The sequence below is a fragment of the Arctopsyche grandis genome, chromosome 2, assembly GCF_051622035.1.
Source record: "Arctopsyche grandis isolate Sample6627 chromosome 2, ASM5162203v2, whole genome shotgun sequence".
Taxonomy (NCBI): domain Eukaryota; kingdom Metazoa; phylum Arthropoda; class Insecta; order Trichoptera; family Hydropsychidae; genus Arctopsyche; species Arctopsyche grandis.
This window is the reverse complement of record NC_135356.1, coordinates 3,806,577-3,867,041: the sequence shown is the minus strand read 5'-3', so window position 1 is coordinate 3,867,041 and position 60,465 is coordinate 3,806,577. Positions and strand designations below refer to the sequence as shown.

Genomic DNA, 60,465 nt, shown 5'->3' with positions numbered 1-60,465 from the left:
ATTATTTCAAACCATCATAATTACTAAATCGAACTAAATGATAAGTTCTACATTTCTTGTATTATTTATGACAGCAGTTTTGTATAATAAATGAGTTTTATTACTAGAAACTTTTAAAATATGCCTATAGAAATGTTTTCATACCTACCCTATAGTTCGTTAGGCAGTTTGGGTCCAAGGATGCAAAGCTATTGTCTGTTTACTCATTGTATTTTAATGCGTACCCACCCTCATAAAGTGTCTATTGGTTAGTTTTTAAACTGTTAGTTAAAATCATATTTTCTATTCGTTACCTACTTGTAGGATACATCGAAAAAAAAAGTTGGATCATCCCAGAAGGCGGGCAAAGACGAAAATATTAGATTTAACAGATACACGGTGTTTTTGATCACTATTTTTTTACACTTTTCAAACAAATCTTGCCTTTGAAGTTCACGACGAACTCATCGACCACTATGTCTCTGCACGGTATAATTAATTGTCTGCATTCAGCATCTAAATGATTCAAAAAGCCATTGTGTTCTACATTATTATTTTTGAGTTGTAATATCCGAAATATTTGTAGAAACCGATCTCTTTTGAAGACACTCCTAAAAAACATATTTTCAACCGAAAAATTTTTTAGTTGAAAATATGATGACTTAAAATCGACCAATTATCACTGTTTGTATCTCTGATATCACCTTCACTATCTTTTTCATTATTATCACAATCATTTTGGAAGGCTTCTAGGTTTTGAAAGTTTTCTATTAGGTAACGAATAGAAAATGTGATTTTAACTAACAGTTTAAAAACTGAAATTTCAATGTTGCCAACACTTGTATTTATTATTTCTCCATATGCACTAATATTACCGAACACGTCGTAAAATTTTGGTCACCCCACCGAAAATACCTCCTTAGAGCACAATGTATCGATACCGACTGCCCAAATAAAACGGCGCACTCAAATGTAGAAGCAGGTAAAGAATTCAAATATTTTTAGAAACAATATAGACGCTAACCCTTTATTGTAATTATCCTATTTATACATTTTCTAGCATCTCGTATCCTTTAAGTACACTATTGTAAAATAAAACCTTCAAAAATTTGCCAATGAATATTAAAAATAAAGCTTCAAAGTAGTCGCTTAACAAAGCCACTATACTGGCTTTCAGAGCTGGCAGCCGAATATCCGAAAGCCACTATAGTGGCTTTCAGAGTTCAAGACATTCAAATTTCAGTTCGGAATCTGATTCCGATTGGAATCCGAACTGACATCGGAAAATAAATCTAAATCGGGAATCGCAACCGAATATAAATGGGAATTCAAATCGGAATTGAAATGGTAATCATTTATCGCATTATACGAGCCGACGAATAAAATTACACAAAGTTTAGTCTTTTTTTTATTATGTGAAGCGAGCGTTGGGACACATGCACAGAATAGCGTCTTTGCATATATAATTTTCAATGAATAATACATTTTTTATTAGAATTCTCAAACAGTTTGAAAACATTTAACTTGATTGAATAGAATATGTTATACAGCTAGAAACTTTTAAGTTAAACTAATCAATTAGAATGAATGCACAATGTGCATATTATTTGCATGTCGATTATACATACATATATTACACAAGTCAATGTATTTATGTCAATTATAATCGTGCCTTTTTTTCAAAACGCAATATATTATTAATTACTCATTAAAACATATGTATGATAATTTCATTAACTACCCACAATTTATTGTTATCCAAAATCCCAAAATAAAGGGTCGTGACTCAAAACAAGATAACAAAAGATACGCCAGAATTTTTTCCAATAAGTTATTATCGAATTAATTCAATAGCTTTGTAGTAAGAAAATATGCTTGCATTTTATTTTTAAATCAGCCATTTAATAATTTGCAATAATTTTTTTTTCTGTTCAACTCCATTTTCCCCCCTCTTTCCATACTAAATCCTAAGTGTATACGAAGAAACTATATACATATGTATGTAATATAATTTTGCATTTCAGCATGTCCAAAAGAATGGAAATGTGATGCACATTTGGTTATTGAAAAACAAAGGTATTTGTTTCATTTTTACTTACTAATAGAAGCGAGAGAAATTATACTTAAAGTTAAATTATACTTATGTATATACGCAAATACAAAATGTGTCATTGTGATATAAAACAGCTACAGTCTCAGACAGTGTATTATTGAAAATATTTCAGATACCCAGTGAATAAAGCTACAGTTATGGCAAAAAGCGAATATTTAAAAAACGCCTTCCATGAATCTAAATCTGTAGTTCTCCGTGGTACAGCAGATATAGACCCAACGGCAATGCAAGAAGTGATTAATTATATGCACACTGATAAAACAGATGGTGAGAAAAATATTTCAAGTTGGGATTCGTCCGCATTTGGGGCTATATTTTTAAATTTCATTGAATCATTCGACGATTCTTTGAATTGCATAATAATTCAAAAGAAATTTCTCTCAATTCCATACTCTTAGTTTCCACAAACATAATAAGGGGTATATAGTCCAGTCAGTGCCGGTTTTAGGGGGGGGGGGGCTGGGTCGAGTGGTGCCCGAGGGTGCCAAATAAATTAGGGCGCCGCTCGATGCGTCAAAGGCGCTTTAAATTTTAAAATTAGAGGGCCAAAAGCCATACAAAATTTTAGATAAGAGCGCTAAAGGCCAAATTTCTTTCTAAGGGTGTTTAGAAAAAATTGCCCGAGGGCGCCATTGGGTGTAAGGCCGGCACTGCGTCCAGTTACTTTAGCATAAAAAAGGGTCAACCTTGGAATGAGCGATAATAAGCTGAATTTTTGTATATACCTTCATTTTGGCGTTCTAAAAGTTGTCTCAAAAGTCTCATAAAATCTAGTGTATAAGTCGTAAGTTATTCAAGGTCAAAGGTAAAAAAAAAAAAAAAACAGTTTTTCGGGATTATCTCGGTTTCTATTGCTCCAATGATGCTAACATCTCATAACATCGATATTATCCTCAGATTTTGGAGCATTGTATATCGCTAGTAAGATTTATCGCAATTATAAGAATTCCATTTTCGTATAATTGTTGAACAGGGCAGTTTTCTTTTAGAATAACTTGAGCTATTTCTTCGCAATTGACAAGTTTTTTTCCCCTTTTTTAGCAGCGCAGACGTTGTATCACATCCACTGAATGCATGTAAAAATAAATCATGTTTTTTTAGAAACAGGATATTTGACATATACCTTGACCTTACATTACAATACGTATGTCGCAAATTTTATGCGTTGACATCATTGGAGCAATAGAAATTGAGATAATCGCGAAAAACAGTTTTTTTCACCTTTGACCTTGAATAACTTACGACTTATACAATAGATTTTATGTGACTTTTGAGACAATATTTAGAACGCCAAAATGATAGTACATATATACGAAAATACAGCTTATTATCTCTCATTGCGAGGTTGATCGCTAATTTGATTGGACTATATACATATATGTACATATGTTACAGTTGAAGTGTGTCTTCCAGTTGTAATATATGTTGACTAAACTAACCCACGTAAGCTTATTCTAATGGCGAATTACATTCCAACTGGTCAAAATATCACCTCACGGTACTCATTACCTTATTCGCAAACATTAACTCATTATTGAATTCTAAAGCATTCGTAAAAACACCAGAGCTGTCAAAACTCAACTGTTATATTACAATTGGCGCACATTGTTGGAAGTGTATTTGCGCTGTAGATATATATTGAATTGTATTCGAATATGAATGACGTAAAACGCCAGTTGCAGTATGTTACAATTGAAAATAGACGTCGTCTGTAACATATACGTAGTGTTTTTATCTCACTAAACAGGTACTAAATGTATCATACACATAGGAAATAATTATGTACACTAAAACTTGATTTGTGACCAATAATCATAAGCTTAAATCCAATACATTGAGTACATTTATGGAAAATAAAATTTAGTACGATTCGTAAAATACATACATATAATACGGCATCGTGAGATAAAAATAGTATGTATGTTACATTGAATCTATAAACTTGCAGAGTTGGACTATAATTTTATCGAATGCATGAAATCGGTGGGCGGGCGGGCCGAATGCGTGAATTAGGCATTTTTGCCACCTCTCACTCAATGGTTCGGTGATTACTGGTCACAAAGTCACTAAAATCTCTATAAAGAAACATCTGGCAGCCGAAAAGTCCATCATACTAACGATAACTATCATACTAACGAGAACTTGAGTGCCAAATATTGCGTAGTCGCGATTTGATTGGCGAATATTGTCTTTGTGACCAACGCACTGTGACTAATAATCCAACTACCCACTCAAATATCGTCTATTACAGGTTGGAAAATCAATAAATGCCCCGAAATAATTAAGATCTCCAAATTATTGGATTCAAAACAAATCAAAGTTGCCTGTCTTAAATTCTTGTATTCTGAATTGAATGAAAAAAACTATCTGCATGTAATGCGTAAATTTCTACAATTGAACGATACACTGTTGAGCGATCGGGTCAAGTTGTATATTAAGAAAAACTTTGATAAGGTGCATCTTTTATTATTGATTTTTTTGCGATAAAATTGCGATATGTTTCATAAGTATAATATTTTTGTAGGTAGTCTCAGGAACGAATTGGTTGAAACTAAATTTAACTGAAATTTCATCTGTGATTCGGGATAATGATTTGAATGTGAAATCTGAAAAAAAAGTCTTCGATGGTGTGATGAATTGGACCCAACACAAATGGTGTCGACGAAATGTTTATTTTACAGATCTTATGGACTATGTCCATTTAGATCAGATCTCCCTTCAGGTATGTAAATTGTAGATCTTTGAAGGCTCAACTCGCGAACAACTTGGTTGAGGGTGACCAGACCAATGCATGCAGGTAGATGGGACATACCACACTCGTCAACTTGTTTGTCGCACACATTTCCATACATTTTTTCGTGTCGCGCAACGTGATTTGGCCCTTAGGGCAAAGTCACACAGGAAGGAACGCGACACATTTTTTTTTTTTTGATACTTTTAAACATGTAATTTAATGTGGCATGTTTTCGGTAAAATTTTATCCTTGTATTTGTAGGAATACAATACAGCTTGTGCGAGCTTTCAGCAAAGCCAAAGTATTATATATTCGCTCCAGATAAACAAACCTTGAGTTCAAGGTTTGTTTATCTGGAACAATGGAAATACTTCAGCTTATATAAAGGCGATTCGGTTTGCTTCAGATAAACACACCTTGAGTTCAAGGGCACAACTGAAATAGCATAAATCCTATCACCCCATAAATAACAAGGCACGTGACCACACAAAGCCTGAGCCTGGAAGATTCTTCGAGAACGAGATGACATCACCTCACCCATATCCAGACCACCGATAAAGGCGATTCGACCGGGTTACGGTCACAACATAACCTCATGTCCAATATATTTATCCTTGCTTGACAATGATCGATAACGGTGTATCCCATATTTGAAGAAATGCAAGAGATCCCCCATAGCGGGGACCCAAGCACACGACGTGTCATTCTTCCCTGTGTGATTTCGCCCGTCATTATTCAAACCGCTCTCCTATGAGAGTTACGAAGGCTTTTATGAATGAAAATATATCAATTGTCCATTTTACTTTCTACAAATTTAAATATCAAATAGAAAACTACCAGGCGTCTAATCACATTCATATAAAAACGGGACTTTTCTTTAGTCAGTCTAATAATAATAAAAAAAATGTGAAGTAACCATTTATGTACCATTGTAAAAACTGTTTTAGGATAAAATGAAATCTATGGCTCCCAGATGTTATGAAGTCGAGAATAATGTGACTTGTTATGATTTGCTGGTGAAGTCATCACTATGTCCTCACCAACTTCCCACCTCGACAAAAAGAGGCCGACAAGATATGGCAACTCTGCTAGTAATTGGATCGATACAAAAAAACGTTAGTACACCTATTGTACTCAGTACATATTATGCACTTATTTGTTACTATTTGGCATTCAAACTATTTTAACCAGGAATGTGGCGACGGTACCGTTCACCGGCAGGACTCAATCCTCAGTAATTAAATTTCACATTTTTAGTGGAAAAATTAACGTGGGTTGGGTCATGACTAAGGGACGGAGGCCGGTTTCTATTTGGACAAAAAACTGGTTCACTATTGTCAATTTCTATTGTCAACCTTTTTTTTGCTCTCTAACTTTGTAGGACAATAGTAATTGACAATAGTCAACTCTCTTTCCTGGTAAATGGAAACGTCACCGCCGAAGACTAGTTTTGACTAAAGATCAGATACACGTACAAATGTAGTTGCAGATTGCTTCTCTGCTCATGACTACATTTCTACATTTTTAGGATGGTGGAAAAATCGAAGTGTACGATCCAAATCAAGACTCATGGTCTATTTTGACTGAAATTAGACTGGATCGTTATTGGTTTACTTCAGTAGTATTAAATGGAATTTTGATGATGTTTGGTGGCTTAGAAATGGATACTTTGCGAACAGATAAGGTACCTATTACTATTATTATTTATATGCTCATCTAATATATAATTTCGAAAGAGACTTTGTATATACATATGTATGTATGTAAGTATTTTTGGTTGGGAATCGAAAACAAGTCAAAGTTTCTATGACGACGATTCGATTGGTTGAATATCATTTTTTTTCGATTCAAATAAATTTAATAAAAAAAAAATAATATTTACTATTAGATTCGCCATTTTGAGCTGTTTATATTACAAATACTGAGCGAAGCCGGGTAAAACAACTAGTTACTTATAAGTATATATTTATTTAAGTATGTAAATCAAATCCAGACTTTTCATTTCCCAAACCAACTCTGGTAATTTATCGAGATATCTCAAAATATCTTTTAGTTACTCCTAACATTTTATGTAAGCCTGATTAATTCTGAATCACTGAGTATAAATTTAATATAATATTTAAATTTTTCCATTTAGTGGTTTTCAAGATACATACATACACATGTAGAAGCAAATTTCAAATTGGGTGTAATTCCATTATTTGGTATGATAATAGTCTCTGAATCAAAACTGATACAAAACGACCAAACTGATACATCAACTGACCAAATTCGTGTGGGTGTAGTATTGTAGTTTCAATCGCATAAATTTTGAAGTTACTGATCAACTGCAATAAATAAGTAACTTCAGTTTTAGTTACCATTTAACGAATATACTCACTTCTTTTTTACAAAAAAATCTACATACAATATCTCACTTTTAAATTTAATGCAGAAAAATAAATCGTTTCATCGCGTTGTGAAAAAATAATCAATTACGTAGTTCGTAAAAGTATATAAAAATAAATATTTATTTATTGTATCAGATTTATTTGAAATAGGCTTGGTATATGGATTTATCCAGAAAAGTGGTGGATGAACTGCCTCGAATGGAAAAAAAACGATATTACTCAAAAGCTATTGTAATTGATGGACTAATATATGTCGTCGGAGGCAGAGATCAGAAGAATAACATCATGACATCTGTCGAACGGTAAGCTTAACAATACTGTAAGACAACGATTATGGTAGGCAGGCAGCAATGGGATTGGGATAGTCTAAGTTGAAAGACCATTCCTAACTTACATATTTCAGTACTTTTAAAGAGCCTTATAAAATTCAAATTCACTTCTGGGTCCATAACTGATTTATTTTACATATTTATATGTATATATATATATATATATATATATATATATATATATATATATATATATATATATATATATATATATATATACAAGAGGGATACAAGAGGAACAGCCTGTTCCTCTTGTATCCTGCTCGTGCACATTAAGTAAGGCTGTACGACAAAAAGAGTGAGAATTTCAGCGCACGCCACTGATATATTTATATATGTATATATATATATATATATATATATATATATATATATATATATATATATATATATATATACATATATATATATATATATATATATATATATATATATATATATATATATATATATATATATATATATATATATATATATATATAGATATAAAATATATGTAAATACATACATATATAGATGTAAAAATAATAATAGATTATTTCAGATACGATCCCGTAACGCAAAAGTGGAGTTTCACTGCTTCGATTCCGAAAAAATTTATTTACTATGGAGTAGAAGCGTGGAAAAGTAAAATGTACCTACTCGGCGGATTAATGGAGAACAAAACATTCTGCAATGATGTATATATTTACGATACAAAAACAGACAAATGGGAATCTGGCCCACCGATGGCTGTAGAAAGAGCGGGTCACGCAGTTAGGCTACCTCCCATTTATGCATTATATTTTTGTCCGTTTCTTTGATCGCCATCAATTCTCAATTAAAATGAGACTAATCATTGCAGGTGACTATCGTCAAAAACTATTTATATGCTATAGGAGGGCAAAATATAACAAAATATGTTGCAGACATTTCATACGTTGAAAGATTAGACTTGACGACACAGATGCAATGGCAGAGAGTAGCCGATTTTCCAATAAAAAAAACTGGCATCAGTGCGACTGAATTCAGAAATAAAATTATCGCCTCTTGTAATACGCTTACTATTTATTATATTAATGAATGTGCGGAATTCATGAATTCGGCAAAAAAATTACCTCAATCATACATTCGTCCTGTCCATCACTGATTTCATGTACTCACCAAAAATTCTGCCCAATTCTGCAAGTTCACAGATTCGACGTAATATACGTACATATAATATACATATACATATGTAGTATTTTCGTCCCAAGACAGCATATTTTGTTTCACAATTCACACTAGTAAAAATTGTGTACTTTCAGTGACATCCTTAGAGAAAGTGTCACCTTTGCGACATAAAAAGGTAGAACTTCGGCACGCCACTGATATATATTATGGGTCTACGTGACGAGCCAGAATGTTAAATTACAGAAAACACAAATAACGGAAGGCAAAGATCGAAAATCGAAAGATCAAAAAAAAAGGGTGCATGGTAAACGGTACATACTCACATAATTTGCGCGTGCAGGGTACAACAGGAACAAGAGGAACAGGCTTTTCCTCCCGTATTCTGCGCGCGCACATTAATACGGGAGGAAAAGCCTGTTCCTGTTGTATCCTGCAAGCGCAAATTAAGTGAGTATGTACCGTTTACCATGCACCCTTTTTTTTGATCTTTCAAAATTTAGCCTAAATCCATTCTATGGATATAAATCCCCTCCTCTTTCTAACATCCGATCATTATCACAATAATATTCACATTTTCACGCCATGGAGCTAACCCGGTCTTGGTGCAAGCGCTCGACAATCACCAGACAGACTGAACGACAGATAAAATGGATGGCAGCTTTAAACGCAATTCTCGTCTTCTCGAATGATAGATTGCACATCAGATGACGAGTAACCTTTCGATGTGCAAAAATGCAATTATTAAAATGGTAATTATTAAAATTGAGTTGGATCTTTCTGGCGAGTTTAATAAGGCAAGATTCGATAAGTTCAGAATCTTGCCTTATTAAACTCGCCAGAAAGATCCAACTCAATTTTAATAATTACCATTTTAATAATTGCATCTGTGCACATCGAAAGGTTACTCGTCATCTGATGTGCAATCTATCATTCGAGAAGACGAGAATTGCGTTTAAAGCTGCCATCCAGTTTATCTGTCGTTCAGTCTGTCTGGTGATTGTCGAGCGCTTGCACCGCACCGAGCTAACCCACATACAAAATTTGTTTAAATAAAACAGTCGCTGAGTCCGTTAAACAAAATTGCATCTAATTATAGTATTATTGTTTTCATAAGATGGCCGCAACGTATACGAATACAGTCCAAAGAACGACCAATGGAGGAAATTGAATTTGATGAAAGAACTTCACTCTAATCACAACATATTGAAAGTGCCCAAAACTTGGTTATTGTAAATCAATAGATGTTTTATTTTATTTTTGTATATCCATATTTATTATAAAATATTGCCAATAAATCTACTGACCGATACACTTTTTTTTATTATTCGCATATCATCGTCCTGAATATGGATACCATACATACATATGTACAATGCGGGTCTGCATCATGGCATCGAAAGTCGGGAGATCGAAAAAGAAAATATAGAAAGGCAAAGATCGAAAATCGAAAGATCTTAAGTCGAAAGATAAAAAAGGGTGCATGGTTAACGTTACTATGTATATATAATCAGTCTCCGTGACGAGCCGGAATGTGAAATTACCGAAAACGCAAATATCGGAAGGCAAAGATCGAAAATCGAAAGATCTTAAGTCGAAAGATCAAAAAAAAAGGGTGCATGGTAAATGGTACATACTCACATACATACTCACTTAATTTGCGCGAGCAGGATACAACAGGAACAAGAGGAAAAGCCTGTTCCTCTTGTTCCTGTTGTATCCTGCTCGCGCAAATTAAGTGAGTATGTACCGTTTACCATGCACCCTTTTTTTTTGATCTTTCGATTTTCGATCTTTGCCTTCCGATATTTGCGTTTTCGGTAATTTCACATTCCGGCCCGTGAGGTAGACCCATATATAATATATATCAGTGGCATGCGGTGAAATTATTTATCTTTTTGTCATACAGCCTTGCTCAATGTATGTAGGCAGGATACGGGAGGAAAAGCCTGTTCCTCTTGCATCCTGCTCGCGCAAATTAAGTGAGGCTGTACGACGGGGGGGGGGGGGGGGGAGAGCGCACACCACTGATAAATATACTACTCGCTTTTCATATGTATTCATGGTAAACGAACATTTTCGATTTTTCGATATTCGATGCAGTGACGGCCACCGTTACAATGTATATAGATGGAAAAGTTAAACAAAAAATATACCACTTTTTATTATGACTTTAAAGTTGTGTATCAGATAGAAACACATTAGAGATGAAAAATTTACTATATTTATAGCGACGTAGTTTGACAATGGTTTCGTCGAATGTTCTGGATGGCTACGTCCACACTAATTCATAAATATCGGGTGCAGATGTTGGTAGTGTGGACGTAGCCAATAGTAAGAGAATATTGTCGAATTAAATTTTATTAAATACCTCGGAATATAAAATTCGATTGAATTCTTCCATAAACCATATTGTTTTTCCCTAAAAAAAACTAAATAAACAGCCGTCACATACATATAGTGAATATAAATATGAAATAACGCAACAAATTTGACATTTTATCATCACTTATAATTATTTCGGCTAAGGCCGTACAGTGGAGCGTTACGGTCATCGATGTACAAGCTATCTGGCAACGGCGTACATCAGTTGGGTCGAGTCGTTCTTCTCGATCGGACGTCTGGTACCGACTATTTAATATATTCAATATTTTTCCATCAAATGTATATATAAATATATCGCTATACATTATCCACGTATATTGTTAATAATTGTCTATTTCAGGCTATGTATTAAGTGACTGAGTTGTTACTCAGTCTGGTACATAACCTCAAATATATAATCGATTGTGTACTGTATTAAATATTTTTTTACATATTCACAGCAGCTTTTTCCTCTCCAACGATGTCTAAGCGTAACGTGATGTACATCAAGCCCGACGAGCCAACATTTTTGAAAAAACTCAAGTCGGATGCTGGCTACAAGGAAGACACAACCGTCGAATCGAAGGTTCGTCAGATTCTTTTATTAATGAATTGAATCATTTAGAATTTATTTGCATACTATCTACATCTACAAGAGTTGTTCTTCGAGCTGTCTGCAGAGCCTGAAGCAATCGTCTCCAACTTTTTACTACTACATATGTCGAGATATACTGATCTTTTGCGCTCTTACAAAACACGTTTCAGCATCACCAAATTGTTTCATTCTATGTAACTATAGCAGTTAACTCGGTGAAAAATTGATCTTTATTGAGTTCATACATCTAGACTTTTCTGTGCATCACTTAATCGATATTTTCGTGATGAAATTCATATATGAAATATTTCAATATGGGAAGATAAGCTTCTGTTGGGCTTTCCATTTTTTTTTTACTTGTAAACCTATTGCCATTTTTTTATACGCCGAAAGCTTTTCCTGGTTTAATTTGATTCTTCTTCATGTGCCATGTCCTTCTAGAACGTCGGCAACTAGATGTCCCATTCTTATTTTTTCCATTGCTGCTCGGGTGCTTAGGCTGTACCACTGCCGAAGATTCTTTAGCCATGATGGTTTCCGACTGCGTTGGCCTACGATTTTCCCCTGGATTATTAGGCGCAGGAGATCGTATTTTTCGTTCACATCTCCGAAGTACTCCAATTTACGCCTTTTCACACTTTTGAGCACTTCGACATGTTTTCCCATCAGGGCAAAAGCACCTCGGCATTGATACGACGCACCATCCATGAGATTCTCAGCATCCTTCTGTATGTCCACATCTCAAATGCCTCTAGTTTCTTTCATATGGCATCCGTCAGGGTCCATGCTTCTGTCCCATACAGAAGGATGCTGAAAACGTAGCATCGTAGAAGTCTCAGTCGGAGTGTTATACTGAGATCACGTGTGGTTAGGACTTTCAAAATTTCAATTTCAAAAATGTAGCTCTCGCTCGCTCCACTCTAACTCGAATTTCCTTTCCACTTTCACACGTTTCACCCAGATAGCACCCAAGATTTATTTATTTATTTAATAGTTTTGGACCATTGTGGCATTACAGGAAGAACCAAATGCGCCACAATGGCCTGCATTTGAAAAATATATAAAAACAAGTAAACTGTAAATAAAGGAAAAAAGCAAAAGCAGAAAACATGGTAAAATAAAATAAAAAAAAAAAAAAAAACGTAACAAAAGGCAAATAATACATCATTCAGATAGAAAAAAAAAAAATAACCAAAGTGTAAAAATCAAAAATAAAATTCATAAATCCCATTCTTTGTTTACACTGAACAAAATTAAAATAGTATATTAAAATGTACAAAGGAGAAAGAAAAAATAAAATAAAATAAAACAAAATATGAATAAAAAATAAAATCACAGCGAGGCCCAAATGGAAGAGAGTAGATTAAGATTCCACTCATACATCACATTCAAATTAAGAAAGTAATGATCAGCGCAGGTTGCCAGATAAATATGTTAAAATAATATCCGATAATCTACGCTCCCCAAGGTGGAAAATATCACATTCAGGGACAGCAGCAACGATTTCGAAAAAGAAAACGAAGAAATGCTTTTTGCACTTTTTCGATATCTAAAACCATCCATTCTCTCCACCACGCTGTTGTTGATCTGTAAATGACCGTATTGTGCGCCGACTTGCTGAATATCATCCATTTGGTCTTTTTTGTATTCAGCTTCAACCCCGCCCTAGAGCTATGCACAATAACTGCGTCCAGTGTAAGTCGTTGGAAGTTGGTGGTCAGTAGAACTGTATCATCCGCATACCGAATGTTATTAATTACTAATATTAATAAGGCTTCAGCAATAATATTTTCTGAATATAAATTAAACAGTAGCGGTGATAGCACACATCCTTGCCGAACTCCCTTCATTATTCTTACGCTCTCTGTTATATCACGTTCGACGCGTACTACGACCGTCTCTCTCTCTAGATCTCTTTTGTCTAACACTATCTGCGATAGTATTTCAATTAGTTTATTAAATCAAAAAAATTGGCAAATTCTGATAAGAAACGGTCGACCTTGACAAATCAAGGTCTGGCCAATAGCGAGACTTAGCGGGAATCGAACTCGTAACATCAAGTACGAGATAATTCAACATTCACCACTAGACCACGCTACTGGTTATGCTTTATTATGCTTCTCTTGTACTGAAACCGTTTGTAAAACCAAATTGAATTTGATTCAGTCTTACTATTAATGTGATATACTTTGATTTCAGTTTGAAACATTACCGACCGGCCCGGACAACTTGTCCAGCGATGACAGTGAAGAGCCACAACTTGTCATATTAGAACCTGGCGATTTGACTAAAGAGGAGGTTGAAGTCGAGAAAAAAATAATTTCTGAAGGTATGCATATTGTGATTGTCGCAAGATGTGTATTAAAAAGCGATCCGAATTAATTTAAACATTTTGGTTTTCAGAAAAAGAAAGTAAGCCAGCAGATCTGAACGAGCCCGTCGTATTCAAGCCACGGCCAAAAACTATGTCTGAAATGTCAAACAGTGATAAACGAAAGTCGAAAAAACCGATGAAGGTTAATAAAATCACTCTATCATTTGACGACAACGAGGATGAATCATAAATGTAAAAATTACAACCGTTAATATATATATATATATATATATATATATATATATATAACTATGTACTAATGAATCGATGAACTCAACTTTTATGTTTTCTTTTAATTTCAGAACGGATTGGCATTGTGCGACTAGAAATTGATTACGGAAATAACCCGTTAAACCCAAGCTACCGTGTTCAAAAATATAACATTGTCAAATTGGGTATGCGAAATAACATTGATGCTGGTTTGTGTAAGTTCGCGAAAAAACCCTTTGGGGAAATGTCAAAAAATCAGCGCACCCGTGTACAAGGTTTTTTCGTCAAGTGGCCCGTTCAGAATTTTCAAGCGCGCATTATACTTAGTAAAATTAAAATATATTAGCTCTTATCATTGTTATAATGCACATGTATGTACATACATATGTATCTAGTTGTTCGCTTTATCAAAGCGATTTAATTTTGTACACACCTTGTTTAAGAATGGAATTGTTTTTGCAAATGGCTTAATCTTTGTTTATGTCACATTATGCGAGCGTTAATTATTGTATGACTTGTACAACAATTGTTGCTTTATCTATGTATGTATATACGTACATGTATGAATATGTATGTAACATAAACTTTGTGACATTGGAAAACTTTTTAAAAAATGTATGTCTGTTTGTTTGCGTCATTATCGAATTTTTTTTATATGTGTATAGATTTGGGTCTACATGGGTTGGTCATTTTTATTTTTAATTATTTACTTAACTTTATTCATAACACTTGTATTCATATAAAATAAATTCATTCGATGTAAAAAATATCTGTGGCGCCTTTTTTGGTATAATTGCTGGCGTCTTTATTCATTAAGATTCTTTATGTATTTGAAAATGAGTATCAAATTGAAATTTATCTGAAATAAAAATCGCTTATGGCGACTGTTATTAATTTCTTTTGCATGTGTTGTATCAAATCTTTATTATATATTGATATATATGGATAATTTGTGTCATATGGTTTAATTAAATTTAATTCACTATTATTCTATTTTTCTTTTATTTTTTTCCATCTGTATGCCTCTTTGAAGATTTTATGTATGTAAGATATTATCGAAATTTTCTATTTTCGATAATATCTTAAAATTTATGAGGTTTAAGTATAGAAAGTATATCCTGTCCGTCTATCCTGGCTGAGTTTTCACACTCCTATGGCTAGAACTGTGTCTTGTAGCAATTCTCCCATTCCTCGTGGTCTCCGTATCTTAAATTCACTGGATGGTGCCATTGACATTTGACACATCTCTCGTCATTTTCTGCACCACTTCCTAGGTTACGGAGGTCGCGACCAATTATAACTGTTTTAGTTTGATCGGTTAAGATATTTTATGCCACGTTTATTTCTTTTTCTTTTCTATATATGTATTTTAACTTGTATTTCATGTACTTATTTCCTTTATTAATCTTTTTAGCACACTCGTCGCTTTGGAGCAATCTGTTAGGCGAGTGTGCTTGATTAATTGATGTATAATAAAATAAAATTGAGAAATAATTAAATAGATTTAAAAATAATATTGGCATATTGTTATTTTTAATTTTAATAAAAAGTTATTTAAATGTATCCGTTTTTATCTGGGATACTTTGGTAAAATTTTAATACAATATACTCTTGTTTATTCGGACTAATAATGCAGAAGGGATGAACAGATAATCGAAATTTAATTTTTTATTTCATTCGTAAATACAAATTTATTATAGTATTTTTAAATATATAAAATACGACAAAAATAAATCGTAATAGGGATGTAAACTTCTTTTAATTATCAATAATTAAATAATAATCATAGTAATAAACTTTGGGGCTATGAAGTCATTAAAAAAATTTTTTTCAAAGGTTCGCATTACTTTTTCTATACCAGAAACAGGGGTGACCGTGAAAAAGTCGAAAGTATTCGTTTATCATGCATACATATGAAAAACGGTTAGTATATATATCAGTGGCGTGCGGTCAAAGTCTCTCTCCCCCCGTCGTACATCCTCACTTAATTTGCGCGAGCAGGAACAAGAGGAACAGGATTTTCCTCCCGTATCCTGCGCGTGCACATTGAAAAATGCTGTATGACCAAAAGAGAGATAGTTTCACCTCATGCCACTGATATATATATTATATATAAATAGTACCGTTTACCATGCACCCTTTTTACTTTATCTATGTACGTAGTAACAATAGATGAAGTTTTGTGATCATGCGAAAATTCGAACTCGAGATTTTGACTGATTCGAACTCAGAATCGATTACTGATCACGTTTTCATGATCTAGAAAAAATGTGTGTGTGTGTGTCTGTGTACTTTGGCGATTTTTTTCAACACCGTTAGTCCTATCGAACTGAAACTTTGTATCGGTTACTGAAATTCTTATCGACACTACGTAAATTTTTTTCAAATTTTTTAGTTGACCGGAAATGGTACCTCCACTTATAGGTGTCCTCTTTTTTTTAAGTTTTTGAATTCGATTTTCTCCCAAACTACTAACTGAATCGGACTGATTTTTTTTACATGTACTAGAAGAAATAATTTTTATAATTTTATATTTTTTAAATATTTTTATCTGAACCGGAAGTAGTACTTTTACTCTAGAGAATCGAGGTTTTTTATGTTTTTCTCAAAAGCCTTTTGATTTATCGAACTGAAATTTCATATCGATCAGTTTAAGCTCAATACCAAGTTATGTATAAAATTTGGTAAGCGTCCGTCGACCGGAAGTGGCAGTTTACTCTTGTTCGATTTGTCTTCCACTATTTTTTTCGACCCCTTAAGCATGTGTGATCTTCACGAAAAAATTCAAGTATAATTCTTGTATCAATGTGATTAAAAAAAAAAAATCACTAAATTTAATAAACCGGAAGTGGGATTTTTCCCTTCCGGAAGCATCCGGAAGGAAGGTCAAAAATGTTGTCGCCTGGATCCTGACCACACCCCTGAACGTATTAAGCTGAAAATTTATATTTGTGTTGTTTATGTACTAACTTAGATTTGGTAACGTTTTGGTCAGAATTCGTAAACCGGAAGTAGTATTTTTTTTAAAAACAATATATCATTATTTTTTCATTATTTTATTTTGACCTTTTGAATTATTTTAAGCGTCTTGATATTTATTGTGTACAATAGAGATAGTGATTTTAAGTAAAAATAAAAAATAAAATCAGTAAATTTAATGAACCGGAAGTGGGATTTTCTCCTATTAGAAAAGTCAAAAATGTTGTCGCCCGGATCCTGTCCACGCCCCTGAACGTATTAAGCTGAAAATTTATATTTGTGTTGTTTATGTACTAACTTAGATTTGGTAACGTTTTGGTCAGAATTCGTAAACCGGAAGTAGTATTTTTTTTAAAAACAATATTTCATTATTTTATTTTGACCTTTTAAATTATTTTTATCCTCTTGATATTAAATGTGTATAATAATTATACTGATTTTAAATAATTAAAAAAATTTGAACAAAATCCGCCAACCGGAAGTAGAAATTTTGTCTTGTGCAAGTATTTGCATATATTTGCGCTCAATTTGTATCGCTATCATAGTTATTAGTTCAAAATTGAATTTTGTTTTGTTACCTTCTTATATTCCTCAAATACATAGATAATAGATAATAAAGTGGGGGTAATTGGGATAAAGTCATGGGTTGGTCACACCCGAATTTTTTTTATATGAGCTAGGAGCCGCCAAACATCTATAAAATCGCCTCTTTTTTACACCCACGAAACGAGTCCAGCGTGCTTATTTAACGGTCAATTTAAAAAAAAATACGCCGATAGATGCACAGAAAGTATCTTTCTCATACCGATGATGAAATTTTTTTTAAAATTGGTCCAGTTTTGGAGGAGAAAATAGTAGAATACGAAACCTCGATTTTGTCAATTTAAAATACGTTTTATCTGGTCGAAGCGCAACTGTCGCATTCACTCAATATATGTATTGATATATATTATCGCATTCACTCAATATATACATACACTCAATATATATATCGAAGAAAGGAACGGTAAATAAAATTAAGATTTCAGGTGTACAGCCCTCTTAAGATCTTTCGATTTTCGATCTTTGCTTTCGTTTCACTTTCGGTCCCGTGAGGTAGACCCAAAAATATTAAAAAAATACTTAAGTATAAAATTTATAATTTATATTAAATGTAATAAAAATCAGTCTGATCCGGTTAGCGGTTTGGGAGATAATTGAATTCAAAAACTTAGTAAATAAAGGATACCTATAAGTGGAGGTACCATTTCCGGTCAACATTATTTTTCTTATTTTTATTTTAAAGCTTATTATGCAATAAGGCGTATGCATAGTATCCTGACGGATGCCACATGCAAGAAAGTAGAGGCATTTAAGATGTGGACATACAGAAGGATGCTGAGAATCACATGGATGGCGCGTCGTACCAATGCCGAGCTGCTTGCCCTGATGGGAAAACATGTCGAAATGCTTAAAAGTGTGAAAAGGCGTAAATTGGAGTATTTCGGACATGTGATGCAGAACGAAAAATACGATCTCCTGCGCCTAATAATCCAGGGGAAAATCATAGGCCAACGCAGTCGGGGCAGGCGGAAAACATCATGGCTAAAGAATCTTCGGCCGGGGTACGGCCTCAGCACCCGAGCACTATTCCGAGCAGCAATGGACAAAATAAGAATAGGACATCTAGTTGCCGACGTTCTAGAAGGACGTGGCACATGAAGAAGAAGAAGTATGCAAAGTATATTTTCCATTTTTATGTCGATATTAAAAATACTTTTGTTGTTTTTACATTGTTTTTACCTTTACTTTGAGGAAACTCATGGTTTACGGAATATTTTGGAGATTTATAATGAGTTAATCTAATATATAATTTCGAAATGGACTTTGTATGTACATACAAATACTGAGCGAAGCCGGGTAAAACAATTACGTAGTAGGTATATAATTTCGAAAGAAACTTTGTATGTATGTATATAAGTTTTGGTTTGTAGAATCCGTGACGTTAAATTTAATAAACACAAATGAATATACAAATAAATTTAAATAAAGTAAAACAATTCAAATAAATTTAATAAAATATTTACTATTAGATTAGCCGTGTTTAACCTTTCCTCCGCGTACGACTACTATACATGTCCTAGCGAACATGCCCTCAGCGTGCGAGACTCGCATAGATGTCTTGGAAGTTCCAACCTGTATAAGAGCCGTCTATTGTGTTAACATTTTATAACTTGGTTGAAAATATTACTAAATGTATACTTTACCAAATTCAATAGATGGCAGTAGTCAAAAAAAAAAAAAATATAGGTTGTAAAATTCAAAAAAATATTACAACCTATATTTATAGTCGAAAACGCGATAACAAAATCCGCAAAAAAGCAGCCGCGTACAGGGCATGTTCGCTAAATTTGGTGACGCGGTCAAAGGGTTAAGCGGTTTATATTACAAATACCGAGCGAAGCCGGCTAAAACCACTAGTATGCGAATGAAGACGAAAATATGTCGTCTTACGTTTGTGTATCGAAATTAGAACAATGTTTTAAAAAATATATTTATTTATAAATGTTACTAACAAAAATTATAAAAAAACATGATAGTAATAAATTCTAAATTAATTTTAATTGTACATATAAATTTGCATGATGAATTGACTTGTTTTCAAATCATCACGTTAAAGGCAAGTTATCATGACATTAATATTAAATACAAATCATATGAGTTATTATTCAAAATAAGTTTTTTTTATATCATAATTCATAGCCATTCGTCATCTACTCCTGCATGAAGGCCTCTCCAACATGCTTCCCTTCGTCTCTGTTTTAGGCAACTCTCCCATCTCATCTCACACATTTCTTTTCTGATTTCATCCACCCATGTCCCTTGCAGCCTTCCTTGCACCCTTTCTGGGCCGGATCGTGCTATACATGTACTGTCCGGCCTTGACCATAGCATATACCATCTTTGTTATACTCAACCTTAACCTAAACTAACCTAATCCACGTATTCCGTTTTCTATCTCTCATAGTAATGCCAAACATACAGCGTTTCATACTTATTTGATTGCACTTGACCTCATGCAGCATTATGTCGTTCAAATTCAAAAATAATTGGAGGTAATTAATTATGTATAAAGCTGACAAAACACTGTTCGACACGAAAAATGGTTCAGAGACGAGATATGACTAAATGACAGTAAACACGAATCTGGTAATAAAAATGTTGATTGGCTCGAGATTCGGAGATATATGTGTTTTTTAAATCGGGCGATTTTTCTATACCTTGGTGTTGTTCGGTTGCTGTCTCAAAAACTGTCAATTTTCTGTTCAAAATGAATATTGAAATCTATAGTCGGGTATTTTATCTTTCATTTGTAGTACTTCTCAGCTTTCAAATCTCTCTAAGTAGTCGTCCAGTTCAAATCAAAAGTAAAAAGTACGTATTTTCACTTGAGATTTTTTCTCACTGTTAATACTATTGTATATTGAGTATTTTAATAAACATGTTTCAATTGAAAATATTCAATATTAATTCTCATATAAAGACAATTTCATATATTATGTCTATTAATTCAATTCAGATTCTTGAAAATACGAGTACGAGCTTTTAGCTCGCAATTTTACCGATTTAAAATTCAGCACACTTCCAATTAACCCTTTTAAACAAAAACAAAAAAATAGTGTGGCCAGAACAATATTCCAATAAACATCTTTCAATATAAAATAGTATTAACAGTGGGAAAAAATCCCAAGTGAAAATATGTACTTTAGACTTTTGATTTGAACTGGACGACTACTTAGAAAGATGTGAAAGCTGAAAAGTACTACAAATGAAAAATAAAATACCCGACTATAGATTCCAATATTCATTTTGAACAGGAAATTGACAGATTTTGAGACATCGACCAAACACCAAGATATAGAAAAATCGCGCGATTTAAAAAACACATCTATGAATCTTGAGCCAATCAACATTTTTTATTACCCTATTCATATTCACTGGGCTATGACTATAAGGGATATGACTATAAGAAAAGTCATATCCCCGTCTCTAAACCAAAAAAAAAGTCGTCATTTGTCGAACAGTGTAATCATAATTGATTACATACACATGGATGAATATTCTGCAAAGTCAATTTTAGCAAGCTCCACAGCTTTATTGAAATCTTTATTATTACTTTTCAGCAAAATGCTATAATCTGTAATAAAAAAATAAAATTTAATAAAAGTATATCAATTTGTATCTCTAAAGTAGTTTTATTATTTGGACATACCTATTTTAAACGAAAATGTTTGTCGGATATGAGCCCAAGCGTGATTTTCAGTGCCGTAAAACTTAATTGGGCAGTGTTCAGTTGACGGTGGAATACCTAAGCATGATGGCTTTTCGTCAAACGAAAGAATACGGGCAGGCCACCAAGAAAAGCTGCGCATCTTGTACCAAACGATATCTCCAGCGCCTAATTCCGTACTGAAAATACACATATTGCAGTAACCCAACGATTTTTGTATCGATATATAGTTCAGGGTATGTTTAGCTTTAGATTTCTGGCCACCTGTAAATCAAACGTCGCATAAATAATTATCTATTAACTATAAAACTATAAAATAAATTATTTAATAAAATTACAACCTACTGCCGGAGAATCTTTATCAGCACAACTTGAGTGGAAAGCCAAACAACATCTAGTACACTCTTTAAAAGCTTTTCTGGATTCCTTGGGATACACAGCACACAGATAACACCAGTTTATGTGATAAAACTTTTGAGTTTTATCGTTACTCTGAAAAAGAAAAACATATTATGTACAATATATAATAATAATAATATAAAAAAATTATTAAAACTGAACAGTTAACGCAGTTGTTGTACAGGAGGTGGGGAAAAAAAGTAGTCGAAAAAGTAAAAATCTAATAACTAAGCCATTTTTTGAAGATTATATCACTTGGATGATACTACGGGATGAGTTTTTTTCCCCAACACATTTTTTTCGGTATAGTCTTCAATTTTTTGTCTCTATTTTCTATTTTGCCTGGCTATGTATGCTCTTTTGATTTATCAGCGTACAATTTCTTCTTCTGGGGATATTTGAAAGGGGTGCACCTCACGGGATCGAATTAGAAATGCACGAAAAACCAAATATCGGAAGGCAAAGATCGAAAATCGAAAGATAAAAAAAAGGGTGCATGGTAAACGATACATACTCACTTAATTTGCGCGAGCAGGATACAACAGGAACAAGAGGAAACAGGCTTTTCCTCCTGTATTTGTGCGCGTGCACATTAATACGGGAGGAAAAGCCTGTTCCTCTTGTATCCTGCTCGCGCAAATTAAGTGAGGATGTACGTGAGTATGTACCGTTTACCATGCACCCTTTTTTTTTGATCTTTCGACTTAAGATCTTTCGATTTTCGATCTTTGCCTTCCGATATTTGGTTTTTCGTGCATTTCTAATTCGATCCCGTGGGGTAGACTCATTTGAAAGATAAGGCTTTACGCCTGTCGCAGATATAGTACCTGCAAATAGCCAATAATTCGCAGATATAGTACCTGCAAAGAGCCACAACCTAAAAAAAATTATTGTGTTGGTTTTGTTTCGATTTGATTTGATTGTGCATATTTTCTTTTCAATCAAATGTTTTTCTTCTTCAAATTACTAATTATTCATTTTTTCCACCTGTATTACACATCCTGTATTATATTTAGAAAGACCAAAGGTGATTATTAAAGCATAATTATTATATAATTAAGTTTCGACCATTTTTACCCAAACGCTTATTATGACGTTATTAATCATACCGTTTGCAAAAACCAACAATTGCAACAACCATTAATTCAGAATTAAATTAATTTATTCGATTGATAAATTTAATTAGTGTAAAACATACCTTACTGAACATATTATATTGAGCATATTTCTTCTTCACATAATAGTCCCATTGCCGGACAATAGATAAATCCACAATTTTTTCTAACTGGGCTGTATTTTCACTATTGATACCATTTTTTTTTATTACATTGTCTTTTACTGTTTCTCTTATAGCTTCTCGGAAAGTAGTGAAGCTTATTCCTGAAGTATATACTGATTTTTCTTTCTCATACGTAGTAAGTTGTGGGTGACAACCTACGGAGGCTAAAGATTTTCGGGGCTTTTTCAATTTTTTATTCGACTTATGTAGTATGGTAGATTTTGAATTTGTCGTTCCTCCAGTCATTTTGATATCACTCTTGGTGGAATTGGCTTTAACCTTGGTGATTTTAGCAATTTTGCTATTGCCGTTCTTTTGTTGTCCTTTACCGCTCATGATTCAAAATTTTAAAATCATATAAAATTTTGGATATTGCTTTAAATATCTGAAAATTAATCACAACATTGCTTTTAGTATTATAGTATTATTTTTAAATTTTACATTATACATTATATGTATGTATATGAAAATCCATCATTTTTGAGGTTAGTGTGGATGTTGATTCGTTTTCTAAAATTATATCGGTTCCTACAAACAGCATCTATAAATATATGTATTTTCGCATCTATATGTTACAGACACGGTGTGTACTATGTTAGTGCATAAATTAGCTAATCATATGTACATATATACACTATCAAAACTGGCCAGTCAGAGGCTATGGAAAAATTGACTTATTGATTGACAGGAGTTGCCATATTTCAAAAATATAAAAAAATGAACTGGACATAGACAATAAATTAGGATAAATTTCATTGTGTTTTCATCGACTGTTTTATTTTATTATCCACAAAAATGAGTGCAGAAAGCGATTAAAGGGAGCAGCTTACAAAATAATTACAGAAAATATAGCAATCAACTGGAAATGCAGGTGCTCTTGATATAATCATGTTATTAAAAGAACTCAAGTTTTCAATAATGGTGAAGGAGACCCACAATGTGAATTGTTCTAAGTTCAGAATATGAATTATTCTCAGCCCGATAGCACTGAAAACATCTCAGATGGTTAACTGTCATATAGGCAAGTAAGGCAGGGCCTAAATTCGGCACATTTTGAGAGGCGGCAAACCGAAGATTGACAAAAGTAAAATTTCAATTCCAATAAAATTTAAGTCCAATTTTAAAGTGGACACTCCAGGATTGTGGCCAACATAATTTTAGCTCGGTAAGGGAAATGTTAAAACAGGGCTTTGGAGCGCAGCTGCAGCAGGTGGTTTTTAACCGGAGCAGAAAAAGAGACGGAGCACAGAAATTTGTGATTTTAATTTTAATTTGTTTTTATTAGTTTCACTTTTATTTAATGTTTGTCGCTTTACATTGCAAAAAACCATAATGCCAACTGCTCAAGCAAGTGTTGAGCGATTATTTTCTGGAATAAAATTAGTTTTAAGCAGGGCGGCTCGTGAGAATTCATAAAGGGGGGGGCTGCAGAGATTAATCGGGATGTAATAGCTCGTTGACCATACCGGTGATCAAATGCAAACAAAAATAGCATGCATATGTATTATTTACTATACTGGGAGGTCTGCAGCCCATATGGACGGCAAAAATAGCATGCATTTGTACTATACTGGGAGGGCTGTAGCCCCGCAGCCCATATAGACGAGCCGCCACTGGTTTTAAGTAATAATAAGCAATCAATGAAGGATGATTTGTTGTCTGTCATTTTATTTAATAAAATCAATGAATGTATTGTAAATTGTTTTTGTAAAATTTTATTGTGTGAGTGCTAACAATATAAACGTACATTTCAGCTTATATGCTGCTTTTCTCTTTTTTATTACTGTCTTATGTATTTAAATGTATGCATATGCATTTTCAATCATATTTTACTGATTTATTTTTACTCTTTCCTGTTCCATGGTGATATACATAGTTATTATTTGCATTTAATATGTATTTTTATTGTATGTTAATATTTTTAATAACAAATAAAATAACTGTATATAAACGTATTTTTACATATATGTTCTGAAATATCAAATGGTAAATAAATAAATGAATACAATTTCTATTAGAATTTTTTAACGGCAGTATGGAGCGGGGCTGAAGCAAGTACTTTGATGTTTGAGTGGATCAATTAAAAAAGGTGGTCGCTTCAAAGCCCTGACTTAATATTTATCTACAATTTTCTCATTTTGTATCATATGTTTAGAACAGTGCTACTCAAACGCCGGCCTGCAGTCAAAGAGATAAATGTATGTACATATTTTAAAAATCCCTTTTCCTCACTCTCAGTCTATATTGTTTTCTCCACTCATCACCGAGTGAGATAAGTAAGAACGACTCAGTATACACGTTTTTTAATAGGGAACATTCTGATACTAAGCATCACAATACTTCTGATCCTTCAGACCTGGATAGTGAACTAACTCAAAGCCGATCCAGAAGAATTCGTTCTGCTTCCACTTGTAAATTTAATCCTTCTTACATTTATTCGGAATTAATTGCTTAAAGAAGATGGCAATGTCTGTTTTGAAGTGCTGGGTGAGTTGGCAGCTATGAAAGTCGAACGTGATCCACTATCTAATGACAACATAGCTCGAAGAATTCATAGAAGAAATGAAATTGGCAAAGTACTATTTACTTTTACAAATCTAGACGAATCCACAGATGTAACTAGCATGACAATTCTATTGGTATATGTATGTGCGCTATGAATATAAAGGAAGAATACTTCTTTTCTGCATCATTGCCAACAAGAATAACTACATATATGTAGATACGAAGTATACAAAGTATTTAACAACCATGTTGTAGTTTAAATATGAATTGAATTTTAAATTTTGCGTAGGTAGATGATACTATGTACTGCAATGACAGGCAGATACCCCGGCGTTGTTACCAAAATTATGTATTTATGTACTTAGTTGACCATTCGTGCTGGTTTTAACAGTACAGTACTGGATAGTTGGGTATCTGTCCCGGTAAATCGTGGATAATAGATTGGAATATTCAAAGCCTTCGGTAAAAAAGGTTTGTCTCTTACAAAAATATTGAAAAATTAGTTGAATGTCGTCTCTGTTTATCAAGAGCAAATGCAACTGCTAAACGACTCTTTTCTTTGATGAACAATATGTGGTCTAGTGATAAAATGCAATTGAATGCAGAAACTTTAAAATATTTGCTGATTACTAGGTATAATTTTAACCAGTCTTTTGCAGGATTTGAAGCAAATCAATTCATTTTTCCCAGAAATAAACTATAAAAAAAAAACATGTAAGGGGGGCGCATAGTCAATGGTTTCCTTGGAAAGGGCCTGTTTATCAACATTGGAATTGATATTTCATTAACGTATTTAATGATTGAAGTATCTAGAAACTTTTTTTTGAATACAATGTCCTGGTTTTAAATTTGAAAAAAATGGTCACCTTATAATATACGCAGTAGCGTAACTAGGAAAATTGGGCCTGCATGCAAATGTTAGAAAAAGAGCCCCATTAGTATTTTTGTCATTGTAATTAAATTGGTAATTAGCTCACACAATTCAACTATTCTTTTTCCTCGCCTTCAAAGTCGCAAAGTATGCAATTACACATTTCAAAGACATTTTATTTTAATATCGTTTTTATAGATAATTGCAGACAATTATTATTACTGTACCATTACGGAAAACTATTGAATGTCATGAGAAGGAAAACAGATGGGTGAAAATTCGACACGCAATGTATTGCGTATCAAATTTGGAGCATAAAATTTTAAGTAGTGTTTCCTACTAGTCATATGAATAATTTAAAGATTTTTATTTGGTACAAAATGTCTAGTATTTCTATTTGAAAACCTTTTGGGCCCCTAAATCTAAAAGTGCCTGCTTGATTATTATACATTGTGTCTCCTTTACGCTTGTTGAAAATAATAACCCTTAATTAATTTTTAAAAAAAGTCATGTTCATTGGAAAATTATTAGACAACGTAAGTATAGGGGGGGGGGGAGATTTCCATCCGATTCCAAAAAAATGAAGCCAGTCAAGTGAATAATATCAAGCGGTATTTAGTAGGGATCCTAATCGAATATTCGAGTATTCGAATTATTCTTCTGATTTTTCAGCCATTCGTTATTCGAATATTTCATCAACTATTCGAATATTATTCGTGTATATATTTTTTTATAAACTAAATACACAAAATCAACATGAAAAGAGTGATGACGAAGAAGCCGACGATTATGAAGAAAATGAAATATATAATGGGGATAATTGTGATAAAAATGAAGATAGTGAAGAAGATGAAATGTCTACATGTGAAGAAACGGATAATGACTTTTCGATCGATAATAATCTCAGAAAAATTATACGAATATTTAAGAAGTCACCGGTGAAATATACATTTTTACAAGAAATCATAATGAAAAAAGAAAATAAAAAATTGAAATTATTATTTGCTGCAAAAACAAGGTGGAATTCAATGGCAACTATGATAAGACGATTCATTCAAATTTATGCTTGGTACATATGTAATTACCTTTTTTTAAATTTTCGAATATATTCGAATAGCTCTTGATTTACTATTCGATATTCGAATAGTTGAAGTCGACGAATATTTGGGATCCCTAGTATTTAGCAGTCACGAAAGAGTCTGAGTAGCACTGGTTTAGAACGGTTGAACCTTTGAACTTTGCCTGGTGACAAATAGCCGCGGAACATCACTTGCTATTGAGATCAGATAGTACAAACTCTACAAATCGTATGTCTTTAAACAAAAAAAAGACAAAACCAAGTCGTATGACTTAGTGTAAAAGGAAAGAACTGGAGAAATACATTTCCATAAATAGAAACGCGTGCCGCTGTTCTGGTTGATTGCGAATGTAACAGCGTGACCCCTAGAGTCATATAACACCAGGGTATGCTTTTTTCACTAGGTATTTCGGGGTAGGGCTTAAAACCACCCTTGAAATCATGGTAGAGCTTATTTTCAGTGCTCGTTTTTTTATTTTTCGGGAAACACGGTAATATAACGAGTACACAAAGGTCAACTAACCCACGAGACGGCAACCGCAGAGGGCAACCTTCCTGGAACAGAAACCGAGCCGGAAAGGAAGTATGCACCCACGTGCATTTGTATATGTTCTGCTACACCGGTGGTTCCCAAACTTATTTTGCCCTTCTTAAAGTAACTCTACATAGCTGCATAATAGAAAAACCTGATGGTATGATATAAGATTATTTATGTTTGTGAGTAACATTCGTTAGTCTCCACGAGCACTAATTTCCAGTCGGTTTCTTTCGTGATGAGTGGAGACACGTATTTTGGGCATTTTGCTATTAATGCTTAATTGATGCTAAAATTCGGAATAGATGCTAAATTCGTAATATGCGAATAGATGCTAAAATAAAAAACAAAAGTGAAATTTATAAAATTAATAGACAACTTAGAAGGGTCTTCCTATCCCTTTGTCCATTTATTATGTGAAGAAATTGAGGGGATAAAACAGAGCTTGCAGTTTACCATAGATGGTGTTTTTCCTGTCGAAACCAAGCAACTGCTTTTGTCTACTACTGTAAACAAAAGAAGACAGTTGGAGCTGTGTATCCAAAAGGCTGCTCAAAAAAGCGTCTTAAAACTAGACTCGCACTCAATACTAAATGAGACAAATCTATTTCTACAAACATTGAGTAACCTATTCAATCCATCTATGGCAGGTACAAAATCTAATATGAATGTTAAAGAAACAGTTTCGTTTTTTAGAAACCTGCCATTGTTTAATGTATTAACAGAGGCTCAATGTTTGGAAGGATATCAGCATTTTTTTCAGACAATTAATAGAGAATATAAAAAGTGAATCTACGCCGGATATATTGCTATTATTGATGGCAATAAAAATTAAATGTGAAGAGTTTGGTTGTGCCGCTCTAAAATCTATTTGGTGTCCCGTCAATAGTGTGGATGCTGAAAGGTATTGTTGCGTAGGGGTGGGTGGAGGATCCAAGTAAAAGCCAACAGTCGTTTCACAGCATTTATTGATGATTCAGGAGATACACGTACTGTCACTGCTCCTTCCAGAATGACATGATATCGCCTACGTACCGCCTTATAAAGGGTAGATCTCTCAGGACGCCTAATCTGTTTACCTGTTGTATAGTCACGTATTCGGATATGTATTTCCAAGACATTGGGTCTTCCCGTAGCGATTCTGAGAAATAACTAATAACGGTCATTGTTTAGCCTAAATGCACTTAGAGTCCAGATATAATCTTTGGAAGTAAGTGCATGCATTTAGTTAACCGATAACAGATATCCGTTGGTCTAAGTACAATTCACTCAATCCACGGCGTACGTAACAGTATTTTAGTAAATGCAATATAATTGTTACCGATCGTCGCACGAATCTCTAAAAAGAATCTGTAGAAATATGCTCCATGTTGAGTTTTAATAAATTTTAATATTTGTTATTATATTTTTATATTCAAATTTTTTGTCTTTGTATTTCAATATTCATGTTTTTTTCTTTGTACTTTTAATTACAAAACATTTTTGAGTTTTTCTATTATTTTTTAATTTTTGTTTTGTCTTTAAATTGTATATGTGTATATAAATTTTATTAAAATTCATCGAAATTTTTTATTATTTAAAATTAAACTTCATAAAAATTGAACATTTTTAATGCCCTAAAACGCTAAGATGCAAAATGAAAAAGCTAAAATTGACAAAAATAGATGCCCAAAATACGTGTCTCTAGTGATGAGGTTCATAACTGCACTAAATCCACGTTCTACGGGAAAGCAATCGACAACTACTGCACAGTGACCCATAGTGCAGAATATAAAATTGATATTTGTTATGGTAACCAGAATTTGAGGTAACCTTGTTCAAACATTGATTTCAGCTCCTCATTTGTGGATAATTCAATAAATTGCTCGTGTATTAGTATGGATTCGTCTGAGTTTGTAGGTCTTGCAAAAGGGTTAAACATCCAATCTGGGATAACCAACTGAAGAACGACTTCGAATCTTTGGAACTGTGGTTATTGCTCCAAAATATATATGTATGTATTTGCATACTACGATATAACCCTGTCGATTGTAATTTTTTTTACTTTTTCTACATATGTAAATTTTTACTTTATAAATGTATATTTAACAATAAATGAAGTTTTGTGATCATGCGAAAATTCGAACTCGAGATTTTGTCTGATTCAAACTCGGAATCTATCACTGATCACGTTTTCGTGATCTAGAATAAATGTGTGTGTCTGTGTGTCTCTATTTGTGTGCTTGCTATTTTGGGGATTTTTTGAACACCGTTAATCCTATCGAACTGAAACTTAGTATCGGTTAATGAAATCCTAATCGATACGATGTAAAGTTTTTTCAAATTTTTAAGTTGACTGGAAATGGTACCTCCCCTATGTATCCTCTTTTTTTGTTTTTGAATTCAATTATCTCCCCAACCACTAACCGAATCAGACTGAATTTTTTATATCTATATGAATATTTTTTTTATGTATATGAATATTTAGTTAATTTCATCGTAATGTGTTTTTTCGTTACGATAAAACAAGATTTTTATATACATTCATATTTGTTACTACAATAATGATGATAAGTATTTCATAAAATCATTACAATGTGTGAGTATTTTCACTGTAGTACACTTTTTTCATAGATATTAAATTATGATGTAGCTATTCATAGTCATTCAGCTATATTTTATTTTTATTCTTAGCGCTTATATACATGAATCGTTTTAATTGAATACTTTTTTAATTTCATAGCTCGAATGACCTTCAATCAAATGCTCAGTGCAGTTTTTGTGGTGGTTTAATTCGACAATAAATTAATATTTTATTGTGCCTTTGTTTCCAAGACAATCATATAATAAATAATTTTTAATCGTAAAACAACTAATATGTACTGACATTCAAATGATTTTTGTAAAAACATATTTCATTATACTTTACTTCATTTCACTCTTTTTTATTTTCTGTTTAATTTAATTTGAACTATTTGATATTCATTTTGTCATTTACGAAAATATTTGGCATTCTTGCGGCTTAATTGGGCTAAATGTAAGTAGTATTAAGATTTTAAATCTGTATACTTTTATTCAGTGCATTTTTTGTATAAAATAAAGTTTTTGAACTCTCACCTTTTAACGGAATCAAATTTATGAGGATTGTTTTAAGTTCGTGTTGGTTAATTCATCAATTATATCAATGAAATTTAATTTTAAGATTGAACGATTTCTTTAATTACGACAATAAGTTCCAAAACACGGATTTGGTTCGTTAAACCATAAAAAAAAAACGAATTGGCGAGACCACACCGTATTCCAGCGGCTCCCAACCTTTTTTGACTCGCGCACCACATTACGCTAAATTGTACCCCCATATAAAAATGATTGTGTTTCGTGAAATTTGTTCCGTTAAGTGTAATTATATAATACAAGTGGTTTTATCCGGCTTCGCTCGGTATTTGTTAACAGCTTAAACATGGCTTATAGTAAACATTAATTTGTTTTTTTTGGTAAATTTATTTGAATCTAAAAAAAATAATATTCAACGATATCGATATCGTCGTCATAGAAACTTGGGATACACCGTTATCGATCACTATCAAGCAAGGATCAGAGAAATGTTATAATAATAGTGGCTTTTGGCGTTATATTGTTGCCAAGTGACGATTGTCCACAGACAATCCTAAATAATTTTAGCATCAGTCGTATTTGATGCTTGGTGCTCGACGTATGTCCGATAAAAGCTTATCTGGTTAAAAATTGCGCGATGCATTCAAAAACACACAATAAACAACATGGGATACATTTTTATAAGTATATTGATCATTTAAGTAATATATTATTCAGTTAACATCGTATATGAATGTTTTCATGAAAGCGTCGGCATTCGGCAATAGCATACGCATACGTGTACAATATTGCGTAGTTATGGAAACGGTGCGTGTGTTATTGAAACAAGAAATGTATTCGAAAGGGCCTTTCTATTATTATAACATTTCTCTGGCAAGGATACAATTTTACCGAAATGTTCCAAAGGGTCGTTTTAGTATAGATCACTGACAAGCAAGGATAAATGTTACCATATGATTTCAACGACATTTCAGCCACATTTTTTCTATATGTTTAAAACTATCTAAAAAAAAAAACCACGTGCCACATTCACCGCTGTCTGATTTCACACTTACTGATTTTTTTTCGTGTACACCGTGGTACCACGGGTTAGGAATGAATGATATTGTTATAAAGGGTTAAAGTTTTGTCATGTTTTTGTGCCGTCCAATGATTATATTATATTATTTTTGTTTTCTGTAAAATATATAATCGGACGACTTATAGCTGACAACCCAAAGCCATAGGTTATGTTATTGGGTTTAGGGTAGTGATAGAACCCATGTCAGGCTGGCGGGGAGCATCATTCACGTCAAACTGTCTAATTTTGATAAAGGTTTTGTGTTGAAATAACGAAAATAATCGGTGCACGTTGAAACATCGATTCAAGTCGAATTGACCACAAATGTCCCATTGCTAACGGTCATCAACCTTTTGCACTCTTAATTTATCCCCTTTTTATTTTTCTCTTATAAATTAAAGGTAAAATTGAAAGTTTTAACAGAACACACACAATTTAAATAAATTTTCGAGATTGAGCTAAAATTAGATCATCATTGATGTTTTGAATTGCAACAATGTTTTGAATTACGACGATAAGCATTTACAACCAGAGAAATATTATAATTTCTCTGCTTACGAGCGAATAAAAAATCTCGTTATTATTTCTTAAAAGTCGTCACGATATCCACTGTCCTCTGAGAAAACAATTATTCGGCATCACACATTAGCCTATATACAGTTGTATGAGTTGATTTGAGATTGTATTTGTATATTCATGAATTCGCTCCCATTCGATCAAAATTCATCCTCTTGTCGGTGATCACAAATGGAAATAAAATTGGTTGTGGCTACTTGCAGGTACTATATCTGTGAATTATTGGCTATTTGCAGGTACTAAATCTGCGACAGGCGCAAAGCCTTCTGCGCATGCGCTTGAACTTATAATCCGATTATAATTTCTTACATTTAATGTATGCTAGACTTGTTTAATCAATCGTTCATTATACATGAGGCAAATAAATTTCGCACGTTATTATAATAGATTTATATCATTTAGATGGTTCGCGGCTTGTACTTGTATGTAGGTATTATACTTTGTATATGATAATAATTTTCTAACAATTAATAATATTAACTAATTTGGATTATATTTTTTACTCTACGTCACTTTACGAGTTCGAACTAAATTTTAAGAGGTTTAAAACAAATTTTTAACAGTAAACACGCTGACAGTGACAGTTCCCGCGCATGCGCAGAAGGCTTTGCGTCTGTCGCAGATATAGTACCTGCAAATAGCCAATAATTTGCAGATATAGTACCTGCAAATAGCCACAACCAATAAAATTAATAAATAAATCAGTTCAGAGGTAAGATTTATCGGATGATGTGTGGATTTTTATTTTGTTTTTCTTTGTGATCTATTAATTTTATTTCGACGAAAGAAAAAAAACCATTTGACAAAAAACCGACAACTTTAGTTATCGGTTTTTCGTCAAATGGTTTTTTTACCAATCATCGACGGCCGAAATTGTGTGTGAACAGTAGCGTTACTTTTTGACGAAGTGTGTTTTAAAGACCGACTTTAAAAAAATAATTTTCGATCGTATTGCGTAAATCAAAACATCTTAAGTCAAGGATTATATATATGATTGTTGATGATCTAATTTTAGCTCAATCTCGAAAATTCATTTAAATTGTGTGTGTTCTGTTTTAACTTTTAATATTTAATTTGAATTTTAATATAATAATTATAATTTTATTTTGATATTTGAATTTAATTTTAATATAATAATAATGGTTTTAATTTCAATTTTTTTAATTTAAATTTTTATTTCGTTACTTTGTACGCTACTGGTTTCAAAAGTTGGCCTGTGGTGCCATTCGTTGGCCTGGTGCGTACGCACCATTATACATAATATATGCATGCTTCTAGAAGATTTAAGACTTTGAGTTTTTCGGATCTCTGGTTACGACAAAAACTTATCTGCAGAAAAATCTCTATGATTTTATGGGAGGGCCAATTTTTAACGATAAGAATATTTATATTTGTTGATAAATGAGTAATTCAGATAAAATCTGCATATTATGGAGAGAAAAAAAATAAAACATAATAAAGCATCTACATAGAATCTTATCGGTAATAATAGTCGCTCATAGGCATGCATGACATATTCATACTATGTAATTTAAAATATCGAATAATTTCAATATTCGAAGAGGAATCGGCTCTTTGCATTCTTATGTAAATAACGAACTATAAACTCAGTGTTCCTTTGGAATTTTAAAAGGTCACCAAACACCGAAATATATGTGCATATATAATATTTATATCAATGTTTACATCTTGAATTGCACATTTCACTTTGTCACCATGTGCATGCACATATTATTATATATTTGAAACACATTAAGACAAAATCAACTAAGCAAAGCTTATTGAACTTTATGGGTTGCGTCCAAAAGGGTTCTTTCTACATTATCGGCTTTCGCCAGACGACAATATATGTACATATGTACATTCTTCAGATGCTGAGTCACTCGAAGCGACGCGTGGTAACTATGAATTGTTACTTTGTAAACAAATATGAAGGTATACAATATATATGTATGTATATAAACAATATGCAGGTACACACAGTGGTGTAATCGGGCCAGGTCGCCGCCCTGGTACTTATTTTTGAGCCAGGTCGCCACCCTGGCACTTTGATTGATATAAAAATTGTTTTTCGAGTACAATTAAAAAATTTTTTGACTAAAATTTTGTATTTCAAATATTGTGAGCAAACTCTCGTTCTAACACTCGATGACCACAATCGAATAGAAATCTGAGCACATTCAAAACTTAAAAGACGTTTAATGAAATGTATTGGCTTTTTTTATCTAAAACCACCCAAAACTTCGAAAGAAAACATTCTCTGAACTATTGACCCTACGCACTTAAGAGGGCTGTACACCCGAAACCTTAATTTTGTTACCGTTCCTTTCTTCGATATATATATTGAGTGTATATATATATTGAGTGAATGCGACAATATATATCAATATATATATTGAGTGAATGCGACAGTTGCGCTTCGACCAGATAAAACGTGTTTTAAATTGACAAAATCGAGGTTTCGTATTCTACTATTTTCTCCTCCAAAACTGGACCAATTTTAAAAAAAAATCATCATCGGTATGAGAAAGATATTTTCTGTGCATCTATTGGCGTATTTTTTTTTAAATCAACCGTTAAATAACCACGCTAGACTCTTTTCGTGGGTGTAAAAAAGAGGCGATTTTATAGATGTTTGGCGGCTCCTAGCTCCTATAGAAAATAATTAATCAAAAAAACAAAACGATAGATGCACCCCAAAGGTGGATATCCATAGCATATTAAGAGTTCCTTCATTTTATCTATCCTTAAGAGGGCTGGACAGCAGCGCCTCGTCCATACAAACGTACTATACTTCTCCCTACCTCAATTACGGCACTAGAGAAATTATTTTTTAATATAATATGGATATCCACCATTGGCATGCATCTGTGCTTTTATTTTTTTAATTAGTTATTTTTTATAGGAGCTAGGACCCGCCAAACATCTACGAAATCGCCTTTTTTTTTACACCCAAGAAAAGAGTCCAGCGTGCTTATTTAACGGTCGATTTAAAAAAAAATACGCGCACAGTTGCATATAAAATATCTTTCTCATACCAATGATGAAATTTTTTTTAAATTAGTCCAGTTTCGGAGGAGAAAATTGGAGAATACGAAACCTCGATTTTGTCGATTTAAAATACGTATTATCTGGTCAAAGCGCAACTGTCGCATTCACTCAATATATATATTGATATATATTGTCGCATTCACTCAATATATGTATATATATCGAATAAAGGAACGGCTTTAAGGTTTCGGGTGTACAGTCCTCTTAACGTCACGGAATATAATTGAAAATTCACATTCATTATTTTGTTTAAGGTTTTTTTATTATAGATTCGACGTTTATGGCCACATCCATTGCAGTGCATAAATCTATATTTTCCGTTTGCAAAATTCTACTCAGTGCACCTATTAAATGGCATGAGTGGGATATTTTGCCGCCGACTGCACTCCGCCAAGGGGGGGTCCAGACCCCCCGGACCCCCCCTTCGCTACGCCACTGGTCGTTACTGTTTGTTACATAACTGTTCGTTATTGTTTTAGGATGCTTATTTTCTCAATTTCGTGTTGATTAGTGCTGAAATTTTTATTTATAAGAACATTTATAATGTGTGATAAAGAAACGGGATAATGACTGATAAAGGAACTCTTGTTAAAAAAAGAGAAAGGTGATAGACTTAGAAATGAAACTTGAAGTGATAAAACAATATGATAGTGGTAAAAAAGTGATGGACTTGGCAAATAATTTGAAATTGTCACATTCAACGGTCTCCACTATTTTAAAAGATAAAGAAAAAATTCGTAAAGCCGTTAAAGGGTCCTTGTCATTCAAATCTAAATTAATAAATAAAAAAAGACTCGGACCCATTCAACAAATGGAAAAATTACTAGTGATTTGGTTCGATGACAAGATTGAAAAGCGAATTCCATTGCGTCTCTTAAAGCTCATTATTTAAAAATTACATTTGCGCAAGGCATTGAAGCAATAGAAGAAGGAAAAACTTTTCAAGAATTTTGGAAAAATTATAATATCCTTCATGCTATGAGAAATATAGATAAGGGATGGACCCTTAACGGCTTAAGAAGTTACTTCAGCATGTACATATGTACGGAATATGGAAAAAACCCAATGGATTTGAACTCGTTTCTCTTTCCATATACGAAAAAGAAAAAAATGTCGAGGATATTACTAACCTAATCGTACAATTTAGTGAACGTCTACAATTTGACGAAGATAACGAAGACATGAACCAACTTCTTGAAAATGATTCAGAAGATATAACCAATGCAGAATTATTAGATCTTGAAACTCAAATGGTTGCAGAAGAGGATATTGATGAAAATTAATCAATCACATCTGCGGAACCGCTGAAAATATTTGTATTGAAAGAAATGGCTGCTGCTTTTAATTTAATTAATCAAGGAATACAAAAGTTTGAAATGATGGACCCAGACAGTGAAAGATTTTCAAATGTGAACCGCAGGATTCAAGAAAATCTCGCATGCTACCAAGAAATATATAGAGAAAAAAAAACAGGATACTGTTCAAACAAAATTAGACACATTTTTCAAAAAAAACTCATACGACTGTATCACAAACTGAAGATGAAGAAATGGATTGTACTTATGTGATAAGTGATGAGGATGTATAATTTATAATTAATAAGTACGGATGATGTAGATGTTTAATTTTTTTTAAATTTAAATATGAATTCATTTGAATTACTGTATTAATAAAAGTAAGTAAAATGACCGAAAAAAAATATATAAATATATTCCTCGACTTACGACCGAGGTTCAGGAACGTATCTCCGTCGCAAGTCGAGGAATACCTGTATTCACATTTCAAATTGAATAGAATTTTTTTAAATATTTTATTTTATTTCTTAGAACATGAACACTTTCCTTTACAGATCGCTCCAAAGCGACGAGTGCATTTATACAAATACAATACAATCAACTATGTATATTTACATGAGCATTTTATACAATGCGAATTCATACAAACCATATTGACATCTATGGAGAAATATTTGCAGGTTTTATAATCAAATTGGTGAACCCTCAAAGTCGCTGAAAAATTGGCAAACTCTGATAAGAAACGATCGACCTGGAGCACAAACCAAGGTCTGGCCAGCAGCGGTACTCTAACCCGTGACCACTCTGCTCAGAAACAATATGCTACGTATTTTGTTGTAATTAAAAAGTTATAATAACAATCGATTTTATTTAACAAATGTATATATTTTATATTATTTTAAATATAAATACTTCTGCGAAAATATATACTATTGTATTGTATTGGGTTCACTTCGATTAATTTCTAAGAAATTTAGGTAAACGAAAGTCCACCAATTTTTGCTATAACGAAAATGTAAATGAATTTCAAACTATACTTTCTAAAATACATATATTTTATCGAATATTATGACTAGGCCTTTACTTGCATATCTTGTACTACCCCCCCCCCCCTCCCGTCTCTCGTCAGCCCTAATAGCTAATAGCTTAAAGTTTACAGTAAGTGTGTAGAGAAGGATGAATTTTGATTTGATGTGCATCTATAGGTATGATCTATGTATTGCTATAAAATATTGGAGAATATAAAATTATTTTTATTCCAACTGGAAGTAGTACTTTTACCCTATAAGATCGAGGTGTTTTTATATTTTTCTCGGAAACTTTTCGGCGTATTGAACTGATATTTCATATGTAGAATTATAAACATATACGAGTATATAAAATTTCGTGAACAGTCATTAACCGACAGTGGCAGTTTACCGGAATTTTCTTCTACTATTTTAATCGACCCTTTAAATATCTGTGCTCTTCACGATTTCAGGTATAATTCCTTGTATCAATATGATGAAAATATATAAAAAAAATCATTAAATTTAATTAACCAGTAGTGGGAAATTTTTCCTGTTAGAAAAGTCAAAAATATTGTGAACACACGGTTTTTTTTACCACACCCCTGAACGTATCAAGCTGAAAATTTATATTTGTATTCTTTATGTACTAACTTTGATAAGGTTTTGGTCAGAAAGCAATTTTATTAAATAACTAAAAGGTTTTTTGGACCGAATTCGTTACACATGAAGATTAAATCCATCCCATTCGTTGTTTTGTGTGAGAATGGGTGTCTGCAAATGAAAATACGAGAAATAAAATCATTGGCGATTGAACAGATTCAATAAAATATTAATTTAAAACCTTTCTTGAAAACAAAAAATTAATACGAACTTTCGGAAAAATAAACGTTATCTGTTTTTGAGACAAAATAAAGTAAAGGAGACCTCTCCAACGATTCGCTCCATAGGATGAACAATTTCTAAGAATTTTGCCCAAGGCATACCACTTAAAAATCAAAATATACTTAAATATACTTCGAAATAATAAAATCTTTTTTTTTTCAAAGCACATGTGTAGCAGCGATTATTTTATTAGTTACAAAGCTACCCAAAAGTAACATAAGAAATAAACGATCATAGATCCTACGATTCATAGATCCATACTATCCATAGTATCTCATTAATCATTAAATTCATAATATTTTCTAAATTCACACTATTCCTAAATTTAGCCCCCCATGCCCCCCCCCCCCCAAATGACGTCCCTGAAAAAATTGCACGTGTTTAATGAACGTGCAGATTAACAGTGGGAATACCATCGTTGACTTTCACTTAAAGTAAACCTTCTTGCAATTGTATTTTCGGTTCCGTTAATTCTACGAAGGAAAGTCATAAACAAACAACCGTTTCAGTTTTAAATAAAATGAGGTGGACCTTTCTAACAATTCGATCCACAGGTCGGACAATTTCTAAGAATTTTAGCCAAGGAATACCATTTAACAAAACAAAATATAACCTTTTTTCCAATTCTAAGGGGTGGCAACTGCCATCCCATGCCCCCCAAATGACGTCCCTGTATAATAATGATTTTATAATAATGTTTTTACACGGATTCGCTCAGTATATTTTCAATACAAACCGCTTAAACATGGCTAATATTGTAAACGATTTCTTTTTAGATTTAGTTAACGATTCTTTTTAGATTTAGTTAGCCGTTTAGATATATCAAATTCAAACATCACCTAGGAATTTTTGATTTTGTAGTATTATATACTAGTATTTTTACCCGGCTTCGCTCGGTGTTTGTAATATGAACCGCTTAAACGTTTTATAAAATTTATTTGAAAGTTTTACTTTATTTAAATTTATTTGTGTATTCATTTGTTTTTTTATTAAATTTAACGTCACGAATTCTACGAACCAAAACTTACATATATAAAAAGTCTCTTTCGAAATTATACATATGTATATATACTGGTGTTTTACCCGGCTTCGCTCAGTATATTTATAATCCAAACCGCTTAAACATGGCTAATATAATAGTAAACGATTTCTTTGCATAGTTTTTATTTAAATTTATTGGAACACAGATTACCTAAATACAATCTGCTTTAGGTCATCGACTTTAGAGAATCTTTAATGAATATTATGTATTAGATGTATTATGAGCATTTATAAGAATTGTAAATAGGTTTTTGAGCTCTTTTTCCTATTACGCTGTACATTAACATTAGAATAATATAATACTATGATTACTAACAAAATTAAATTAAAATCGTAAAATAGAAAATGATCAATAGATCAGTAGCTATTAAAATATATATATAAGATGTATTGTGAACATAATTTAGTAATAATAAAAATCAAAATCAAATTAATTGGAATATTCATATGTTTATAAGGTTAAAAGATATTTTCTTTATGTTTTTATTATTTTAAAATTTGATTAATCGAATACTCGTATTGGCATCCTACAATTAACATATGTATATATGTATGTATATTTACTATATTGTTTGTATGTACGTACATTATAGGAAATGTGAAAAAAATTACGTTAACATGCGACGACTTTCAAATCCATTGTAATTTTTCATCATCTTATCAAAGAAAATACCTACTTGGCGCATCTAATAGCTGAAAAATTGCATAATGGTTTTCATTCCCTTGGACCGTTCAGCTTTTCAGGGAAATGTTGATTTCCATCGAAGATACTCAATGTTAGTGTTATTGCTGTCGTTGTGTAGAAAGCAGCGGCCACGGGTGAAATAATTAAGTCGGACTCACACGCTTGTGTCATTATGATTACAGTAATTATTGTTTATATCAAAGACCATTTACAGTTAGTTAAATTTATATGTATATATGTACATATGTATCTACGTATTTTTGCGTATATTTTCATTAAACCTGACTTACATATTTACACATGTGTACAGATCAATTTACATAGTTCACGAAGTCTTATCTATTAATAATTGTGTATGTATTTGAAACAAATGCGTATAAATTGCATACCGGCAGAAATATCGTTCAGCCATCGATAAATATTTTTCAGTTCTATTTCATGGTTCACATTTAGGCATAAAATAATTTAGGCATAAGACTTACGAGGACCGAAAATGCTGTCGCATTCGTACAAAGTGTTGTTCATTGTTCGCAGTGCATTGTTCATTTTTATGATGAAACTTTTTTTTGCACTCTAGCTTTGTAGTTTGCCCTGTTGTGTCACCTCTAGTTGTGACTAGAGGTAGGACTGGAAGCGTGCTTTTTCTAGGAAATAGAGCGTTTTGGGTCTATTTTCCAGGAAATAAGGCAAACTACAAAGCTAGAGAGCATAAAAAAAGAGGTTCATCATAAAAATGAACAAAGAACGGCGCAAAGTTGGTCCGCTTTTTAGTTGTGACATTGTAAGGACGTAAAATAATTCGTTAATAATATTACTGTAAGCATTGCTGTCCATAACATGGCGTTGACAATTACTTTAATCGTCTAAAAAATAAAAATTTCCATTAATATAAAATGTATACGTATTCCATAAATAAATATCAATATTAATAATATCAACAACTTGCGTATTTTATACTCATTACGTATGGGGAGCTATGACTAAGCGCTTGCGTCCTATTAAATTTACTTTGTTATTTATGTTCTCGTTAAATTTGTTCACCAATTTTTAGCTAGACACATTTTATTGGTCATGGGTGCTTAGTTTGCTTTTCCAGATGTATTCAAATGTTGGAAAAATTGAAAGCAAAGGAAATAAAAAGAAATATGCTCAACGACAATGTAGAGTTTGTGTGGCGAATAAAATAAAAAGTTTGACTTTTTATGAATACAGTTTTTGTGGGTAATTGTTTTTATAAAATTCATCCTTCGAAAAACTACTAGATAGTAATTTAAAAAATTAAGAATTTAAGTCGAGTTAATTCAGAGCACGGCAATACTATTGGCATCGCAAAGAGTAGCCAATGACAGGAAGAAGCGGATTGACCGAGCCTCGCTTCCGAGCCTAGAGGGTCCGCCCGTCGAGAATATCTATCGACAAGATCCCCACAATCGACCTTTCCTACTTAGAAGCTACTAACCTACTGAGAGAAAAGTGTGCATGCGCCATGTATTTTGCATGCGCCAAAAGGGAGACCAGTATAAACCGTGAGGGCGGATCTATGTATTATACATCTATGGGTGAACCACTTTCCGTACTCTGCCCAACCGTCCGAAATTATATTTTATTTTTTATTTATTTATATATATTTTAGCTATCAAGCTAATTTAAAAATACATCTTAATTATTATACTTAACTCTAAAGTTTATAATTAACTTATATGTACTGTCCCTCACAGAGGTGTCTCTTCGCACCTCGCAGGAATGCATCCATGTTTTTAGCAGACCTGACGCACTCAGGGAGGGCATTATACATGAGCACACCCCTGTGAAAAACACCCCCAGCCGTCTTATTCTTTCTTACTCTACTTACAACTAGTTTGTCCTTATTTCTAGTATAAAAACTATTCTTAAAAACTACGTTTATCTCTATTCCTTATTATATAATCATCAAAATACTTAGGTAATAACTAGTCACCGGATTCTGAGGGGGCCGTGTATTGTTCAAAGGTTGTAAATGCATTGTTAAAGGTTTGCCAAACAATGGATAGCACTGTGACTATCCTACCTCTAGTAATAACTTATGATATATGCGAACCAGGGTTGGATCTTTCTGGCGAGTTTTTAATAATTTAATAATGAAAAATTCAGAACTAAAGTATCAGAAGCACAGAATGTATACAGGGTAGATATGTCGGGACTTCGGGTAGATTTCGCTTAGTGTAAGTGCGAGCAGTGCGCACGCATAAGGTACACGTGTCGTTAATCTGTGGTTCAGTCTGTCTGGCACTTTTCGATCGTTTGCACCGCATCGGTGTATATTTTATGGGGGATGAACGAATGAGACGAATGGCATGTTAATGCACGTGTTTATTATATGACAGCTAAAGACAGAGTGAGTAGTGGCTCTCCGAACCCAGCCGAGTTGGTTCCCACTCGCAGGAAGGCAACCAAACTGGACCATGTCGTATAAGCGAGCCGCCACAATTTCATTCACAATATGTGGAATATTTCCATACGCTGCCCAACCGTCCGAAATTATATGCGAACCAGACAGTATATGTCGGAGTATTTCATCAGGTAAAAGTCGAGTTAATTCAGGGCACGGCAATACTATTGGAATCAGTAGCCAATCAAAGGAAGGAGCGGGTCAACTGAGCCTCGCTTCCAAGCCTAGAGGGTCCGCCCTGTTGGGAATTCAGACTTTTACCCAATTTTTATACCTGCATTCTATAGGATTTCCAAATAATTCTAGTTCGTAATGTTGGCGACATTTTAAGCGTGGCGGGCTTACAACAGAAAAACCGTCAGCACTCTAAGGGACGAAAATGATTATTTTAATCTAATATTTATTTTGTAAAATTGGTACTGTTATGTTATTTACGTGACACACAATGGCTTGTTTAGGCATTTGCTCAGCGCCACGCTGTGAGTCGGGCTTTAGTCGCCTCAGGAGCCCATATATACACGATTCGATAGTGAATCGGCAGCAGTGTCTTATTGGCGGTAGACACTCTTGCCCACCTGTAATTGTCACATCTTGTACACCTGTTCGTATACCGAATACAACTGACTGCACTTCCACACCCGGACGGAGACCTCAACTCTCACAAAACCCAGGTATACCGATATATATATTTATATATATATATATATATATATATATACATATAAATATACACATGTAATTCATTATATATATATATATATATATATATATATATATATATATATATATATATATATATATATATATATATATATATATATATATATATATATATATATATATATATATATATATATATATATATATATATATATATATATATATATATATATATATATATATATATATATATATATATGTATATAAATGTATGATACTTTTCAGTGTCAAGTATCAAGGTCGTTCCTGGTCAACCGGTCGGTCGGTCATCTCTCGGCTTCGACCGGTTCGAGACAACCGTGTCACACAAATCAACCGTTTCGCGATTGTTAGAATATAGAATTTTCATCTATATGATTTTCCTTATGCTTTTGTTCCGAGTCGAAAAATATTTGGTGTGCGATTTCTCAAGTGTAGATTCTAAAGGTCGAAAGTAATTTTCCACGAAACAAAATGACTTTCAGCCGTATTTGCTGTCTTTAATTTTAGGATCATGTTTTTCTTCAAAATAGTAAAAACAAAGCCTTATACTACTTTTCAAGATGCTGGAAAAAAAATTTTTATGGAAAAAAGACTTGATTTCCTTCGTGCAATCTTCTTATATATATGTAGTTTAGAAAGAGACTTTGTATGTATGTGAGTTTTGGTTCGTAGAATTCGTTAGGTTAAATTTAATAAGAAAACAAATGAATATTCCAATAAATTTGATTTTGATTTTTATTATTACTAAATTATGTTCACAATACATCTTATATATATTTTAATAGCTACTGATCTATTGATCATTTTCTATTTTACGATTTTAATTTAATTTTGTTAGTAATCATAGTATTATATTATTCTAATGTTAATGTACAGCATAATAGGAAAAAGAGCTCAAAAACATATTTACAATTCATATAAATGCTCATAATACATCTAATACATAATATTCATTAAAGACTCTCTAAAGTCGATGACCTAAAGCAGATTGTATTTAGGTAATCTGTGTTCCAATAAATTTAAATAAAAACTATGCAAAGAAATCGTTTACTATTATATTAGCCATGTTTAAGCGGTTTGGATTATAAATATACTGAGCGAAGCCGGGTAAAACACCAGTATATATACATATGTATAATTTCGAAAGAGACTTTTTATATATGTAAGTTTTGGTTCGTAGAATTCGTGACGTTAAATTTAATAAAAAAACAAATGAATATACAAATAAATTTAAATAAAGTAAAATTTTCAAATAAATTTTATTTGAAAGTTTTACGAAGCCGGGTAAAATTACTAGTATATAATACTACAAAATCAAAAATTCCTAGGTAATGTTTGAATTTGATATATCTAAACGGCTGTATTAAACTGTGATATACATATATAATTTGATATAACGGCTAATATAATCTCTAAAGATAATATTAACCGTTATATTTGAAAGTGGCAAAAGTCCGCTTTTCTTCATTTCGATATATGTACATATGTATATATCGCAAAACATTAAATTTAATGATTTTTAACAATACATACTTAAAAATAATGGTGGCCTGTAATACGTTTGTTCTGCTTTTCCGAGAATCGGGACATATCGAATTAAAAGAAGTGACCATTTGTGTATTAAAGTGTTTTTGGAACTGAAATTTGGACTTCCGTCACTTTCAAACCTATATAAAAATACAAAATCAAATTAAAGATAATATTTTCAAGTGGTCCATCCATTCAAAACCTGCAATTCCTACGTAAAAAATGATTTTTTATACACATCTTTACAGTTTGTAATATTTTTATCATACATATTGACAATATTTCAATAGCGAATGAATTTTGTTTTGTTTGATTTTGAATTTGAATTTTGTTTTGTAGTTAAAATTTTAATATCGATAACTGATTATATTATGACCGTATTATTAATAGAATATTGGTTTTTATTCCCATCGAATAACCTACATATTTTTTATTTATATGCAAACCTAACTTTGCTCTGGTTTTATTTTGCAATCGGTGTAATCGATTATAAAATTCACGCGACGAAAATTCCCGTCAACAATTATTACATTGAGCAACGTGTCAATTGAGATTTTTTTTTATTTTAATGTTATTAAAAATGTACTTGAATACAAAAGTTCTATATGTATGTACATTTGTTACTATTAACCCACTCTGTTGATTTTATTCTATTTAGAAATTTTTGTTTGAACATATGCAGATGTAAATATGCATGGGTATATGTATGTACGTAGATTGTATTATATATACTGAATGTGTTCGATTTTAATCGTGCAAAATTAGAAATTGCATTAGTATATATGTACATAATGTACCTATTATAATGCATCTGATGTAGGGTTAAGACTTAAGAGAATCGAGCATGCTGTCGCATTCGCGCATTTTAAGACGTAAAATAATTTCTTTATTTATTTTTAATTATTTCTTATTCAACTATATAATATTATTACAATATAATTCAATGCAAGGTCTTAAATAATATTAATGTAAGTTTTACTATCCATAACATGACGTTGACATTTACTTTTATCGTCTAAAAAATATAAATTTCCATTAATATGAAATATATACGTATTCCATAGATAAATTAATAATATATCAACAACTTACGTATTTTATATTAAAATTTTATTTATGTAAATATTACAAAATACGAAACACGAACTCAAAACTAACCAAAAATAAAAGTCAAAACCTACCGACCGCTATACGCACGAACAATGTTGTATTTCTTGACCAAAATTCAATGCGAAACTGAAACGAAATGTAATTGGCCATCGCGGGTCAAATGGGGGGTGAAGGCGACAGCAAGTACATCTCAAACTAGATCGTTTCGACTAAAGAACGAGTCCGTGTAGTGATTAATTGATGAGGGGACAACTTCATTGATCATGACGATGATTATTGGCGATCGCTTTGAAAAGTTCCGCGGTGCGTCAATTTTTGGTCGTAATTCTCGCACATATTCTTGATTTAAATTAGTCCTACGGTTGATTGCTAAACTTCATTAACCTTTACGGCGCCTCAGTTGTATCTTAATAAACAATAAAACGTTTTACGAATTCGTCCTTTACACGTGACGAAACAAATATTGCATGCGTATGAACACGAATTCACACGAGATCGGAATTCTGTCAAATTAATTATTTAAAAATGAGCAAAACATGATTTTTGCATTCGTTTGCAAATGTACGCGATAGTATTTTCAAAATAATCAATGCCAAAAAATATTTGAAAATCGGTGTAAGCAAACAATGCTGACAAAACACGATTTTCTTCTTTACCCGGACTTAATTTGTCACATCAAACGGAACTAAAATAATTAATTAATTTGATGACAGCAAAATGATTTGGGGTTTCATGTATGCAAAATTGTAAAATTTACTTGATATTTATGGTTGATAATGTAAATCAAACTTTTGATAATGTACCTACATACATATGTATATAATAATTGTCTAATGCGTGCGTGCGTGCGTGTGTACGATGTGCTCGCTGTTAACCACTTAATCGCCACGCGTTTGTAGAAACCGATTCGATTATTTTATTATATTTGTCTAGTGCCAACCCTTGACACTACCTTTTGAATATATCACAAACTAACGACAAATATTGACTTTTTTCAATGTAATTAGTATCACAGGATATTTTTAGATGTCACTGTGAAGAAACCAAAATTATTTTCGAGTTATAGCCTTAAATACGAAGGTGCGAGCACAGGTGTGCTTATGGCGATGAAGTGGTTACCACCATGCTCCGTCTCTCTTTCTCCGCTTGGAATCGTATATCGTGGAAAGAGACGGAGCATGGTGAGTGTGCACAAAGTACTCACTCACCATGCTCCGTATCTCTTTTTCCCCTTGAAATCGTACATCGTGGAAAGAGACGCGGCATATCACTTCATTCACATGATCGGCCTACAAAAACAAAATAATTTTTATTCACAAAAAATAATTAAATTTTATACCATTAATAAAATAATAATTCCGTTGATCCGAATTGCGATATTTTACCGAGTGCGCAATTATGAGCACACAGGCCACTAATAATATATAAAACGGCAAAGTTAGCCGAGACAAATTTATATGCATTGTTTAAATATTATATTTACTCACATACATATATGTACATATGTACATATGTATGCATTCACATTCGCGTTAGATAGAAATTGGAAATTATCGCTAATTTGCAATTTCTCTACCGGTCATTTGAAATCCGGCAAATTTTCCTACCGGAAATTATCGAAATCAGAAATTCAGATGAATTTTAATTTCCTCGTATTTGTATACACATACAATGGAAGTCGTTTAATAATTGTGTCTATTTTCGAAAAATACTCCACATCTTCTACGATAACTTCGTTTTATAACATTTATCGTGGGGGTGTATTGTTTAAACCCTTATTGTATTGCTCTAATTGTATTTGCATTGATTCTCTGAATAATTTTAAGCATCGGCTTTTTTTAGAATCTGTAGAATCATAACAGTAAGAAAAACTGTAAACAACAATCTGTATAAGGGACTGAAATTACAAAACATTTCTAAGGGAAAAGGATTTTTCATGTTATATAAGGGGTTTTCATAATACTAGTATTATTAAAAGTTCACAAGTATTATTAAAGTACATATGTATATAAATACACGGAGACATTATGAATAGATGGATCTGACAGTCTCCAAAATATCTTACTGTTACGTGTCATATTTCGTATTGTGGTTATGGCACTTAGTGAAGAGGTATTACAAAGCTCTTTAATATTCTATTCCATTACGTATATTTTTTATTATGTGTAAATTTGATCTTTTACATGTATATTATTAATTTATTTAGTTTTACCCATATATCAACCCATTAGTACCCATTAGTACATACATACGGACATACATATATACTGGCTAAACATTTACATATTACAGTTAAAGTGTATCTTCCAGTTGTAATATATTTTAACTAGTTAGAATATATTCCATCTAACCTGGAACCGACTACCGTTATAGTTGAAGTGTATTTTCAGTGGTAACATATTTTGACTAGTTGGAATATATTCCGTCTCACCCAGGTAAGTTGATTTATTTAGCGAATTACATTTCAACTGGTCCAAATACATACATTACAATTGAAAATACAGTTCAACTATGAGTTAGATGGAGAGGTTAGGTTTTCGTGTAAACGTCTCTCAACTAGTAAATTGAATCCGACATATATACTGGCTAAACATTTACATATTACAGTTAAAGTGTATCTTCCAGTTGTAATATATTTTGACTAGTTGGATTATATTACATCTAACCTGGTACCGACTACCGTTATAGTTGAAGTGTATTTTCAGTGGTAACATATTTTGACTAGTTGGAATATATTCCGTCTAACCCGGGTAAGTTGATTCATATAGCGAATTACATTTCAACTGGTCCAAATACATACATTACAATTGAAAATACAGTTCAACTATGAGTTAGATGGAGAGGTTAGGTTTTCGTGAAAATGTCTCTCAACTAGTAAATTGAATCCGACATATATACTGGCTAAACATTTACATATTACAGTTAAAGTGTATCTTCCAGTTGTAATATATTTTGACTAGTTGGAATATATTCCATCTAACCTGGTACCGACTACCGTTATAGTTGAAGTGTATTTTCAGTGGTAACATATTTTGACTAGTTGGAATATATTCAGTCTAACCCAGGTAAGTTGATTCATATAGCGAATTACATTTCAACTGGTCCAAATACATTACAACTGAAAATACAGTTCAACTATAAGTTGGTACCAGGTTAGATGGAGAGGCTAAGTATTCGTTAAAACGTCACTCGACTAGTTAATTGATTTGGAAAGTCACATTTTTGTTTTGAACACATTCTTACAGTTATCGTAATACCTCACTCATTACCTTTATTCGTAACATTTATCGAATATAAACGCATTATTTAATTCAAAAGCATTCGTAAAAATATCAGAATTGTAAAAATTCAACTGTTATATTACAACTGGCGCACATTGTTGAAAGTGTATTTGCGCTTGTAGAGATGTAATTTACTAGTTGAATTGTATTCGAATGTGGATGACATAATACGCCAGTTGGAATATATTACAACTGAAAATACACTGTAACATATATAATATATGTATGAATGTACATAATAAATGTATAAATTATACAAAAAAAATGTTTCTGGTAATGTTTTCACATGACGCTTTTTTTCCTTTATATGATGTGTTTCATATGGTGCCAAAAAAGTATTAAATAATCTTTTTGGACGAAATTTGAATATTGTGTAGTTCCAAAAAAGTCTACGTAGAAAGCAAGAAAGCACGAGAAAAAAGTGTAAATGAGTCAAACTTTCGTTTCATACTTTCTTATAGGAAATTAATGAAATGTCACCAAACCAATGTCAACCCTTTGATTGTTGACGTCCTTTCTGTTGAAAGTCCGCCACGCTGAAAATTTCACCAACATTTCCAACTAAAATTATTTTGAAATCCAATAGAAAGCAGGTATAAAAATTGTAACTAATCCAAACAAAACCCTAGATAACTACCGCCGAGGATTTCGAGTTTTGTAAAGGTGTGTTTAGACTCTCTAATATATCTTGCAACAATATAAAGTAAACAAAATAAGTCTATTAATGAATGTATTTTTCCAAAACTAGTTCCATCTTGTTCATTGTTGTTAAAATGTAATACCCACAATCTACATACATTCCAAGCCACAATCTAAAATACTCAGAATTTAGGGATTTCCATCGGGTAATTCTGCTATGGTTATAAATTCAGTGTCTTTATAAACTTTATACACGGATTACACGACCCATGTTCAATGCATTTCTTTTCAATGCTACCTTTAAAGGCTTAGCGGTAGTATTTATGTTTACTTTGTACATACTCAATATACAACGCCTTCTCTGCGTTTTGCAGGCTGATCGGGGTTGGTTAGCATTCAAAGGGTTAATGGAAGCGAATTGTTTAGGAAGCGTAAAAGTTACAAACATTTATAGAGGAAATGAAAATGAGATCGCCGTTTGTATATTGGGCACCAAACTAACAATAATACATTTCTAAACAAATCCTTACATTAGTGTATTACGAACAAGTTTATCGTATAAAGACTAAACTTATGCATTGGCGGTTGAAAAATTTGATGTAGATTTGCATAGGGAAAATTTAAACATATTTACATTCATTTTTATGCACATAAAAATGCTAATTCAATGTAATATATTTTACTGGAAAAAATATCCATTACATACATATGTATTCGAAAGTCAAATTTTTAGTTCCACAAACACTATTTTCGACTGACTAAATTCACAAATTGTTATCGAGTCCTTTAATTCGATATGTCCAGAATGTCGAAAAAGAATTTACTTTATTATAACATTATATTTAATGTTTTGCGAAATATTTCTCGAAATGAAGAAAAGTGGACTTACGCCAATATCAAATATAACGGCTTATATGTACATATATCTAATAATATACTACATTATATTTTCTAATTATATACTTAATTACATATGCATTTAAGTGTACAAAGATAAGGAACACAAATTCACAACAAAGATAAGAAATTCTTATCTTTGTATGTGTTTACGTTTGTTTGAAAATCTTTTTGATTCAGATGCCGCGTGAGTCATCTTTTATTTATTTGCAAAAAAAAGAAATGTTGTTTGGTCGAGGACCTTGCTTTTGCAGTTTAGGTTCGACGATCAATTCACATCTTAAATAATAATAATAACTAAAGGAAAATATTTGAGAAATCACGACTTGCACGATTCTTTTTTTTATTATATTTATTGAAATAATTTTTACACGTTGACATTTTTTTTTTATTTAAAAAAAATCATCAACAGCATCTATGTACATATGTAGAGCACGATAAAAATACGAAACGTACGAGTCATTATTAAAAATGGGGTTTGTGTGACATTTATCTGACTATGGAGGTGTCCATTAAATAAACGAGGGTTCTCTTGGACGCTGTAGTGTTAAATTGAATACGAGCTTGGTGATAAACTTGAAAGGGTTCTCGTTAATAAAACTAAAACAAAAAAACGAAACTTTATTCTGATGCAGTTTTCCTCTGAATCGTCGGAGTTTTATCAGTAGAAGTAAACAACCTTTAATATCATACATATGAGCTCGTTATATTATATTTGTAAGTGGCATAAGCCCACTTTAAATATACCGGATTTTCAATTCAATCATACTGGATGTACATAAAACAGTGTGTTGTATTGAAACTAATACTTTATAAATAAATTTCGACTTTGATATTTGTTATAGTTTTAATTAAAAGTTGAAAACAATCTAGATTTATTCGCATTTCAATGAAAAGATACTGCCGAGGATTGAGTTCCGGACAAAGAATGGTTTTGATACCTTATATGTTTTATTTTATCTTTTAATTTATACCAGGAAGGCCTAACAGGTAACCCCAATGACCTTTCCAGGCCAGAAACATTGCACATTTGATACAAATATTATTAGTATTATACAAAGTACATATGTAAATACATATCACGTAATATTCACAAAGTCATCTACGGTCGAATCAAAAAACAATTCAGCGAAATTCAGTAAATACGTACCAATTTACATTCACAGATACATTTATGGTCAATTTTGTAAATTTGCAGCATTTTATACAATTCAGCGAAATTCGAGAATGTTGGAAACTCGAGATTTTGCGAGAAAATGGATAAGGTTGCCAATTTGTTGGAAACGTTTCAATGAAAATCATATGAATTGGCAAACTCTGATAGGAAACTTGGATTTGTGACTCCGCGGAGTCACAAATCCAAGGTCTGGCCAGCAGAAACCAGTGGGATTTGAGCCCCTGACTACTCTATTCAAAGCATTATACACTAACAGATAGTCTATTCTGCTGTTTATATAACTAGTCTATTCTGCTGGTTATATAACTAGTCTATTCTGCTGGTTACACAAATTCTGATAGGAAACAATCGACCCGGAGTCACATATCCAAGGTCTGGCCAGCAGAAACCAGTTGGATTTGAACCCGTGACGACTCTGTTCAAAGCATTATATACTAACCACTAGTCTATTCTGCTGGTTATATAATTAGTCTATTCTGCTGCTTATACAAACTCTGATAGGAAGCAATCGACCCGGAGTCACAGATCCAAGGTCTGGCCAGCAGAAACCAGTGGAATTTGAACCCGTGACCACTCTGTTCAAAGCATTATATACTCACCACTAGTCTATTCTGCTGGTTATACAAACTCTGATAGGAAACAATTGATCCGGAGTCACAAATCCAAGGTCTGGCCAGCAGAAACCAGTGGGATTTGAACCCGTGACCACTCTGTTCAAAGCATTATATACCAACCACTAGTCTATTCTGCTGGTTGTATAAAATTTTGGAACTGAAAAGCTAACGGTCCTTGAAGACGTTAAAAAAATTTTGTTTTGAGACAAAAATGTGTCCAACCTTTTTGACCGGTAGTATATTTACGTACATATGAACATATCGATATTGTCAATTTGAGCTATGATAATAATCCTTAAGTCAATATTTATTTTTTAATATTTTAGCACGCGAAAGTAGACATTTAACCCAATATTTAACAGCGAATGTTTAATTTAACGTCATCGGCTATCTGCTATGTGTTTTACTAATTAACAAATTATACTTACCCAATTTTCTTTCAACATTATTTAAAATGAAAACCATACTGTGCATACATACATATAATATATGTATATCTAGGTAGATAATATATGTACGTATGTATGTATGAATTATATATTGTACACCCTTCCTTTATTTTTGAAGCAGACAATTTCCTCAATAGTGGTCTTTAAAAAATGACACTGAGGTCCTACATAATAAGTTCGAATTAAAATGCGTCAAAAGAAGCATTGTATATCGTAAGACATTTGTAAGTAAAATATATAATTAAAATAAGGAAATACAATAATTACTAATCAAAGTCATTCAAAATGTATAGAGAACTGAATTATTTTACGCATAATTCTTGTTGATGTCTTCTGGTGCAACTTATCGTTTCTGTTGGAAATCATTATCAGTAGAAACCAGGGTTGCCAGATTTCCAAAATCACAGAAGTTTCTTACTTAATGAAGAAATTAAGAAATAAATATTTTTAATTAAATCATAATTTACATATGTAAATAAATACATACATACATATATAAGTATGTATGTACATATGTAGATGAGAACATTTTATTATTATTTTCTTTTAATCTATACCAGGAAGGCCTAACAGGTAACCTGAAGTCGCCTTCCTGGCCAGAAATGTTGTACATTTGAAACAAATATTATACAAAGTAAACACATATCAATTAATACCCACAGAGACATACATACATACATATATGGTCAAATTTTTAAAATTGAAAACTTGAGATTTGCGAGAAAATGGTTAAGGCTGCCAATTTGTTGGAACCCTTTCAATGAAAATCAGATAAATTATCAAACTCTGATAGGAAACGATCGACCTGGAGTCACAAATCCAACATCTGGCCAGCAGAAACCAGTGGGATTTGAACCCGTGACCACTCTATTCAAAGCATTATATGCCAACCACTACTAGTCTATTATGCTGGTTATAAAAAATAGTCACTGAATAATAAACAGGAATCAAAGTTATTAAAATATATTGGATACAATTGCATTTCGGTTTAAATGCAAAAATGTATACAATCAAAACAGTTTGATTAAAAGTTTTTTTCCTAGCTTTTAGCTTGTTTCAAAATATATTCGCCAACTTTGTTTGATAAAAATTTTCTCAAGTCGTTACAAATTGCATTTATTAAGCTTCCACGGTTTTTAATAGTAATCTATTTATCGCCTTTCTCCAGGTTGCATTCATTAGATTAAATATTCTTTCGCAAATTGCAACGAAGCGCAGAATTGAAATGCGGGCGACAATTTTATAAAAAATATTGCAAACGGAATGAAAATATTATCCATTTCTCATACAATGCTTTTTTCTCGTTTGCTTCAGTGAAAAAATGTTTAATAAACAGACATCTTCGCATAGGAGGTCAGCATTGCAAATACATATAATATGTATATTGTTAATTCAACTTTCATGTTTGGTTTATGGACCAGACTTTAATGGATTGAATTTTTGTTACTTTCGAAGTCAAACCATTTATTTGTACATGTAAAAACTTTGTACAAAGTCGTGATTTTCGGTTCGGTGATTACTGGTCACAAAGTCACTAAAATCTCTACAACGGAACATCCATCATACTAACGATAACTATCATACTAATATTGCGTATTCGCGATTTTAATGGCAAAAATTGTCTTTGTGACCACCGCAATGTGTCTAATAACCCAATTAACGTGATTTGCATAGATAATGCGGGACTCGGGACTTGTCTGTTGAACTCGGTACATATGTACCCAAAGTTTCACTGGTAGTGGGGTACTAACGACTCGTCGTAATGTGGTCGAGATTTCTACGGATAAAACCCGTCGTAAAAGCGCAAATAAACGGTGAAAGCTCCGTTAAAACGAAGACATAGACCAGGTAAACTCGCACAACGAAGGTGACTAATGTTAGGATGAAATTCGTATAAAAAAAACGTATACACGTGTACGTATACACCGTGTTAAAGGGTTTAATTCGACACGAGGCAGACGAAGAGTTTGTATTTAAATGATTTTTTTTTATATTTTAACGTGATATTAATTAGTGACAGGTCGGAGGAGGTTTATTATGTTGTTTGACGGGTTTTAAGAATTAATAACCAGGGATGAAAAATAAATTGCCGGAATTAAAATGGCTTATTGTTATATTCGCGGCCTAAATATATACAGTTCCGAAAATCGGGTAATTTCATTGAAATATTTTTCAATGAAATTACACTAAATATATGCATGTATGTAGGTATCAGGCCCGGCCCGAGGGTACATATATTTGCTTCAGCATCCCCCCCCCCCTACTCCCTCTTAAAATTTTAAACAATAAATATTTTATGTTGAAGAAAAATATATTAAGACAAAACCAAAAATTAAATTATTTTTTTTTATTCAAAATAGGCTCGTTTTATGTATAAAAATGATTAAATTAAATGAAATACGGATAGCTATGAATAAATTCGGTATTGAATACAATGAATTGAAGAGTTGTATAGACTGACATTTCTTCTTTCGAATATGATTGGTTAAGATATTTAATTTCGTGAAGCAAAACCATCCCTGGTTATATTTGTTTATGTCACAGTGAAAATATATTTTCACTGACGTTTCAGTGAAATCAATTACCAGTTACATTTTCAGGGTTGGTTTTATTCATTTAAGATTAGATTGTTAGGGTTGGTATTATTTAAGAGTTATGATTAGTCACCGGAGCCTGAGGGGGCCGTGTATTGTTCAAAGGTTGTAAATGCATTGTTAAAGGTTTGCCGAACAATGGATAGCACTGTGACTATCCTACCTCTAGTTATGATAGGTTAGGTTGAGTAAGGGTTGGCCCTATTAATTTAAGATTGGGTTGTTAGGGTTAAATATATAGAGTTAAACGTTTTAAATTAATTGTTTGATACATTTTTACTGCTTGAATTGCTGAAAATATATATTCATTAGTGAAAATATATTTTCACTTGAAATATGCTTTCACTGTAACATATATATACATACACATGTTTCAGCGGTATTTTATGTAAAATACAATTCCAAATTACCATTTGTACCGACGACAGTTTGTTGTTTTACAAGTTTTATTCGTGAGTCGTTGATATTTGACAGTCAACTTCCCGCGTTCCTCGTAAATTATAATATTTTACAATTAGTATTGTTACTTATTGTAAAAATTTAAGTTTTTATGAGTTCAAAGAAAGCCAAATTGAAATTATTCTTTTTTTTCATCCGATCGTTATATTATATAAAGTTTAAAATTGAAATTAAAATTATATAAAATGTTAATTATTTTATAGAAAATTTTCACTTGCGGCATATTTGATGTTCTTTCTTTTGACTAAAATGTACTTTGTATATCTGATATATAGTTTTCTATGATATACATACATATGTATGTCAAAGGTCAGTAACTTGTTACCCGTAGAGGACTCTCTGTGCCTTCTCACAGCACTTAAATTTGACCGTTTTTTAAGTAATGTAGGTTAGTCATATTTGACCCTTTAAATCGGAACTAATTTTGAACAGAAAGGGACGGACGGCTTAAATTATTTCAACCACTTTTCATACCATAGATATATGTATGTATGTAGGTAACGTTCGCGCACTTGAACGTTTTTCTTAATTTATATTGTTAGGGGTACATACAGTTTTTAATATATGGGTGCAAATAATAATAACTTTTTTATTCCAAACGATAGGGATAATAGTGCAATCCCCATCGTCCATATAAATAATATATAGATGATATAAATATAATGATATATATATATATATATATATATATATATATATATATATATATATATATATATATATATATATATGTATATATATATATATATATATATATATATATATATATATATATATATATATATATATATATATATATATATATTGAATAATAAATAATATAGTAATAAATCAATTTAATATCTATTTAAAGCGGTCGGTGAAGTAGCTCCATCCACCAAATTTTTCACCACGGGAGGCCAAGAACGTGCCCGTGCCGTTCGATTCAGTATGATTTCGCCTTTATTGCGACAAGTTTTAAATATAGAAACAGAGATGAGCTGAAATGAAATCAAACAATTAGACGATAGAAATACACGACAACGTAGGGAGGCCGCTCTCATCATGAGAACGGCCTCAAAGTGAGGCACGTGCCCTTCCACAAAGGGAGGCTGGTATCTTTGTATGTGAGTTTGACAGCATACATGTTTACACGTAGTCAATTCACAAATTCCGAACTCTATTTTCGATAATGATGCAATATAATACAAAATTTGAATTTAATCCCTTCTCCCCACAAGTTATTTACCAAGTATTGGGTCCAATTTGGATGAATTATATTATTTACTTGGTTACCAAATGAATATATCGACATCAAAATTTGCAGGGGGTGTAGATTTGATATACAAACATACATATTTTGAACTCACACATGATTTGATATATTCAAAAAAATTGAGATCGTCCTTTTTGATAATTTGAAAAATATGTTTTCTTGCAATGCGAAGTGTTCTTTTGTTTTTATTTTCACACCCAGCTTTTGTTTACGAACAAATTTTGCGGTTTATTCATTGTTTTTGAGGCGCGACAGCAAAAAAAGTATGTGCATAATTTATTAATCTCCTCGAGAAATGCGTTCTTATGGTCAATGACTGTTAAATTTTGCGACTTTGGAACTTTTTTTTGTTGTATTTCGTGGCGTGTGGGTGTTATTTTATTGAAATAAATCAATGTTCAACTTTAATTTGGCTTGAGAGCACTGCGATATTTTTCACATGAAGATATTTTCATATAAATGTTTTTACTGACATGAAATAGATTGCGATTATGCGACCAAATATTAAAATACAATTACATGCATTTTTCCATATTTTAAACTAATATACAACACATCCTGTCCCCAAAGTCCGTAAGTAATGACTTGACAAAACCTGATTGTAATAAAAAGCGGCAAGCGATAAGTTCAAGAAGAACTGAATGCCATTAATTTTATTTTATAATAATGTTTTGTCGCTTGACATATCAATGAATGGTTTCAAAAAGGAACTGACATATACAATGTAATTGTTAGTTGAATTTTTATGAGATTCGTTTATTTCTATTTCGATTTAATCACGTTACTGCTTGATAACTAGGGGTCCCAAATATTCGTAAAATCAATTATTCGAATATATGTACATATATATATATATACAGCTATATAATACGTATATAAAAAGCTCCAGGTTTCTTTTCTCGAAAAATGATTCCACACTTTTGATCGTTTAGACATGGCTGAAATACACTTTTTTAAATATAAATGTAAATAATTTTGGAACAATACTACATCGTTAATAACACAAAGAAAGAATACCTGTAATTATCCTGACAATTCGTTATTATTATCATGTAGTCTTGATTTTCAGCAAGTAATTGTATGTAAAATACACCACTTGTTGTAAAAATCAACATTCTCAATTTACATAAATGTTAAAAATCCACGTTCTCAATTTTCATATAACACAATGCAACAAACAAAATTATCTTTACTTAATTCGAATATGAGAATGATTTTTGTTGACCATCTATTGTTTAAGAGATATGAGCGCTTAAAAAATGGGCAATTTTTACAAATTTTTGGCTTTTGCAGTTAATTCAAAATCTAATATTGCCGTGCCAAAAGTGAGTATTGGAATCGGAATAGACAGATGTTTTTTTCTATTGATTGTTGTTTATCAATGCTTTTAAATACATATAAATAATTCTGAAGCAAATTTTAAGAGTCAAATATTTTATTTTTATTTTATTTTATTTTATTTTTAAAAATCAATACCACAAAGACTGGACAGGTAGCCCCAAAGCGTCACTGTGGTTATAATACAAATATAAGTATACATAAATCAAGAATAACAAAAATCATAAAAAAAAATAAAAAGCAAATAAGAAATATATACATATAGTAAAAAACAAATAAATAAGATTGAAAATTATATCGTGCTATGTAGGATGCGTTCGACCAACTCAACATAACTGGCATTGAAGAGGTTCAAGGAATGTGCCAGTAAGTTAAGGAGTCGAACAGCTCTCGAGAGGGGGGAGTTCATGAGCACGTATTTTTAGCCCTAGTTGGCAACAAGATATCATGCTTTCGCAAAGCCATATGATTTTCCGGGGCCCAAAATTTTAGCTTTTCACAATTATGTGCACACAAGCCACTAGTAGTATATAATATAGTTAATAGAAATGTATGTACTCGTTATTATTTTTTGCCTTTCATTCATTCGTGTCACAGATGAAGTAATATGCAACTTGCAAACCTTTTTTCATAGCACATTTTTATTATTCACCGATTTTCTGCATAAGTGCACACGCTTTCTCTCATCGATTCATTCGCACGTACCGTTATTAAGATTGCAGCTTATTTATGTATTTATAATACGTACCAAATCGACACATTCTCTATCTGCCGTTCGTTTCGCAAATCGAAATAATGCTTATTTTTATATTCAATAATAATGCCTTTACAAAATTACCTATTAAGTATTATTATGCAAGTATAATTCTTTTTTTAGTATATTTTCCCACGATGCCATTACGGATTGCCTCTGAGCGACACCTATGCTACATACATATATAAATTTATAGATTATGAATTTGAAATCATTTTCGAATCGTGGTGACATAGTGTGTAGGATGGTTTTGCCAATTTGATGGAGGAACCGTTTCAACAATGAAATCAGATAAATTGTCAAACTGTGATAGGAAACGATCGACTCGGAATCACGAATATCCAAGCCTGACCAGCAGTAGTATAGAAACTTCTTCCGGATAAATTATTTTCAAT

The 60,465-nt window shown here is 32.3% G+C and overlaps 2 protein-coding genes across 5 annotated transcripts in view; both read left to right on the top strand.

Annotated features, from left to right (window-relative positions):
• The first annotated feature begins 11,247 nt into the window (after nt 1-11,247).
• Nucleotides 11,248-15,743, top strand: LOC143922961 (uncharacterized protein KIAA1143 homolog). Of its 3 annotated transcripts, none has more exons than XM_077446400.1 (5): nt 11,248-11,318; nt 11,520-11,644; nt 13,853-13,982; nt 14,057-14,219; nt 14,330-15,743. In XM_077446400.1, the coding sequence occupies exons 1-4, from the start codon at nt 11,252-11,254 to the stop codon at nt 14,215-14,217; spliced, it is 483 nt and encodes a 160-aa protein (XP_077302526.1). In that variant the 5' UTR covers nt 11,248-11,251; the 3' UTR covers nt 14,218-14,219; nt 14,330-15,743. The 3 variants fall into 3 exon arrangements, with proteins under 3 accessions (XP_077302526.1, XP_077302527.1, XP_077302528.1); XM_077446401.1 differs by having other exon boundaries at nt 11,288-11,318; nt 11,523-11,644; XM_077446402.1 differs by having other exon boundaries at nt 11,289-11,398.
• Nucleotides 15,744-43,813: 28,070 nt separating this feature from the next.
• Nep2 (M13 family metallopeptidase neprilysin 2) overlaps nt 43,814-60,465 on the top strand; it is a 65,572-nt gene continuing 48,920 nt past the window's right edge. The window contains exon 1 of one of the 2 annotated variants that reach the window (XM_077446393.1): nt 43,814-43,945. The gene's annotated coding sequence lies outside the window, so the exon portion shown is untranslated. The remainder of the gene's footprint in view (nt 43,946-60,465) is intronic. The other variant, XM_077446392.1, reaches the window with a different exon arrangement.

Coding starts and splice junctions, on each gene's coding strand:
- LOC143922961 (XM_077446400.1), top strand. CDS start 11,252: ATGTACAAGCTATCTGGCAACGGCGTACATCAGTTGGGTCGAGTCGTT. Junction 11,319..11,519: donor TCTTCTCGATCGGACGTCTG/GTACCGACTATT, acceptor ACATATTCACAG/CAGCTTTTTCCTCTCCAACG. Junction 13,983..14,056: donor GAAAAAAATAATTTCTGAAG/GTATGCATATTG, acceptor TTTGGTTTTCAG/AAAAAGAAAGTAAGCCAGCA.